Here is a 69,761-nt window from a genome sequence, read left to right as displayed (position 1 = left end):
GGGCAAGGTTTAGGATAAAGTTAGGTTTTAGGGTTACTTTTAGGGTTAGGTTCAGTGTTAGTGTTAGGGATAGGATTAAGGTTAGGGATAGTGTTAGGGTTAGGTATAGCGTTAAGGTTAATTTTAGGTTTATGGTTAAAATTAGGGTTAGGGTTAGTGTTACGGTAAGGGTTAGGTTTAGGTTTAGATTTAGTGTTAGGGTCATGGTTAGGGTAAGCTTTTGGATTGGTGTTAGTTTTAGGATAAGTATTAGTGTTGGGTTTAGTGTTAGGGTTAGGTTTGGGTTAGTATTAGGGTTAGTGTTAGTGTCAGGGTTATGCTTTTGTTTAGGGATAGTGTTAGGATTAATGTTAGGGTTAGGGTTAGTTTTAGAATTAGGATTATGTTTATGGTTAGGGTTTGAGTTAGGGTTAGAAGCAGAGTTAGGTTTAGGGTTACAGTTTTGGTTAGGATTAGTATTAGGGTTAGGGTTATGAATATGGTAAGAGTTAGTGTTTGTGATAGGGTTAGGTTTAGAGTAGGGTTCAGTATCGGGTTAAGATTAGTTTTAGAGTTAGTGTTAAACTGGGTTTAGGGTTAGTGTTAGGGTTAGGGTTAGGATTTGGGTTAGGTTTAGAGTTAAGTTTATCGTTAGGGTTACGGTTAAGTTTAGAGTTAGATTTAGGCTTATGTGTAGGGTTTTGGTAAGGATTAGGATTAGTGTTAGATTTTGGGTTAGGTTTATGGTTGGGCTTAGTTATAGGGTTAATATTGAGGTTGGGGTTAGTGTTAAGGGTATGTTAAGTGTTAGTGATATGTTTGAGGTCAGGGTTAGGGTTAGGGTTAGGTAAGGTTTAGGGTAATTGTTAGGTTAGTGTTAGGATTATGGTTTGGTTATGGGTTGTGTTAGGTGTAGTGTTAGGGTTAGGGTTTGTGTTAGGGTTAGTGTAAAGGTGTGGGTTACAGTTAGGTTTAAGGTTAGGGTTAGGTTTAGGGTTCTTGTTAGAGTTACAATTAGGGTTAGATTTGATGTTAGTTGTCGATTTATGGTTAGGGCTATGGTTAGTGTTACACTTAGAATTAAGGTTAGGGTTAGGTTTTGTGTTTGGGTTAGTGTTAGAGTTAGGTTGAGGGTTATTGTCAGCTTTACAATTAGAGTAAGTATTAGGTTTATGGTTATGATAATGGTGAGATTTAGGGTTGGTATTAGAGTAAGGAATATGGTTATTGATAGGGTTAGAGTTAGGGTAAGTGTTAGGTTTAGAGTTAGCTTAGGTTTAGCGTTATTATAAGGGTTTGGGTTAGTTTTAGTGTTAGGGTTAGAAATAGTGTTAGGACTACGGATAGGTTTAGGTTTAGTTTAAGTGTTAGAGGTGGGATTGGGTTTATGGTTAGTGTTACAGTTAGTTTTAGGTTTAGGATTAGGGTTCATGTTAGGTTTATGGTTAAGGTTACCGTTAGGTTTAGTTTTAGAGTTAAGGTTAGAAATGTGCTAGGGTTTAGGGTTTGTGTAAGGTTTAGGGTTAGGGTTAGCGTTAGGGTTAGGATTAAGGTTTGTGTTAGTGTTATGGTTAGGCTTAGTGTTAGGGTTAGATCTAGGTTTAGGGTTAGCTTTAGTGTTAGTGTTAGTGTTAGCGTTAGGGAGAGTGTTAGGGTTAGAGATAGGTTTAGATTTAGAGCTAGGTTCATGGTTAGGGTTAGTGTTAAATTTGGGATTAGGGTTAGGATTAAAGTTTTTTTAGAGTTATAGTTATGCTTAGGTTCAGTTTTGGGGTTAGGGATAGGTTTAGGGTTAAAATTATGTTAATGTGAGGGATATATTTTGTGTTCAGGTAAGGGTTAGGGTTAGGGTTTGTGTTAAAATTAGGGATAGGGTTAGGGTTATTGTTAGGAATAGGGTTAGAGTAAGGCTTAGAATTAGTTTTAGGGTTAGTTTTAGGGTTACTTGTAGGTAAAGTTTAGTGTTAGGTTTAGGATTAGTGTTAGGGGTCAACTTAGGGTTTGTGTTAGTGTAAGTTTTAAGGTGAGGGTTAGGGTTAGGGTTAGTTTTAAGGTTAGGTTAAGTGTTAGTGTTTTGTTAGGGTTTGGAATAGGGATAGTGTTAGGGTTAGGGATAGGTTTAGAGTTACTTTTAGGTTTAGGTTTAGAATTAGGGTTAGGGTTAGTGTTACTGTTATGGTTAGGGTTGTGGTCAGGGTTACTGTTAGGTGAGTGTTAGGGTTATAATTAAGGTTAATTTGGGAGTTAGGGTTAGATTTGGGGTTCGAGTAGGGTTTGGGTTAGTTTTAGAATTAGCATTATGGTTATGGTTAGGGATTGTGTTAAGGTTTGTGTTATGGTGAGAATTATGTTTTGTGTTAGGGTAAGGGTAAGGTTTAGGTGTTTTGTTAGGGTGAGACTTAAAATTATGGTTTTAGTTATGTTAAAAAAGAGGGTTAGAGTGAGGCATAAGGTTAAATTTAGTGTTAGTTTTAGGGTTATGGGTAGATTAGGTATACTGTTAGGGTTAGTGTTAGGCTTAGTGTTAGTGTTAGGGTTAAAGTAAGGATTAGGAATAGGGTTAGTGTTAGATATAGAGATAGGCTTAGTGTTAGGGATAGTGATAGGATTAGTGTTGGGGTTATGGTGTTAAGATGAGGGTTAGGGTTATTATTAGGTTTAGGGTTAGGTAAGGGTTAGGGTTAGGGTAAACTTTACGGTTGGTGTTAGTGTTAGGGTTAGCATTAGTGTTAGGTTTAGTGTCAGGCTTTGGTTTAGGTTTAGGGTTAGTGATAGTGTTAGGGTTATTCTTAGGTTTAGGGTATGCTTTAGGTTTAATGTTAGGTTTTGTGTTATGTTTAGGGTTTGGGTTAGTGTTAGCATTACAGTTAAGTTTAGGATTATGGTTAGGTTTAGGATTAGTATTAGTGTTAGGGTTACGGTTAGGTTTAGTATTTGTGTTAATGTTCAGTTAGATTTGGGGTTCAGGATAGTGTTAGAGTTAGTTTTAGAGTTAGCATTAGGTTTGGGTTTAGGATTAGTGTTAGGGTTACTGTTAGGGCTAGGGTTTGTTTTGTGTTAGGTTTAGGGTTAAGGTTATTGTTAGAGTTTCAGTTAAAATTAGATTTAGATTTAGAGTTAGGCATAGAATTATGGTTAAGTTTAGGTTTAGGGTTAGGTTTGGGGTTACTGTTAGTTTTAGGGTTAATATTGGGTTTAGGGTTAGTGTTAGGGTTTTCTTAAGGGTTAGGGTTAGGGTTTGATTTAGGGTCAGGTAAGGGTTAGGGTTAAAGTTAGGTTAAGTTTAGGGTTTGGTTAGGGTTTGTGTTAGGGTTAGCATTAGGCTTAGAGTTAGTGTTAGGTTTAGTGTTAGGGTTACGGTTAGGGTTAGATTTAGGATCCATTTTAGAGTTACAGTTAGTTTTTGTGCTCATTGTAGGTTTACGGTTAGGGCTAGAGTGGTGTTATGTTTAAAATTAGGTTTAGGGTTGAAATTAGTTTTTGGTTAGTGTTAGTGTTAGGGTTAGTGATACAGTTAAGTTTAGGGTTTGTGATAGGGTTAGGGTTTGGTTAGGTTTAGGGTTTTTGTAAGGGTTAGGGTTAGTTTTAGTGTTAGGGTTAGGGATAGTGTTAGAGTTAGGGATATGTGTAGGTTTAGTTTTAGTGTTAGGGGTGGGATTGGGTTTTTGTTTAGTGTTACGGTTAGTATTAGGGTTAGAATTATGGTTCGTGTTAGGTTTAGGTTTAGGGTGATTATTAGGGTTAGATTTAGGTTTGGGATATGGGATATGGTTAGGTTTAGGGTTAGTGTAAGATTTACGGTTAGGTTTAGTCTTAGGGTTAGGTTACTGTTTTGTTAAGAATTATGGTTTGTGTTAGGGTAACTGTTAGGTTTAGGTTTTTTGTAGAGTTCTGGCTTAAAATTAGGGTTTTAGTTATGATAATAAAGAGGGTTAGAGTGAGGCATAAGGTTAGCTTTAGGGTTAGTTTTAGGGTTACGGGTAGATTAGGTATACTGTTAGGTTTAGTGTTAGGCTTAGTGTTAGTATTAGGGTTAAAAAAGAAGATTATGGATAGGGTTAGTGTTAGATATAGTGATAGGCTTAGGGTTAGGGATAGTGATAGGGTTAATGTTGGGGTTATGGTAAGTGTTAGGATTAGGGTTAGGTTTAGTGTTAGATTTAGGATTATGGTTAGTGTTATGAATAGAGTTTGTTTTAGGTTTATGACCAGGGTTAGGGTTAGGGTTAGGGTTAGAGTTATTTTTAGGTTTAGGGTCAGGCTTACAAGTATTGTTTGGGTTAGTATTCGGGTTAGGGTTAGGATTAGACTTAGGTTTAGGTTCAGGGTTTTAGTTAGGGTTAGAGTTAGGATTTGTGTTACGTTTAGGCTTATGGTTAGGGTTAAGTTAGGGTTAGGGCAGGGTTAATTTGTAGTGTTAGATTTTGGGTAAGGTTTAGGATTAGGGTTAGTGTTATTTTTAGGTTTAGGGTTAGGGTTAGGTTAGTGTTAAGGTTAGGTTTAGGATTTGTATTAGTGTTAAGTTTAGGGTTAGTGATAGCTTTAGGTTCAGGGGTAGGTTTAGGGTTAGTGTAGGGGTAGCGTTAGGGTTATACTTAGGTTTATGCTTAGTGTTAAGATTAGGGTTAGGGTTTTGGTTAGTTTCAGTGTTCGAATTAGGTTTAGGGATATTGTTAGGGTTAGGTTTAGTTTTAGGATTAGGTTTAAGGTTAAAATTAGGGTTAGTGATTATGTTAGGGTTAATTTTAGGGTTTGGGTTAGGATACGAGTTTGTGTTAGGATTAAGTTTAGGATTAGTTTTAGGGTTAGGGTTAAGGTTATGGTTAGGGTAAAATTTAGGGTTAGGGTTAAGGTTAGCCTTAGATTTAGTGTAATTGATAAGGTTAGGGTTACGGTTAGTGTTAGGGTTAGGGTTTTGGTTAGTGTTAGGTTTAGGTTTAGAGTTAGGTTTTGTGGAGGGGTTATGGTTAGAGTTATATTTAAGGTTATAATAAAGCTTAGAATTTGGGTTAGAGTTTGGTTGAGGGTTAGGGTTAGGTTAGGTTTAGGGATAGGTTTATGGTTAGAGTTAGAAATAAGTTTAGGGTTAGGGTTAGGGTTAGGTTTAGGTTTAGGGTTAAGGTTTGTGTTGAATTGGGTTTTGGGTTAGGGTTATGGTTTGTATTTGCATTTGGTTTAGGGTTTATGTTAGGGTTAATTTTTGGTTTAGTGTTAGAGTTAGTGTAAGTGACCAATTTAGGGTTACGGTTAGAATTAGTGTTACGGTTAGGTTTAGTAGTTGTGTTACTGTTATTGTTAGGATTAGTGTTACAATTAGAATTAGGATTAGTGTTATGTTAGGGTTAGGGTTAGAGATAGGATTAGGACTAGTGTTAGCATGAAGGTTAAAGTTAGGTGTAGGATAGTGTTAGGTTTAGAATGAGGTTTAGGGTAAATGTTATGATTAGGGTTAGCTTTAGTGTTACGGATAAATTTGATGTTAGGTATAAGGTTAGAGATAGGTTAAGTTTAGGATTCGATTTATGTTTTTTGTTAGTGTTAGGGTTAGGTTTAAGGTAACAGTGAAGGACAGTTTTAGGGTTAAGTTTGGGTTAGGGTTAAATTTATGGTTAATGTTAGGTCTAGTGTTAGGTGTAATGTAACTATTAGGTTAGTATTCTGGTTAGGGTTAGGGTTAGTGTTAGGGTTAAAGTTAGGGTTTAGATTTTGTTTAATGTTAGAATTAGTGTTATGGTTAAAATTAGGTTAGGATTAAGGTTAGGGTCAGTGTCCGTGTTATGGTAAGGGCTACAGTGAGTGTTAGGTTTAGGTTTAGGTTTAGATTTAGGGTTAAGGTAAGGTAAGGATAAAAGTTAGGTTTAGATTAGAGTAAGGGTTATGTTTTAGATGAGGGTTTGTGTTAGGGTAAAGGTTAGGGTTACAGTTAGGGTTATGTTACTAATAGGGTTAGGGTTACCGTTAATTTTAGGGTGAGTGTTAGGGTTAGGGTTAGGGTTAGGGTTAGTGTTAGGTTTTTGGTCAGGTTTAGGGTTTGGGTTAGGTTTAGGGTTAGAATTAGGTTTAGTTTCATGTTAAGTTTAGGGTAAGGATTAGGGTTGGGATTAGTGTTAGTGTTTGGTTAGGGTTAGGGTTAAAATTAAGGTTAGTGTTAGAGTTAAGGTTGCAGTTAGAGTTAGGCATAGGGTTAAAATTAGTGTTTTGGTTAGGGTTAGAATTAGCGTTACGGTTATGTTTAGTGTTAGGGTTAGTTTAGTTTAGGGTTAGGTTAGGGTGAGATTAAGGGTTAGTGTTAGTATTAGGTTATGGTTATGGTTTTGGTTAGAGTTAGGATGTTTGGTTCAGTGTTAAGGTTAGGGTTTGTGTTAGGGTTTAAGTAAGGTTTAGAGTTAGGTTTAGTGTTTCAGTTAGGTTTAGGATTAGGGTTTCTGTTAGGTTTAGCTTTAGTGTTAGGTTTAGGTTTAGGGTTCTGGTTAGGATTAGGGTTAGTGTTGGGGTCTGGGATAGGGTTAGGGCTAAGGTAAGTGTTAGGGTAAGGACTAGGATTAGAGTTAGGGTTAGGAATATTTTTAGGGTTAGAGATAGGTTTAGGTTTAGTGTTAGGGTTAGGGTTAGGTTTAGAGTTATGGTTAGAATTACCGTTAGGGTTAGGTTTAGTGTTAGAGTTAGGGTTAGGGTTAGGGTCATTGTTAGTGTAAGTGTTAGGTTTAGTGTAAGGTTTAGGGTTAATGTTAGTGTTAAGGTTATGATTATGCTTATGGTTAGTTTTAGAGATAGGTGTAGGTTTAAGGTTAGTGTTAGGATTAATGTTAGTGTTAACATTATGGTTTGTGTTAGGGTTAGGGTTTGTGTTAGGGTTAGTGTTAGGTTTAGCGTTAGGGTAATGGTTAGGATTTGGGTTAGGTTTATGCTTAGTGTTACTGTTAGGTGTAGGGTTAGGGTTTGGATCAGTCCTAGGGTTAGGTTTTGTTTAGTGTTCGGGTTAGGTTTAGGTATAGGGTTAGGGTTAGTGTTAGGGTAAGGGTTAGTGTTACAGTTAGGGTTAAGCCTTGGTTTAAAATTAGTGTTTTATTCAGGGTTAGAGTTAGGTTTATGATTAGTGTTAGGGTTGGTGTTAGCTTGTGTTTAGGTTTAGGGTGAGGTTTAGGGTAAGTGTTAGTGTTAGGGTTATGGATAAAGTTAGAATTAGGTTCAGTGTTGGGTATAGTGTTAGGGTTAGGTTTGGTGTTAGGGTTAAGTAAAGATTAGAGTTAGGGTTAGTTTTTTGGTTAGGATTAGGTTTTGTTTTCATGTTAGGTTTAGGGCTAGGGTTATATTTAGGTTTAGGTTCAGGGTTATGGAAAGGATTAGGGTTAGATTTAGTGTCTGGGTTAGTGTTAGTGCTAGGGTTAGGGTTAGGCTTATGGTTAGGGTTAGGTTTTGTATTAGTGTTAGTGGTAGAGTTAGTGTTACAATAATGGTTAGGTTTAGGGTGTTAGTGTTAGGTGTAGTGTTAGGATTAGGTTTAGGGTTAGTGATAGGGCTAGGTTTAGAATTAGGGTTAGGGTTGTGTTAGAATTAGGGTTAGTTTTAGGGGTAGTGATATGGTTAGGGTTGCAGGTAGGGTTAGTGTTAGTGTTAGGGTTAGTGTTCAAGTTTGTTTTAGAGTTTGGGTTACCATTAGGGTTAAGTAAAAATTAGGGTTAGAATTAGGTTAGGGTTAGGATCACGGTTTGAGTGAATTTGTTTTAAGATTAGGGTTACTTTTGGTTTAGGGTTACGGTTAATGTTAGCATTAGAGTTATGGTTAGAGTTATTGGTAGGTTTAGTGTTAGGGTGAGTGTTAGGGTTAGGATTAGGGTTAGGGTTAGTATTAGAGTTAGATTTATTGATAAGTTTAGGGTTAGGTTTAGGGTTTGATTAAGGGTTAGGGTTAGAGTTAGGGGTCGTGTAAGGGTTAGGGTTAGGGTTAGAGTTAGTCTTAGTTTAGGTTTAGTGTTAGGGTTAAGGTTAATGTTAGTGTTATGGTTAAGTTTAAATTTAGGGTTAAAATTCGTTTTTGGGTTATACTTAAACTTAGGTTTATGATTAGTGTTATGGTTAGTGGTATCTTAGGTTCAGGTTTAGGGTGAGGTTTAGGGTTAGTGTTATTGTTAGGGTTAGAGTTAGTGTTAGTGTTAGGTTTAGGGTTAGGGTTAGGGTTATCGTTAGGTTTAGGCTTAGGGTTAGGATTAGTTTTAGGTATAGTGTTAGGTCTAAAATTAGGGATTGGGTTAGGTTTAGCATTAGATTTTTGAATAGTGTTGTATTTAGGGTTAAGTTTAGTCTTAGGGTTAAGTTAATGGTTAGGTTTCATGTTTGTGTTAGGTTTAGGGTTAGCTTTAATGTTAGTTTTAGGGTAAGTGTTAGGATTATTGTTAGTGTTAGGATTAGTGTTATTATTATAGTTAATGTTAAGTTTAGGGTTAAGTTTAGTGTTAGGGTTAAGTTTAGGATTAGGTTTCATGTTTGTGTTAGGGTTAGGGTTAGCTTTAGTGTTAGGTTTAGGGTAAGTGTTAGGATTATTGTTAGTGTTAGGATCAATGTTATTATTATGGTTGATGTTAAGTTTAGGATTAGGTTTCATGTTTGGGTTAGGGTTAGAATTAGGCTTATAATTATTGTTAGTATTGTGATTAGAGTTAGGTTTAGAGTTAGGGTTAGAGTTAGGTTTAGGGTTAGATTCTGATTTAGTGTTAGGGTTAGCGTTAGGTTTAGGATAAGTGTTAAGTTAGGGTTATGGTTATGGTTAGAGTTAGTGTTAGATTTAGGGTTAGGGTTAGTTCAAGGGTTAGCATTAGTGTTAGGGTTAGGAATATAGTTAGAATTAGGGTTAGAATTAGTATTAGGTTTAGGGTTAGGGTGAGTGTTTCTGTTATGCATACGATTAGCATTATTTATGGTTAGTTTTAGGTTTGGGATTAGGGTTTCAGTGAGGGTTAGGCTTAGTGGTAAGATTAGGTTTAGGGTTTGTGTTAGGGTTTAGATTAGGTTTAGTGTTTAGGGTTTGTTTTAGTGTTAGGGTTAGAATTAGGGTTGGGGTTAGGTTTTGATTTATGGTTATGATTAAGTTTATGTTTAGAGTTATGATTATGATTAGTGTTAAGGATAGATTTATGTTAGGGCTAGGTTTAAGGTTAATGTTATGGTTAGGTTAGGTTTAAATTTAGGGGTAGGGTTCGTATTAGGGTTAGGGTTTGGGTTAGTGTTGAGTTTAGGTTTAGGGTTAAGGATAGGGTTAGTGTTAGGTAAGGTTCATGGTAAGGATAAGAGTGAGTGTTAGATTTAGGGTTATGGTTAGAGTTATTGTTAGGTTAGTGTTAGGGTTAGGGTTAGGTTAAGGTTAGTCTTAGTGATAGGTTTAGTGTTAGTTTTTGTGTTAGGGTTAGGGTTTGTGTTGAATTAGGGTACGGTTATGATTGAGTATAGGTGAGGGTTAGGGTTAGATTAGGGTCAAGGTTTTGATTTGGGTTACTGTTTGTTTTAGGGTTAGAATTGGCCTTAGTGTTAGTGTTAGTGTTGGCGTTAGGGTTAGGGATATGGTTAGGTTTTGGGTTAGTATTAGTGTTCGGGTTAGGGTTAGATTTAGGGTTAGGGTTAATGTTCGGGTGAATGTTAGGGTTAAGATTAGGGTTAGTGTTAGGGTTAATATTAGGGTTAGCATTTGTGTAAGGGTTAGGGTTAGGTTTACGGTCATGGTTTAAGTTAGGGTTACGGTTGGTGGTAGGATTAGATTCAGGGTAAATTCTAGGGTTCGGTTTAGGTTTAGTGTTAGAGGTAGGATTAGAATTTGGGTTAAGTTTAGGGTTAATAGTAGGTACAGTTTAGGGTTCATGTTAGGGTTAGGTTTAGGTTTAGGTTTATGATTATTGTTATGGTTAGGTTTAGGTATAGTGTTAAGGTTTGCCATAGGTTTGGGTTAGGGTCAGTTTTAGGATTAGGGTTAGGTTTAGGTTTAGTGTTACGGTTAGGGTTAGGGTTAGCTTTAGAGTTACTATTAGAGTTAGTAGGGTTAGTATTAGGGTTAGTGTTAGTGGTAGGGTAACAAATAGGGTTAGGGTGAAGTTTCTTGTAAGACTTAAGTTTAGTTTTACAGTTAGGGTTAAGGTTAGTTGTGAGGGTTAAATTTAGGGTTTCTGTTAGGTACAGGGTAAGGGTTAGTTTTTCAGTTAAGATTAGGGTTAGCTTAGTTTTAGGGTTTGGATTTGGGTTAGTGTTACAGTAAGGTTTAGGGTTAGGGTTAGTGTTTTATTTAGGGTTAGAGTTAGGGTTAATGTTAGTGTTAGGGTTAGGGTTAAGATTAGCGTTAGTGTTAGGTTTAGTGTTTGGATTAGGGTAAGGTTTAGGATGTGTGATAGAGTTAGGGTGTTGATTAGGGTTACGGTTAGTGTGAGGTAAGAGTTAGAGTTAGGGTTAGTTTAGGCTTAGGGTTATGGTTTTGGTTAGGATTTGTGTTAGGCTTAGTATTAGGGTTAAAGTTATTCTTAGGGTTAGGGTTAGGCTTAGGATTCCTGTTAGGGTTATTGTTAGTTTTAGGGTTAGAATTTGGTTTAGTGTTAGGGTTAGGGTTAGGTTTAGGGTTAATGTTAATGTTAGGGTTAGGGTTATGATTAGTGTTAGGTTTAGGGTTAGCATTAGGGATAGGGACAGGTTAATGTTAGGTTTGGAATGAGTGTTAGAGTTATTGTTAGGTTTAGGATTTTGGTTAGTTTTAGTATTAGGGTTAGTGTAGGTTTATGGTTAGGGTTAGGTTATTGATAGCGTCAAATTTAGGGTCTGTTATAGGTTTCTTGTTAGGGTTACAGTTAGTGTAAGTGTTGGTGTTAGGGTTAGGGTTAGGATTAGTTTTAGGCTTATTGTTACTGTTAGGGTTAGGGTTAGTATTAGTGTTAGTAATAGAGTTAGTGTTTGGGTTAGTGTTCATGTTAGGGTTAGGATTAGGGTTAGTTTTAGGGTTAGGTTTAGGGTTAAAGTTAGGGTTAGTTTTCGGGTTACAGTTAGGTTTAAGTATATTTGTAGAGCTTAAATAGGTTAAAGGTTAGTTTTAGGTTAAGTTTAGAGTTATGATTAGTATTATGGTTAGGGTTAGCGTTAGGTTTAGAGTTATGATTAGTGTTATGTTTATGGTTAGAGTTAGGGTTAGTAATAGGGTTAGGGTTAGTTTTAGCTTTAGTTTTATGGTTAGTGTTAGGGTTAGGATTAGCATTAGGTAAAGGATAGTGTTAGGGTTGGATTAGGTTTAGGGTTTTGGTTTGGTTTAGGGTTTGTGTTAGAGTTAGGGTTATGTGTATTTGTAGGGTTAGAGTTGATGTTAGGTTTAGTTCTAGGGTTAGGTTTAGTGTTAGTGTTAGTGTAAGGGGTTATGGTCAGGGTTAGTGTTAAGGTTAGTGTTAGGATCAGTGTTAGGGTTAGGGTTAGGCTCAGAATTAGGTTTACAGATAGTGTTATGGTTAGGGTTATGGTTACAGTTATTGTTAGTGTTCGGGTTAGCATTATGCTTAGAGTTTAAGTAAGGGTTAGGGTTAGCTTTAGGGTTAGGTTTAGGGTTAGGTTTAGTTTTAGTTTTAGTTTTAGGTTTAGGGTTAGGGTTAGTGTTACTTTTGTTTTAGGGTGAATGTTAGGTTTAGGGTTAGTGTTAGTATTATGGTTAGGGTAATGGTGAGTTTTAGAATTAGTATTAGTGTTCGGGTAAGTGTTAGGTTTAAAGTTATTCTTAGTGTTAAGGTGAGGGTTAGGTTTATGGTTAGTATTAGGGTTAGGGTTAGGGTTTGTCTGAGGCTTAGGCTTACTGGTATAGTTAGGTTTAGGGTTTGTATTAGGGTTAGGCTTAGTGTTCTGGTTAGAATGAAGGTTATTGTTAGGTAATTGTTAGCATTAGGGTTAAGTTGGGGTTACAGTTATGGGTTGGATAATGGTTTGTGTTAGAATTAGGGTTAGGCTTCAGGTCAGATTTAAGGTTAGGGTAATGGATGGGTTTAGGTTAAAGTTAGGGTTCTTGTTAGGTTTAGGGTATAGGTTTAAGGTGAGCATTAAGGTTAGTGTTAGGGTTTGGGTTAGGATTAGGTTTAGGGTAAGTGTTAAGGTTAGTTATAGGTTTAGAGTTAGATTTAATGATAAGCTTCTTGTTATGAGTAGCGTTATGGTTAGGGTAAGTGTTGTGTTTCAGGTTAGGGTTACATTTAGAGTTAGTGTTAGTGTTGGGGTTAGGGTTAGGTTTAGTTTTAATGTTAGGGTTAGTGTTAGGGTTGGGTTAGAGTTAAAGCTAGTGTTTGAATTTGGTTAGAGTTTGGGGTTAGTTAAGGGTGAGAGTCAGTGTTATATTAAATTCAAGGTTATGGTATGGGTTAGGTTTTTTGTTAGGGTTAGAGTTAGAGTTAATGTTATTATTATTCTTATTGTTAGAGTTAGTGTTCGTGTTAAGGTTAGGTTTAGGTTTAGGGTTACTTTTAGGGTTAGGGTTAAAATTTGGTCGACGGTTGGGCTTAGTGAAATTGTTAGGGTTAGGGTTTATGTAAGTGTTAGGATTAGGGTTACATTTAGGTAAGGGTGAGCCTTATGGTTAGATTAGGGTTAGGTTCATTGTTCGGGTTACGGTTTGTGCTTGGTTTAGGGTTTTGGGATAAGCTTAGGTTTAGGGTTAGGATTAGGTTAGTGTTAGTGTTAGGGTGAGTGTTAGTGTTAAGGTTAGATTTAGTTTTAGTGTTAGGTTTAGAAATAGGTTTAGGGTTAGTGTTAGGGTTAGTTTTCGGGTTAGGATTAGGGTTAGGGTTAGGTTTAGTGTTAGGGTTAGGATTAGGTTTAGGGTTAGTGTTAGGGTTAGTGTTAGGTTTAAGTTTAGGGTTTGTGTTCGGGTTAGGGTTAGGTTTAGGGTTCATGTTAGATTTACAGTTAGGGTTAGGGTTTTGGTTCATGTTAGGGTAGGTTAAGAGTTAGTTTTTGGTTTAAATTTAGGTTCATGTTAAGTTTTAGGGTTAGTATTGTGGTGTTTAGGGTTAGGATTAGTGTTCGGTTTAGGGCTTGTGTTAGGTTTAGTTTTAATATTAGGGTTAGGGTTAGGGATAGAGTGAGGTTTAGGGTTAATATTAGCATTCATGTTCTTGTTAGGTTTAGGTTTAGGTTTAGTTTTAGGTTTAAAGTTAGGGTTAGGGTTAGTGTTAGGGTGAAAGTTAGGTTTAAAGGTAGGGTTAGTGTTAAGGTTAACTTTAGGGTTAGGGTTTGTGTAAGGGTTAGGGTTAGTGATGGGTTACAGTTTGGGTTTCCATTAGATTTTGTTTTCGCGTTAGTATTAGGGCAATGGTTAAGGTTAGTGTTAGGGTTAGGGTTGGAATTTGGGTTAGGGTTAGTTTTTTGGTAGGGAAAGTTTTAGGGTTTGTGTTAGGTTGAAGTTTAGGTTTAGGGTTAGGTTTAATGTTAGGGTAATTTTTAGGTATAGTGTTAAGGTTAGAGATAGGTTTCAGGTTAGGGTTAGTTCTAGGGTTAAGGTTAGATTTAGGTTTAGTATTACAGTTAGGGTTAGAGTAAAGTTTAGGATTAGGGTTATTGATAGGTTTAGTTTTAGGGTTAGTGTAAGTGTTAGGGTAAGGGTTAGGCTTGGGCTTATATTTTCGGTTAGGCTTAGGTTTAGTTTTAGAGTTAGGTCTCGGGTTTGGGTTAGGGTTACTTGTTTGGGTTAGTTTTAGGGTTTTGTTAGGGACAATGTTAGGGTTAGAGTTTCCATCAAGATTCGGGTTAGCTTAGTGTTAGTGTTAGGGTTAGGGTTAGACTTAGTGTTAGTGTTAAACTTTGCCTTAGAGTTAGTTTTAGGGTTAGTGTTAGGGTTTAGTTCAGTTTATGGTTAAGGTTAGTGTTAGTGTTAGGGTTAGGGATTTAGTTTAGGTTTAGTATTACAGTTAGGGTGAGGTTTATGTTCACCATTAGTGTTAGTGTTAGGGTTAGGGTAAGGATTTATGTTAGGGTTAGGTTTAGCATGAATGATAGTGTTAGGGTTAGGTTCAGATTTAATGTTAGTGTTTGGGTTAGGGTTAAGTTTAGGGTTAAGGTTAGTGCTTTTCTTAGTGATTGGTTTAGGTGTAGTGTTAGGGTTAGTTTTATGGTTAATGTTAGAGTTAGAAATAAAGTTAGGTTTAGGGTTAATGTTAGTGTTAGGTTTAGAGTTAGGATTAGTGTTAGCCTAAGGGTTAGGTTTAGGGTTAATGTTAATATTAGTGTTGGGGTTATGGTTAGGATTAAGGTTAGTTTTAAAGTTAAGGATGGATTCAGGTTTAGGGTTATTGTTAGGTTTAGTGTTAGGTTTAGGTTTAGGGTTATTGACAAGGTTAGTGTTGGGTTAGGGTTAGTGTTAGATTAGAATTAAGATTTGTGTTAGGGTTAGTGTTAGTGTTTGGGTTAGGGTTATGGTTAGGTAAGTGTTAGGGTTTGCGTTAGGTTATGGTTAGAGTTGTGTTTTGCTATAGGATTTGTGTTAGGTTTATGGTTAGGGTTAGGGTTACATTTAGTGTTATGGTTAAGTTTAAGATTAGTTTGGGGTTAGTTTTTGACTTAAATTTAGAATTAGTGTAGGGTTAGAGTTAGGGGTTATGGTGAAGCTTAGGGTTACTGTTAGGTTAGGGTTAGGTTTAGAGTTAGAGAAAGTTAGAATTAGGTTTAGAGGTGAGTTTCGGGTTATTTTTAAAATTAGGTATAGGTTTAGGGTTAGAATTAGGGTTAGTGTTTGTGTTCAAGTTACTGTTAAGATTAGTGTTTTTATTTAGGTTAGTTTTAGGGTTTGTTTTAGGGTTTTGTTTATGGTTAGTGTTAGGGTTATGGCTAAATTTAGTGTTAGGGTTAGATTAAGGGTGAGGGTTAGGTTAAGGTTAGGTTTATTGTTAGGGTTAGATCAGGGTTGGGTTTAAGTTTAGGGATAAAGTTAGGGTTAATGTTAGTGATACATTAGAGAAAGGGTTAGAGTTAGGGTTAGGGATAGGGTTAGGATTAGGGATAAGTTTAGGTTTAGGGTTAGTATTATTCTTAGGATTAGGTTTAGATGTTAGTGTTAGGGTTACTGATAAGGTTAAACTTAGGTTAAAATTTAAGTTAAGGTTTAGGTTAAGGGTTAGGTTTAGGGTTTGGATTAGGGTTAGGTTTAGATTTAATGTTAAAGTTAGGGTTAGGATTTGTTTTAGGGTTATGATTAAGAGTGTGTTTAAAGTTTCGGTTAAAGTTAGGATTAAATTTAGTGTTACGGTTAGGGTTAGGTTAGTGTTAGGGTTCAAGATAGGGTTAGGTTTAGGGTTAGTGTCTGGGTTAGGTATAGATTTAGGTTTAGGTTAGGGTTAGGGTTAGCGTTCATGTTAGGGTTAAGATTAGCGTTAGTTTCAGCTTTAGACTTAAAGGTAAGGTTAGGATTAGGTTAGTGTTAGGGTTAGGGTTTTAGGTAGGTTTACGTTTAGTGTTAGGATAAGGGTTAGGTATAGGGTTTTCATATGGTTAGAATTAGGATGAGGGTTTTAGTTAGGCTTAAGATTAGGTTATTTTAGGGTTAGTGATAGGCTTAGGGTTAGGATAAGTTTTAGGGTTAGGGTTATGGTTTGGGTTAAATTTAAGGTTAGTGATAATGTTAGGGTTAATGTTAGATTGTGATTAGGGTTGCTGTCATGGTTAGATTTAGAATTAGTGTTATGGTTATTGTTAGTTTTAGGTTTAAGGTTAGGGTAAAATTTTGGTTAAGGGTTTGGTAAAGGTTAGTGTTTAGTATAGGGTTAGTGTTAAGGTTATGGTTAGGGTTAGTGTTATGGAGAGGGTTAGTGTTAGGGTTGAGTTTCAGTTAGGATTATGGCTACGGTTTGTGTTAGGTATAAGGTTAGTTTTAGTTTTTGGTTTAGGATGAGGGTTAGGGTTAGTGTTAGAGTTAGGCTTAGAGTTAGGTATAGGGTAAGGGTTAGGTTTAGGATTATGTTTACTGTTAGTGTTAGTGTTATAATATGGTTAAAATTAGGTTTAGTTTGTGTGTTAGGTTCAGGTTTAGTTGTAGTTTTATGGTTTGTATTAAGATAGAGTGAGGCTTAGATTTAGTATTCCAGTTAGGTTTAGGATTAGTGTTTGTATTAGGGTTAGTGTTAGGGTTAGATTAGGTATAGGGTTAGAGTTAGGGTAAATGTTAATGTCAGCATTTGTTTTAGGGTTCTGGTTAGGGTTACGGTTAACGTTAGGTTTAGTGCTATGATTAGAGTTAGGTTTTTTTTTTAGCATTAGTGTTAGGGTTAAGATTATAGTTAGGTTAGTGTTTCTGTTAGTCTTAGGGTTAGGGTTAGGTATAGGTTTAAGTTTAGAGTTAGGGTGAGGCTTTGTGTTAGTGTTAGGGTTACAGATAGGGTTAGGTATAGGGTTTGGTTTAGGGATAAGTTTAGCATTAGGGTTAGTGTTATAGTTAGGTTTATGGTTAGGATTAGTGTTAGAATTAGTGTTAGAGTAGGGTTAGGGTTAGGGTTTGTGTTCAGGTTAGGGTTAGTGTTAGGGTTAGAGTAAGTGTTAGGGTGAAGGTTAAAGTAAGGGTTAAGTTTTGAGTTCGGGATAGGGTTAGGGTTAGTGTTAGTGTTAGGTTTAGGGTTAGAATTAGGATTAGAGTTAGTGTTTCATTAGGATTAGTGTTTGTGTTAGGTAAAGAGTTAGAGTTCAGGTGATGTTTAGGTTTAATGTTAGGTTTAGGGTTAGCTTTTGGTTTAGGGTTAGATTTGGATTTAGGGTTGTGGTTAGTGTTAGGTTAAGTTTAGTGTTGTTTTAGGTTTTGTGTTAGTTTTAGGGTTAGGGTTAGGGTTATGGTGAATGTTAGTTTTAGGATTAGATTCAGGATAGGGTTAGGGTTTAGGTTCGTGTTAGGGTTGGGATTAGATTTAGTGTTAGTTTTAGGTTTAGGGTGACGATTAGATAGGAGTAGGGTTATTGTTAGTGCTAAGTTAGTTTTATGGTAAAGGTTAGGAGTAATGATAGGGTTAGAGTTAAAGAGTTAAAATTAGATTTAGTGTTAGGGTTAAATTTAGGGTTAGGTTTAGGTTAGGGTTAGGTTAAGTTTAGGGATAGAGTGAGGGTTCATGTTAGTGTAAGGGTTAGGGTTAGTGTTAGTATTAGCTTTAGGTTTAGGGTTAGGGTTAGTATTAGTTTTAGGGTTAGGATTAGGTTTAGCATTAGAGTTTGGGTTAGGCTTATAATTAGATTTAGGTTTAGTGTTAGGGTTTGGGTTAGTGTTAGGTTTATGGTTGTAATTAGTGTGAGGGTTAGGATTAGGTTTGGGGTAAGGTTTGGTTTTAGGGTTATTGTTAAACTTAGTGTTAGATATAGGGTTATGTTTTGGTAAATATTAGGTTTAGGGTTAGAGTTACGGTAAGAATTAAGTTACCTTTAGGATTAGGGTTAGGTTTAGTCATGGGTTTGGTTTTAGCGATAGGTTTAGTTTTAGGGTTAGAGATAGAGTTGCATTTAGGAGTAGGTTTATAGTGAGGCTTATGTTTAGTGTTAGGGTTAGTTTTAGCGTTACATTTAGGGTTAGGATAATGGTTATGGTTATCGTTACAGTTAGGATTAAGGTTAGTTTTAGATTTAGAGTTAGGTTTAGGTTTAGGTTTAGTGATAAGGTTAGCATTGGTGGAAGACTTAGTGTTAACATTTGGTGTACGGTGAGTGTTAGGTTTAGTGTTAGGTTTAGGATTAAGTTTATTTAAGTTTTAGGGTTAGGGTAGTGTGAGGTTTAGGATTAATGTTAGGGTTAGGGTTAGTGATAAGGTTAGCATTGGGGTAAGAGTTAGTTTTAACATTTAGTTTAGGGTTAGTGTAAGGTTTAGTGTTAGGTTTAGGATTATGTTTATCTAAGTTTTAGGGTTAGGGTAGTGTGAGGCTTAGGGTTAGTGTTAGGGTTAGTGTTAGGGTTAGAGTTAGTGTTAGTGTTAGGGTTAAGATTTGGGTTAGGGTTAGGGTTAGGCTTAGGTTTAGGGTTATGGTTTGTGTTAGGGTTAGGGTTAGAGAGAACATTAGGCTTGGAATTGGGATTGCGGTTATAATTTGTGTTAGTTTTAGTGTTAGGATTAGGGTTAGGTTTAGTGTTAGGGTTAAGGTTTTGGTTTGTGTTATGGTTACAGTTAGGGTTATGGTTACGATTATGGTTATGATTAAAATTAGGATAAGTATTAGGGTTTGTATTACATTAGGTTTAGTCATAGGGTTAGGTTTAGTGTTAGTTTTAGGTTAGGGTTAATGTTAGGGTTAGGTTTAAGTTCAGGTTTAGAGTTAGGTGAGAGCTAGGGTTAGGGCTAAGATAAGTGATAGGATTAGTTTTAGGGTTAGGGATAGTTTTAGGGTCAAAGTGAGGTTTAGAGTTATGATTAGTGTTAGGGTTAGGGTTAGAGTTAGGGTTAATTTTTGAATTAGGTCTAGGGTTAGGGTTATTGTTAGGTTTTGGGATAGGTTTAGTTTAGGTTTAGAGTTAGTATTAGGGTTAGAATTAGTGTTAAGTGTAGGGTTAGTGTTAGGGTTAGTGATAGGGTTAGGGTTGCAGTTAGGGTTAGGTTTAGGGTTAGTGTTAGAGTTAGGATAAATGTTTAGTTTAGGGTTTGTGTTAGGGTTAAGGTTAGGGTTAGTGTTAGGGTTAGGATAAAGTTTAGGGTTAGTGATAGGGTTAAAGTTAGGTTTAGGATTAGTGTTAGTTTAGGGTTATGGTTAGGATTAGGTTAAGTTTAGGGTTATGATTAGCGTTAGCGTTTTTGTTATGGTTAGGATTACTATTGGTGTTAGGGTTAGTAATAAAGTTAGTGTTATAATTAGGTTTATGGTTAGGTTTAGGTTAAGGATTATAATTATGTTAAGGTTTGTGGTTCGAATTAATGTTAGAATAAAATGAGGGTAAGGGATTTTGTTAGGTTTAGGGTTAGGTTTAGTTTTAGGGTTAGGTTTAGTGTCTGTGTTGGGGTTACCATTAGGGTTATGCTTAGACTTATAGATACGGTTTTGATTAGGGTTAGGTTTAGGGTTAGTTTTAAGGTAGCCTTGGGTTAGGTTTAAGGTTAAAATTAATTTTAGGATTTAAGTTAGGCTTAGGTTTTGGTTTAGTTTTAGGGTTAGGGTTACTGTTAAGGTTAGGGTTAGGGTTAGGGTTAAGGTTCATGTTAGGTGTAGGTTTAGGGTTATTATTAGGCTTAGGTTTAAAATCTGGGTTAGGGTTAGGATTCGTGTTAGGATTAGTGTTGGTGTTTGGGTGAGGGTTATTATTAGGTTTAGGATGAGTGTTTATGGTTAGGGTGAGTGTTACGTTTAGTGTTAGGATTAGTGCAAGATGTAGTTTTAGGGTTAGTGTTAGGTTTATTGTTAAGGTTAGGGTTAGGGTTAGTGTTAGAGTTAGGCTTCAAGTTAGGGTTAGGGTTACTCAGTGTTAGGGATTCTGTTAGGATTAAAGTTAGGGTTACTTTTAGGGATAGTGTTAGTTTTAAGGTTTGGGTGAGAGTTATACCTAGTCGTATGGTTAGGATTAGAGTTCGTGTTAAACTTAGGGTAGTGTTAGTGTTACAGTTAGTGTTAGGGTTAGAATTACAGTTAGGGTTAGGCAAGTGTTAGCATTAGAGTTACGTTGGCATTAATGTTATGGTTTGGGTTAGGGTTCATGATAAGGGTAGGGTTAAGTTTATGGTTACTGTTAGGGTTAGGTTTGTATTAAGGTTACAGATGCGGTGTGGTTAGGGTTACGTTTACAGTTAATGTTGAGGTTCGGGTTAGGTTTAGGGTTAGGGCTATTATTAGTGTTAGGGTTAGGTTCAGGGTTATGGTGTTAGTTTTAGGGTTAGGGATAGGATTAGTGTATGGATGAGGACTGCAGTTACAATTTGTGTTAGTTTCAGTATTAGGGTTAGGCTTAGGTTTAGTGTTAAGGTTATGTTTAGTGTTAGGGTTATGTTTAACGTTATGGTTAAGGTTAGGGTTTGTGTTAGGCTTACAGTTAGCCTTATGGTTACAATTATTGTTATGATTAAAGTTAGGATTAGGATTAGAGATAGGGTTAGGATTAGTGTTACACTGGGGTTAGTGTTAGGTTTAGGTGTGGTGTAAGTCTTACCTTAGGATTAGTGTTAGGTTTAGGTTTAGATTGAGGGTTAGAGTTAGGGTGAGGATTAGGGTTAAGTTTAAGGTTAGTTTTAGGGTTAGGGTTAATGTTAAGATTAGGGTTAGTGTTAGAGTTAAGATAATGTTTAATATTAGGTTTAGGGTTAGTGTTAGTGTTACAATTAGAGTTTGTGTTTGTGTTTGGGTTAGTGTGAGTGTTAGGGTTAGTTTTAGGTTTAGGTATGTGTTAAGCTTAGGGTTAGGGTTTATTATACTGTTAGGTTTAGGGAAAGAATTAGAGTTCTCGTTAGAGTTAGGGTTAGGGTTAAGTTTTGGGATAGGTTTATTGTTATTGTTAGTGTTAGGGTAAGTTTCATTTTAGGGTTAGTTTTAAAGTTAGTATTAGGTTAGTGTTACGGTTAGGGTTAGTTAGGGTTAGGGTGAGGGTAGGGTTAGATTTAGGGTTAAGGTTTGTGTTATAATTAGGGTTATGGTTACTGTTAGTGTTGGGTTAGGATTAGAGCTATGTTTAGTGTTAGGGTTAGGATTTGGTTAAGTTTTAGGATTAGCATTAGGTTTAGGTTTAGTTTTAGGGTTACTGTTAGGTTTAGATTAGTGTTAGGGTTAGTGTTAGTGTTAGGGTTAGGATTATGGTTAGTGTTCGGGTTAAGTTTAGGGTTAGGGTAATGTTTAAGAATACAGTTAGAGTTAGGGTTAAGTATAGTTTTAGGGTTTGGGTTACCATTAGGTTTAGGGTTAGTGTTAGGGTTAGGATTGGAGTTAGTTTTACTGTTAGTGTTAGAGTTAGTTTTAGGTTTAGTGTTAGGGTTAGGGTTAGAGTTAGGTTTAGGTTTATAGTTAGGGTTAGCATTAGGCTTTGGGTTGGAATTAATGTTAAATTTAGTGTTCGGGTTAAAGTTAGGGTTAGGTTTATTGGTAGGTTTAGGGTTAGGGTTTGTGTTATGGTTTTGGTTAGCTTCATTGCTAGTATTAGGTTTACAGTTATAATTAGGGTTAGTTTTAGGATTAGTGTAAGAGTTAGAATTTGCATTAGGGTTTGTGTTAGGTTTAGGGTTAGTGTTATGGTCAGTTTTAGTGTTAATTTTGGTGTTAGGTATAGGATCAGTGTTAGGGTTGGAGTTAGAGTTACATTTAGGTTTAGTGTTAGGGTTAGGATACTGGTTCATCTTTGGGTTAGGGTTAAGGTTAGTGTTTGGGTCAGTTTAGGGTTAAAGTTAGTTTTATGATTAGTGTTAGGGTTAGGTTTAGGGTTAGGGTTAGTGTTAGGTTCAGGAAAGTGTTTATGGTAAGTGTTAGGGTTAGGGTTAGATTTAGATTTAGTGTAACAAATAGGGATAGGGTTAGGGTTAAAGTAAGTGTTAGATTTAGGGTTACTGTTAAGGTTAGTGATATGGTAAGGTTTAGTATTTGTGTTAAGTGTTAGAGTTAGTTTAAGAATTAGATTTAGTGTTAGGTTTAGGGTTAGCTTTACAGTTATGTTTAGAGTTAGGTTTAGTTTTAGGGTAGGGTTTAGAATTAGTGTTAGGGTAAGTGTTTGGGTTAGTTTCAGTGTTTGGTTTAGGGTTAGGGTTAGGGTTCGTTTTAGAGTAAGTGTTATGGTTAGTGTTAGTGTTAGGGTTTGTGTTAGGGTTAGGTTTAGGTTTAAGGTTATGGATATGGATAGGTTTAGGGTTAGAATTAGAGTTATAGTTAACGTTACTTTTAGTGATAGGTTTAGGTTTAGGGTTAGGGTTATGGGTTGTGATAGGGTTAGGTTTAATGTTAGGTTTAGGGTTAGTGTTAGGTTTAGGGTTACATTTACTTTTAGGTTCAGTTATAGCCTTAGGTTTGGAGTTAGGCTTATTGTTAGGGTTAGGGTTAGTGTTAGGGTTAATGTTTTTATTAGATTTAGGCTTAGGGTTAGGGTTTGTGTTATGGTTAACAGTTAAAGTTAGGGTTTGTGTCAGGTTTAGTATTAGAGTAAGGGTTACTGTAAGTGGTATGCTTAGTGTTAGTGTTAGGGTACGTGATAAGGTAAAGGTTAGATTTATGTTTAGAATTAGTGTTAGGTTTAGGGTTAGGCATAGAGTTAGTGTAAGGTTTAGGCTTCGGTTTAGGTTTAGGTTTAGATTTAGGGAAAGGTTGAGGTTTTTTGTTTCGGTTAGGGTTAGGTTAGTTTTAGAGTTAGTGTTAGGCTTAGGGTTTGGGTTAGGTTTAGCGTTAAGATAAGAGTTAGGTTTAGGGTTAGGGTTAGAGTTAGGGATTTGGTTAGGGTGAGATTTTGGGTAAGTATATGTGTTAGGGTTAGGGTTAGAGATAGGATTTGTGTCAGGGTTAGGTTTAGGGTTAATATTGGATTATGATGTGAGTTAGGGTAAGGTTAGAGTTAGGGTTAGGGTTAGGGTTAAGGGTAGGATTAGGGATAGTGTTAGTGTTAGGGTTAAATTTAGGGTTAGTGTTAGTGTTAGGGTTAGTTTTAAAATTAGGGTTAGTGTTAGCTTTAGGTTTAGGGTTATGATTAGGTTTAATTGTAGGTTTAGGGTTACATTTAGAGGTTAGTATTAGCTAAAGGTTAGGGTTAGTGTTAGAGAATGTGTTAGAGTTAGGTTTAGGGTTAGTTCTAGAATTAGGGTGAGGATCAGGGTTAGGGATCGAGTTAGGGTTATGGTTAACTTAAGAGTTAGTATTAGGGTTTGGGTTAGGGTTAGTGTTAGGCTGAGTGTTAGGGTTAGGGTTATTGTTTGTGTTAGGTTGAGTGTTATGGTTAAATTTGGGTTAAGGTTAGAGTTAGGGTTACGGTTTAATTAGAGTTAGAGTTAGGATTAAAGTTTGGGTTAGTGTTAGGATTAGAAATAGGTTTAGGCTTAGGGTTAAGATAACAGTTAGTGTTAGGGTAAGGTTTAGAGATAGGGTTAGGGTTAGAAGTCGGTTTAGGATTAGTGTTAGTGAAATGGTTAGGATTAGGTTTATGGTTAGGGTTAGTTTTAGGATCAGGCTTAGAGTTAGGGTTAGGTTTATGGTAAGTTATAAAGTTAGTGTTTGTGTAAGTTTGAGGGTTCTTTGTAGGGTTTTGGTTAGGGTTTGTGTCAGGGTTAGGGTCAGGGTTAAAGTTAGAGATTTTGTTAGATATATTGTTAGGGTTAGTGTTAGTGTTAGTGTTATGGTTAGTGTTAGTGTTAGGTTTAGGGTTAGGGATAGGTTTAGGGTTAGTGTTAGGCTTAGGATTAGGGTAAGTGTTAAGGTTAGGTTTAGGGTTAAGTTTAAGGTTACTTTTAGGTTTAGGTTTAGGTTTAGGGTTATTGTTTGGGTAAGGGTTAGGGTTATTTAGGGTCAGAGTTAAGGTTAGTTAGGGTTAGGATAGTGGTTTGCGTTATAATTTGGGTTAAGGTCAGGGTTAAGGTAAGCATTTGTGTTAGGTTTAAGGTTAGGTTTTGCATTTGTGTTAGAGTACTGTTAGGGTTAGGTTTAGGTTATGTATTAGAGTTAGGTCTAGAATTAGTGTTAGAGTTAGGTGTAATTTTTTGTTTAGGATTAGGATTAGGTTTAGGTTTAGTGTTTCGCTTATTGTTAGAGTTAAGTTTAGTGGTTTTGTTAGGATTAGGGTTAGAGAAAGTGTTAGAGATAGTGTTAGGGTTAGGGTGAGGTTTAGAGTAAGAGTTAGGGTTAGGGTTAGGGTTAGGATTAGAGTTATGTTTACAGTTAATGTTAGTGTAAATGTTAGATTCATGGTTAGGATTAGGATTAGTATAATTGTTTTGGGTAGAATTAGATTTAAGGTTACTGTTGGTGTTAGGGTTAGGGTTGTGTTATGGTTAGGTAAAGGATTAGTGTTAGGGTTAGTGTTAGCTCTAGTTTTAGTGTTTGGTTTAAGGTTAGGTATAAGTTTAGTTTTAGGTTTAGGGTTAGGTTTAGAGTTAATGTAATGGTTATGGTTAGAGTTAGGGTTAGGTTTGTGTTAAGTTTATGGTTAGTGTTAGGGTTATTGTTAGTACAATGGTTAGTGTTAGGTTCATTGTTAGTATAACATTTAGGGTTCGGGTTAGTATTAGGTTTTGGGATAGGTTTAAGTATCCACTTAGTGTTAGAGTTAGTGTCAGAGTTTAGAGTTATGTTTAGGTATTATGTTATGGTTAGTGTTATGGTTTGTGTTAGGTTTAGGATTCGGGTTAGGATTAGTGTTAGGTTTAGGTTTACGGTTATGGGTGGATTATGGTTAGAGTTCGAGTTAGGCTTAAGGTTATATTTAGTGTTAGGTTTAAGGGTAGGGTTAGGTTTAGTGTTAGGGTTAGGATTAAGGTTTGTATTAGGGTTAGGATTACAGTTAGAGTTAGTGTTATAATTAGGGTTAGTTTTAGTTTTGGTGTTAGGGTTAGTTTTAGGGTTAGTATTATGGTTAGTGTTACCTCTAGGGTTAAGTTTAGGTTTAGTGTTTGGGTTACTGCTAAAGTTAGGTTTTGAATTAGGTAAGTGTTAGGGTTAGGGTTAGGTTATGTTTAAGATTATGGTTTGGATTAGGGTTTGTTTTAGGTTTATGGTAAGGATTAGTGATAGGGTTAAGGTTAGGGTTATGGTTAGGATTACGGTTAGGATTAGGGTTAAGGTTTGTGGTAGGTTTATTGCTAGTGATAGTATAAGCGATAGTGTTAGGGTTAGTGGTAAGGTTAGAGTTAGGGTTAGGATTAGTGTTTGATTTATGCTTAGAATTAAAATTAGTGTTAGTGTTAGTGTGAAGGGTTTGGGTTAATTTTAATGTTAAGGGTTAGCTTGAGTTTAAGGTTAGGGTTATGTTAGGGTTAGGTTTATGGTTCGTATTAGCGTTAGAGTTAGGTTTAGGTTAGTGTTAGGGTTAGGTTTGGGTGCATAATGGAGTAGGGTTACGGTGAGTGTTAGGTTCAGATTTAGGTTAAGTTTAGAGTTAGGGTGAGGATTACAGTTAGGTTTAGGGTTAGTGATGATGTTAGGTTTCTGGTTAGTGTTATTGTTAGGGTTAGGTTTCAGTTTAGGTTTAAGGTTAGTGTTAGGGTTAAGTTTAGGGTTAGGTTTAGGATTAAAATTAGGGTAAGAATTAGGGTTAAGATTAGTTTTAGGGTTCAGTTTCAAGTTTGTGAGTTAGTGTTTTGGTTAGGTTTAGAGTTAGGTTTATAGTTATACTTAGGTTTAGGATTAGGATTAGGGTAAGTGTTAGGTTGGTGTTAGTATTAGGGTAAGTTTAATATTAGGGTTATGGTTATGGTTAGGGTGTGTGTTACGGTTAGAGTTATGTTAGGTTTAGGGTTAGTGTTAAGGTTAGTGTTAGGGTTAGGATACTGTTACTTCTAGGAATATGGTTAAAGTAAGGTTTAGGGTTACTGTTATGGTTATAATTTGAGTTAACGTTACTGTTAGGGTTGTGGTTAGGGTGAGTTTTATGCTTAGGTTGTGTTATGGTTAGGGTTAGTGTTATGATTAGGATTAGGGTTAGGGCATTGTTTAGGGTTAGGATTCAGTTAGAGTTAGAGTTATGTTTAGGGTTAGTGTTAGGGTTAGAATTAGGATTGGGCTTAAGTTTTGTGTTAGGGTAACTTTTAGGGTTAGGTTTATTTAGGGTCATTGTTAGGCTTATGGTTTGTATTAAGTTTATGGTTAGGCTTAGGGTTAGTGTTAGGGTTTGTTTAAGGGTGGAATTTAGGGTTAGAGTTAGTGTTAGGTTTAGTTTTAGTTTTAGGGTTAGGGTTAATGTTAGTGTTAGGGTTAGGTTTAGTGTTAGGGTTACCTTTAGGTTTGGATTAGGTTTTGGGTTAGTGTTTGCATTAGGGGTAGAGTTATTGTTATTGTTATGGTTAAAATTAGGCTTTGTGTTAGGATTATGGTTAGGGTTAGTGTTAGGGTTAGGGTTAGTTTTAGGGTTACCTTTAGGTTTGGATTGGGTATATGGTTAGTGTTAGCATTAGGGGTAAAATTATTGTTAGTGTTAGGGTTAAAATTAGGCTTCATGTTAGGGTTAGGTAAGGGTAACTTTTAGGGTCAGGTTTAGGATTAGGTTTAGGTTTAGGGTTAGGCTTACTCTTAGTGTTAGGTTTAGGTTAGGAATAGTGTTAGGGTTAGTAATAGGTTTAGAGATAGTGTTAGGGTTAGGGTTAAGATTAGGGTTAGTGTTACATTTTGATTAGGGTTAGGGTTAGTGTTATGGTGAAGTTTAGGGTTAGGTTTGATTTCAATGTAAAGGTTAGGGTTAAGGTTAGGGTTAGTGTTCGGGTTACTGTTAGTATTAGTGTTAGGGTAAGAGTTAGGGTTTGTGTTAGGTTTAGGGTTAGTTTTACGGTTATTGTTAGGCTTAAGTTTATGGTTGCAGTTACTGTTATGGTTAGGGTTAGGTTTAGTGTTAGGTTTAGTGTTAGAATTAATGTTAGGGTTAGTGTTAGGTTTAGGGTTAGGTTTAAGCTTATGGTAAGAAATAGGGTTAGAGTTAGAGTTAAGGTTAGGATTAGTTTTTGAGATAGCTTTAGTGTTAGTGTTAGGTTTAGGGTTAGGGTTAGTATTAGGTTTAGAGATAGGTTTAGGTCTAGGGCTAGGTTTAGTGTTAGAGTCAGTGTTACTGTTAGGGTTAGGGTTAGGGTTAGTTTTAGATTTAGGATTAGGGTTATGGTAAGGGTTAGTTTTAGGCTTAGGGTTAGGGTTAGGGTTAGGGTTAGGTTTAGTGTTAGTTTTAGAGTTTGGTTTATGGTTAGGGTTATTGTTAATATGAGGTTTAGTTTCAGGGATATGTTTTTTGTTAAGGTAAGGGTTAGGTTTAGGGTTTCTGTTAGGGTTAGTGATAAATTTAGGGTAAGGTTTATGGTTAGGGTTATAGTTAGAATGAGGCTTAAGATTAGGTTTAGGGTTAGTTTTAGGGTTACAGGTAGGATAGGGTTAGTGTTAGTGTTATGGTTAGTGTTAGGGTTAGGGTTATGGATATTTTAAGGTTAGGGTTAGTGTGAGGGTTAGGGTTAGAGTTAAATTTAGTGTATGTGTTAATGTTAGTGTTAGGGTTAAAGTTAGGGATATTGTTTGCATTACGGATATGTGTACTGTTAATTTTAGGTTTAGGTTTAGGGCTAGAATTAGTGTTATGGTAGTGTTAGTGTTTGTTTAATGTTAGGGTTTGGGTTAGCATTAGGGTTACAGTTAATGTAGTTTTTGGGTTAAATTGAGGCTTAGGTTTGTGATTAGGTTTGGAATTATTTTTAGAATTAGCGATAGGATTAGGATTATGGTTAGTGTTAGGTCAGTGTTAGGGTAAGACTAATTAATGGTTTGTGTTAGTGTAAGGTGTAGGTATAGATTATCTGTAAGGGTTAACATCAAAAGATAGTTTAAGTGTTAGTGTTAGGGTTAGTGTTAGTGTTATGTTTAGGGTTATGGTTAGGTTTAGGTTTAGTTTTTGAGTTAGTGTTATACTTATATTTAGAATTAGTGTTAAGTTTAGAGTTAAGGTTAGAGTTAAAGTTTGGGTTATGGTTAGAAAGAGGCCTAGAGTGAAGCATAGGGTTAGGTGTAGTGTCAGTTTTACAGTTATGAGTAGGATAGTTATAGTGTTAGGGTTAGGGTTAATGTTAATATTAGTGTTAGGGTGATGGTTAGAGTTAGTGACAGGGTTAGTGTTTTGGTTAGGTTTAGTGTTAGATTAGCATTAGGGTAAGTGTTAGGGTCAGTGTTTGTTTTAGGGTTAGGGTTTTGGTTAGGTGAGTGTTAGGGTTACAGTTAGGTTATGGTTTAGGTTATGATTTGCTATAGGTTTTTTGTTAGGTTTATGATTAGGGTTAGGTTTATTGTAATGTTATGTTCATGATTAGGTTACGTTCAGGTTTAGGTTAGCATTAGGGTTAGTGTTAGTGTTAGGGTTACGGTTATGTTTAGGTTTGCTTCTAGGGTTATGGTTAGTGTTAGGGTTACGGTTAAAGTTAGGGTTAGGTTTAGGGTTATTGTTAATATTAGATTTATGGTTATAGTTAGGATTCGTGTTACGGTTAGGTTTATGGTTAGTTTTAGGTTTAGGTAGTTTTAGGATTAGGGTCAGAGTTTGTTTTGCTTCTAGGGTTATGGTTAGGTTTAAGATTAGATTTTTGGTTAGTGTTAGGTTTAGATTTATGGTTAGTGTATGGTTAGAGTTAGGGTTAATGTTATGGTTAGGGTTGGGGTTACGGTGAACCTTAGGTTTAGTGTTACGTTAGGATTAGAGTTAGGGTTAGAGTAAGTGTTACTGTTAGATTTAAAGTTAGGATTAGGGTTATTGTTAAGATTAGGTTCAGGTTTAGGTTTTGGATTAGAGTTAGTGTTTTGTTAAAGTTATTGTTATGTTTAGTGTTTGTGTTAGGGTTAGTTTTAGGATTTGTGTTAGGGTTAGGTTTAGGGTTAGTGTTAAGATTAGGGTAAAGTTAGTGTTAGGGTTAGGTAATGGTTACAAATATTGTTTGTGTTAGGTCAGAGTTGGGATTAGGTTTAGGGTTAGAGTCAGGGTTATTGTTAGTGATGCGTTAGCGATAGAATTTGAGTTAGAGATAGTGATAGAGTTAGGATTAAGTTTAGTTTTAAAAATAGTATTAGTGTTAGGTTAGGATTAGGTTTAGGGTTAGTGTTAGGGTTAGTGTGACGTTTACGTTTATGGTTAGGTTTAGGATTAGTGTTTGGGTTAGTGTTATACTTAGGTTTAAATTTAGTGTTAGCGTTAGAGTTAGGGTTAGAGTTTCAGTTAGAGTTATGCTTAGGAAGAGGGTTAGAGTGAGGCGTAGGGTTAGGGTTACTGTTATTTTTACAGTTACAAATAGAATAGATATAGAGTTAGGATTAAGGTTAATGTTAATGTTAGTGTTAGGATGATGGTTTGAGTTAGTGACAGCGTTAGTGTTTTGGTTAGGGTTATGGTTTCTTATAGGTTTTTTATTAGGTTTATGGTTAGAGTTAGGATTAGCGTAAAGTTATATTCATGGTTAGTTTAGGTTTAGGATTAGGTTAGCATTTGGGTTAGTGTTAGTATTAGGGTTAGGGTCAGGTTTAGGATTACTTTTAGGGTTATGATTAGTTTCGTGGTTAGTGTTAGGGTTAAGGTTAAGTTTAGGGTTAGGGTTAGGTATAGGTTCAGGGTTAGTGTTAGATTTACGGTTATAGTTTGGATTCGTGTTAGGGTTAGGTTTAGGGATAGTGTTAGTTAAGGTTTGTTTAGGATTACGGGTCAGAGTTAGTGTTACGTTTAGTATTATAGTTAGGTTTAAGATTAGATTTTGGGTTTGTGTTAGGCTTAGATTTAGAGTTATTGTAGGGATAGAGTCAGGGTTAGTGTTAGTGGTGCATTAGGGATAGAATTAGAGTTAGTGATAGTGATAGAGTTAAGATTAAGTTTAGGTTTAAGTATTGTATTAGTGTTATGGTTAGGATTAGGTTTAGGGTTATTGTTAGGGTTAGTGTTACATTTACTTTTATGGTTAGGTTTAGGATTCATGTTTGGGTTAGTGTTATACTTAGGTTTTGTGTTAGTGTTAGTGTCTGAGTTAGGGTTAGAGTTTCAGTTATAATTATGGTTAAAAAGAGGGTTAGAGTGAGGCTTAGGGTTAGGGTTAGTGTTAGAATATGTTTAGTGTTAGGGTTAGGGTTAATGTTAGTGTTAGGGTTAGGGTTAGGTTAGTGACAGGGTTAGTGTTGTGGTTAGGTTTAGTGTTAGATTAGCATTAGGGTTAGTGTTAGAGTTAGGGTTACGGTTAGGTAAGGGATAGGATTAATGTTAGGTTATGGTTAGGGTTTTGTTTTGCTATAGATTTTGTGTTAGCTTTATGGTTAGGGTTAGGATTAGCATAAAGTTATGTTTATGTTTAGGGTTAGGGTTAGGGTTAGGTTTGCATTAGTGTCAGTTTTAGGGTTAGGGTTAGGGTTAGGGTTAGAATTAAGCTTACTTCAGGATTATGGTTAATTCTAGGGTTAGTTTTAGGGTTAGGTAGGTGTTAGGGTTATGTTTAGGGTTAGGGTTAGTGTTAGCTGTACGGTTATAGTTAGGATTCGTGTTAGGGTTATGGTTAGGGTTACATATGTTTAGGGTTAGAGTTAGTGTTAGTGTTACGTTTAGGGTTATGTTTAGATACAGGATTAGGTTCTGGGTTAATGTTAGGCTTAGAGTTAGGGTTAGTGTAGGGTTAAAGTTAGGGTTAATGTTACATTTAGGTTTAGGGTTACAAAGAGGCTTAGGTTTAGTGTTAGATTAGGGTAGTGTTAGGGTTAGAGTAAGTGTTATTGTTAGGTTTAGAGTTAGGATTAGGGTTATTGTTAGGATTAGGTTTAGGTTTAGGTTTAGGATTAGGGTTAGTGTTCTTGTTAAAGTTATTGTTCAGGTTAGGGTTTGTGTTAGGGTTAGTTTTAGGATTTGTGTTAGGGTTGGGGCTAAATTTAGTGTTAGGTTTAGATTTAGTGTTAGTGTTAGGTTAAGTTTAGGTTTATTGTTTGGATTAGGTCAGGGTTGGGTTTAGGTTTAGGGATAGAGTCAGGGTTAGTGTTAGTGATGCGTTAGGGATAGGACTAGAGTTATAGTTAGTGATAGGTTTAGGATTAGAGTTAGGCTTAAGGATAGGGTTAATATTAAGTGATAGGGTTAGGATTAGGTTTATAGTTAGGGTTAGGGTTAGTGGTACGTTTAGGTTTATGGTTATGTTTAGGAGTAGTGTTTGGGTTAGTGTTATACTTAGGTTTTGGTTAGTGTTAGTGTTAGAGTTAGAGTTACAGTTAATGTTATGGTGAGGAAGAGGATTAGAGTGAGACAAAGGTTTAAGATTAGTGTTACTTTTACGATTATGGGTAGGATAGGTTTGTGTTAGGGTGAGGGTTATGGTTAGTGACAGGGTTGGTGTTGGGGTTAGGTTTAGTTTTAGATTAGCGTTAGGGTTAGTGTTTGTGTTAGGGTAAGGGTTAAGGTTAGGTAAGGGATAGGGTTAGTGTTAGGTCATGGTTAGGGTTATGTTTTTCTATATTTTTCTATAGGTTTGTGTTAATTTAATGATTAGGTTTAGGTTTAGCATAAAGTTATGTTTATGGTTATAGTTAGGTTTATAGATAGGTTAGCATTAGAGTTAGTGTTAGGATTAGGGTTAGGTTTAGGGTTACTTTTAGGGTTATGGTTTGTTTTAGGGTTAGTGGTAGTTTTAGGGTTAGGGTTATGATTAGGGTTAGGTTTAGGGTTAGGGTTAGTGTTAGGTTTATGGTTATTGTTAGGATTCGTGTTAGGGTTACTATTAGGGTTAGTGTTAGGGTTAGGTAGGTTTAGGGTTAGAGTTAGTGTTATTGTTACATTTAGGTTTATGGTTAGGTTTAGGATTAGGTTTTGGGTTAGTGTTAGGTGCAGATTTAATGTTTGTGTAGGGTTAGATTTATGGTTACTGTTAAATTTAGTGTTAGGGTTACAGTGAGGCTTAAGGTTTGTGTTAGGTTAGGGTTAAGGTAAGGGTTAGAGTAAGTGTTAGTGTTAGGTTTAGAGTTAGGATTAGGATTATTGTTAGGATTAGGTATAGGTTTATGTCTAGGATTAGGGTAGTGTTCTTATTAAAGTTACTGTTAGGGTTAGGGTTTGTGTTAGGGAGAGTTTTAGGATTTGTGTTAGGGTTAGGTTTAGGGTTAGTTTTAGGTTTAGGGCTAAAGTTAGTGTTAGGGTTCTCTTTATGTCAGGGTAAGGTTAAGTTTAGGGTTATTGTTATGCTTAGGTCAGGATTGGGTTTAGGTTTAGGGATAGAGTCAGAGCTAGTGTTAGTGATGCATTAGGGATATGGTTAGAGTTAGTTATAGTGATAGGGTTAGGATTGGGGTTAGATTTAAGGATAGTGTTAATTTTATGGTTAGGATTAGGTTTAGGGTTTGGGTTAGGGTTACTGTTAGGGTTAGGGTTAGGTTAAGATTTAAGGACAGTTTTTGGGTAAGGTTTAGGGTTAGGGTTATGGTTAAAATTAGTGTTAATGTAGGTTTAGTGTTAGGGTTAGTATTAGTGTTAGAATTAAGGTTAGGGTTGGTTTTAGGATTAGTTTGAGGATTTGTCTTAGGGTTACCATTCGGATTAGTTTTAAGATTTCAGTTAAGGTTCAGATTAGGGTGAGGATTAGGGTTAGGTTAGTGTTCGGCTTGAAGATAATGTTAGGGTTAGGATTAGTGTTAGCATTAGGTTTAAGGTTAGGTTTAGGTTAGGGTTAGGGTTAGGTTTAGTTTTTGTGTTAGATTTAAGGTTAAGGTTAGTGTCAGCTTTAGGTTTAAAGTTAAGGTTAGTGTTAGGGTTAGTGTTAGGGTTAGGATTTTTTTAGGTTTAGGGTTAGTGTTAGGATTAGTGTTAGATTTACAGTTAGCTTATGGTTAAAATTAGGGTGAGGGTTAGAGTTAGGCTTAGGATTAGAGGTATGGTTAAGAATAGGAGTAGGCTTAGGGTTAGGGTTAGTTTTAGGGTTAGGGTTAGAGTAATAGTTGAAGTAGGTGATATTGTTAGTGTTAGCGTTAGGGTTAGAGTTAGGGTTAGGTTAATGGTTTGTGTTAGGATTAGGTTTAGAGTTAGGGTTACAGATAGGTTTAGGGTTAGGTTGAGGGTAAAATTTTGGTTTTGGGTTAAGTTTAAGATTATAGTTAATATTAGTTTTAGAGTTAGAGTTAGGGTTAAAGTTAGAATTAGGGTTTAATTAAGGGTTAGCTTTAGGGTTAGGGTTTGTGTTTCAGTTAGGTTAGGGTTATAAATAGGGTTATAATAAATGTTATGATTAGGGTTAGAATTAGTTCTAGTGTTAGGGTTAGGATAGGGTTAGTGTTAGGATTAGAGTTAGTGTTAGCATTAGGGTAAGGGTTAGGGTTAAGATTAGTGTTAGGGTTAGGATTAGGATTTGAGTTAAATTAGGTTTAGTGTTAGATTTATGGTTCATGTTTGAATTAAGTTTAGGGTTCATGTAAGATTTAGTTTTAGGTTTAGGGTTAGGGTTAAGTTTAGAATTAGGGTTATATTCAGTGTTAGTGTTAGGGTTAGGATTAGTGTTAGAACTATGGTTAGGGTTAGTGTTAGAGTTAGGATTAGGATTAGGTTAGCGTTAGAGTTATGATTAGGGTTATTGATATGTTTCGGGTAAGGTTTAGGGTTAAGATTAGTGTTAGGGTTAGGGTTTGGGTTACATTATGGTTAGGATTAAGTTTAGGGTTCGTGTAAAGTTCAGGTTTAGCTTTTGGGTTAGGGTTTGGGTTAGTGTTAGGGTTTTGGTTAGGTCTAGTATTAGGGTTACAGTTTAAATTAGGTTTAGGCTTAGTGTTATGGTTACTATTAGGCTTAGGGTCATGTTTGGTGTTTTGTTAAGGGTTAGTGTTAGTGTTAGGGTTAGGGTTAGTGTGAGGCTTATGGTTAATGTAAGGGTGAAGGTTAGCTTTAGGGTTAGGATTAGGGTTTTGGTTAGGTTTATGGTTAGGTTAAGTTTAGTGTTTAGTTTAGAATTATATTTAGTATTATTGTTAGAGTTAGTTTTGGAATTAGAAAAAGAGTTAGAGTTTTCTTTATGTTTAGGGTTAGTTCCAGAATTAGGGTTAGGATTATGGTTAGGGTTAGTTTTAGGGTTACTATTTGGGTTAGAGTTATGATTTGTGTTAGGATAAGTGTTATAGTTAAGTTTTGTGTAAGGGTTAAAGTTTGATTTATGTTTTGGGTGATGGTTAGTAAGACATTTAACGTGAGGCATAGGCATAGGGTTAGGGTTAGTTTTATACTTACATGTAGGTTAGGGTTAGTGTCAGTGTTAGAGTAAGGGTTAGGGTTAGGATTAGTGTTAATATTAGGGTTAAGTTTAGGGTTAGGGATAGGGTTAATGTTAGGTTTAGGTTTAGGGTTAGGGTTATATTAGTGATGGGAATAGGGTTGGTGTTAGGGTTAGTGTTAGAATTTTAGTTAGGTTTAGTGTTATGTTTAAAGCTATGAAACGGTTAAGGTTAGTGTTTTGTTAGGGTTAAGTTGACGTTATGGGTTAGGTCTTCTGTAGGTTTATGGTTATGGTTAGGGTTAGGGTTACTTTAGGCTTAGGCTTAGGGTTAGGGTTAGGATTAGTGTTATTGGTAGGTTTAGTGTTAAGATTTTGATTACCATTAGGCTTAGGATTAGTTTACCATTAGTGTTAGGGATTTAGTTAGGGTTAGTATTAGGGATAGGGTAAGGGTTCTGGTTTTTGTTCGGTTGTGGTTAGGGTTAGGTATTGGTTAAGGTTAGGGTAGTGTTTAGAAGTTTGGTTAGGGTTAGGGTTACGGTTAGTGTTATGTTTACGGTTAGGTTTAATTTTAGGGTTATGGTTAGAATTAGGAATAGAGGAAGTTTTAGGTTTAGAATTAAAGTTATGGTTACAATTAGTGTTAGTTTTAGTGCTAGGTTTAGGGTTAGGGTTAGTGTTAGTTTTAGGGATAGGGATAGTGTTAGGTTTAGGGTTAGGGTTTGAATTGTGGTTATGGTTACTCTTATAGTTTGGGTTAAAATAAGGGTTACGATTAGGGCTAGAGTTAGGTAAGGTTTCAGGTTAGGTCAAGATTTAGTGTTAGTGTTAGAGTAGGGTTAGGTTTAATATTGCTGTTTGTGTTAGGGTTAGTGTTAGGGTAAAATTAGGATTGGGGTTAGTGTTAGGGTTCATGTTAGCATAAGCATTTGTATAATGTTTAGGTTTAGGGTGAGGGTTAAATTAGGGTTAGTGGTAGGGTTAAACTTAGGTTTAGGTTCAGTGTTAATGTTTGGGTTAGGGTTATAGTTAGGTTTAGGGTTACTCTTAGTGTTAGTGTTAGGGTTAGTTATAGGTTTAAGGTTAGGGTTAGGCTGAGGCTTAGGGTTAGGTTTAGGATTACAGTTAGGGTTAGCTATAGTTTTTGGATTAGGGTTTTGGTTAGAGTTAGGTTTAGCTATAGGGTTTGGATTAGGTTCATAGTTAGCTTTAGTGTTAGTGTTAGAGTTAGGGTTGGGGTTAGGATTTGTCTTGAATTAGTGTTAGCATAGGGTTAGGATTAGAATTTGTGTTAGGGCTTTTGTTTTGTTTAGGGTTAAAGTTAGAGTAAATATTAGAGTTACAGTTATGGCTATTCTTAGAGTTAGTGTTAGGTTTAAGGTTAGTTTAGGGATCCTGTTAGGGTTAAAATTAGGGTTAGTTTTAATTTTACGTTAGGGTTAGTGTTATTGATAGGTAAAGGTTTAGGGTTAGTGTGAGTTTTAGGGTTAATGTTAGCGTTAGGGTGAGCTCTAGTGTAAGGGTTTGTGTAGGGGTTAGCGTTATGTTTAGGATTAGGTTAAGGTTAGTGTTTGGTTTAGGTTTTGGGTTATTGTTAATGTAAGTGTTAGGGTTACGGTGGAGGTTAGTATTAAGGATAGGTTTGTGTTAGGGTTAGGGTTTAGGTATGTGTTAGGGTTAAAATTATGTTTAATATTAAGTTTAGGTTTAGGGTGAGGGTTAGATTAGGGTTAGGGTTATTGTTAGTGTTAGGTTAGTGTTATGGTTAGGGTTAAAGTTATTGTTAGTGTTAGGTTAGGATTAGGATTAGGTTTAGTGTTAGGGATAGAGTTTGGATTAGGTTTACGTTAGGGTTAGTTTAAGGTTAGGGTTATGATGAGAGATCATGTTAGTGTAATTATTAGGGTTAGTGTTAGTATTAAATTTAGATTCAGAGTTCTTGTTTCTGTAAGGGTTAGGGTTAGGGTTAGGTTTAGCATTAGAGTTTTGATTAGGGTTATATTTAGGTTGAAGTTTAGTGTTAGGTTTTGAGTTAATGTTAGTGTTAGGTTTAAGGTTAGGGTAAGTGTGAGGGTTTGGGTTAGGGTTATTGTTATGGTTACAGCTAGAGATAGGGTTATGTTCAGGTAAATTTTAGGTTTAGGTTTAGGGTTATGGTTACGATTAGCATTAGATTAAGGTTATGTTTAGGGTTAGTTATGGGTTTAGATTTAGCATTGGTTTAGTGTTAGGGTTTTGGTTAGGATTAGGGTTATAGTGAGGCTTAGGATTAGTGTTAGGGTTAGTTATAGCGTTACATTTAGTGTTAGGATTATGGTTAGATTTATGATTAAGGCTAGGTTTAGGTTTACAATTAGGATTAGTGATAGGGTTAGCATTGGGGTTTGAGTTAGTGTTAACATTTGGGTTAGGGTTAGTGTTAGGTTTAGTGTTAGGTTTTGGGTTAGAATTATGTAAAAGTTAGGGTTAGGGTGAGGCTTAGATTTAGTGTTAGGATTAGGTTTAGGGTTAGAGTTAGTGTTAAGTTTAGGTTTTGGGTTAGATTTAGTGTTAGGTTTAGGGTTATGGTTGGGTTAGTTTTAGGACTAATATTAGGGTTTGGATTAGGGATACGGTTACAATTTGTGTTAGTTTTAGTGTTAGGGTTATTGTTAGGGTTAGTGTTAGTGTTATGTTTAGTGTTAGGGTTAAGTTTAGGGTTTGTGTTAAGTTACACTTAGGGTTATGATTACGGTTATGGTTATGGTTAAAGTTAGGATTAGGGTTAGGGATAGTGTTACGGTGAGTGTTACATTATGATTAGGGTTAGGGTTATTGTTAATGTTAGTTTTAGATTAGGGTTATTGTTAAGTTTAGGTTTAGGTTGAGGTTTAGGGTTAGTGTGAGGGTTAGGTCTAGAATTAGGATAAGTGATAGGTTTAGGTTTAGGGTTAGGGTTAGATCTAGGGTTAAGGAGAGGTTAAGTATTAAGGTTAGTGTTAGGTTTAGGGTTAGGGTTAGTGTTCTGATTAGGTCTAGGGTTATGATTAGTCTTAAGTTTTAGGATAGTTTTAGGTTATATTTAGAGTTAAGTTTTAGTGTTAGGGTGAGGGTTAGTTTTTGTTTTTGATTTAGGGTTAGGGTTTGTGTTAAGTGAAGTGTTAGGGTTACATTAGGTTGAGGATAAGGTTATGGTTAGAGTTAGGGTTTATGTTACAGTTAGGGTTAGAGTTGGGGTTAGTGTTACGGTTAGGGTTAAAGTTAGTTTTAGGATTAGTTTTAGGGTTAGGATTACGTTAAGATTTAGGATTAGGTTAAGGATTATGGTTTAAATTTGTGTTAGGGTAAAATTATAGCTAGGGTTTGTGTTAGGGTTAGGTTTAAGTTTAGTTGTAGGGTGAGGGTTAGGGTTTGTAAGGGTTATGGTTAGGGTTATGTTTATAGTTAAATTTACAATTTGTATTAGCGTTAGTTGTTAGTGTTAGGGTACGTTTATGTTAGGGTTAGGGTTAAGTTTATTGTTAGGGTTAGAGTTAGAATTAGATTTTGCGTTAATGTTAGGGTTAGGATTAGTGTTAGGGTTATGTTTTTTTTAGGGTTAGCAAAAAGGTTAGGGTTCGTGTTAGGTTTAGGGTTAAGGTTAGTGTTAGTTTTAGGTTTAGGTTTTGGGCTAGAGGTGGGATTAGTGTTAGGGTTAAGGTTAGTGTTTGTGTTAGCATTAGTGTTTGAATTATGTTATTCTTAGGTTTAGGTTAGGGTAAGTGTGAGGTTTAAGGTTAGAGTTATTGTCATGGTTAGTTTAGGGATAGTGTTAAGTTTAGGCTTAGGGTGGGTTTATGGTTAGTGCTAGCGTTTGGTATAGGATTAGGCTTAGGGTGAGTGTCAGTGTTAGGGTTAGGGTTACTGTTAAGTTTAGGTTTAGGTTTAGTTTGAGGGTTAGGTTTAGGGTTAGGGTTAGGTCTATTTTTAGGGTTAGAATTAGGGTTAGTGTTAGGATTAGGTTTCAAGTTAGGGTTAGGGTTAATGTTAGGGTTGGTTAGAGTCTCTCTTTTGATTATATTTAGGTATAGGTTTAGTGATATTTTTAGGGTTGGGGTTTGGGTGATGGTTAGGCTTAGTAGTATGGTTAGTTTTATATTTGTGTTAAAGTTGGAATAGACAATGTTAGGGTTAGTGTTAGGGTTAGAATTACAGGTATGGTTAGGTAAGCATTAGTGTTAGGATTAGGTGAGGGTTATGGTTAGGGTTTTGGTTAGGGTTTATGTTAGGGTAAGGGTTAAGGTTAAGGTTATTGTTAGCATAAGGTTTAGGTTTAGTGTTAGGTTTAGTTTTAAGTTTGTTTTAGGGTTAAAATTAGGGTTATGTTTAGCGTTATATTTACTGTTAGTGTTAAAGTTCAAGTTAGATTTAGTGTTAGGTTTATATAAGGGTAAAGGTTAGGGTTAGGTTAGAATTAGGTTTAGGGTTAGGGTTAGAGTTACGGTTAAGGCTAGGTTTGTGTTACGTTTAGATTTAGGGTTTAGTTAGGTTAGGGTTAATGTTAGGGTTAGGATTAGTTTTAGAATTAGTATTTAGAATAGGGTTATAGATAATTTTAGGGTTATTGTTAGAATTAGAATTAGGGTTAGTGTTTGGTTTAGGTTTAGGGTGAGGGTTAGTGTTAGGCTTAGTATTAGAGTTAGGGTTAAGGTTAGGGTTAGTGTTTGGTTTAGTATTAAGGTAAAAGTTAATGATATGGTTAGTGTTGGGGTTAGGTTTAGGGTTAGTGTTAGGGTTAGGGTTAGGGTAAGGTTTATGTTGTCTCAGGTTTAAGTTTAGGGTTAGTGTTATGCTGGTTAGGGTTAGAGTTAGGTTTAGTGTTAGTGTTTGTTTTAGGGTTAGGGATAGGGTAAATTATAGTGTTAGGGTTAAGGATAGGTTCAGATTTAGTGTTACGGTTATAGTTCGGTTTAGGGTTAGTGTTATGGCTAGGGTAAGTGTGAGGGTTAAGGTTAGAGTTAGTGTCATGGTTAGTTTAGGGATAGTGTTAAGTTTAGTGTTAGGGTGGGTTTATGGTTAGTGTTAGGGTTTGGTATAGGATTAGATCTAGTTTTTGTTTAGGGTTAGGGTTAGGGTTAGGTTAGTGTGAGGGTTCGGTTTAGATTAGGGTCATTATTATGGTTGAGTTAGCATTTCTGTGAGGGTTAGATTTAGAGTTTTTATTAGTGTTAGTGTTAGGGTTAGGATAAAATATAGTTTTATGATAGGGTAGAGTTAGGGTTAGGGTTACGGTTAAGGTTAGTGTTAGTGCAATGTTAGTGTTCAGATTAGAGTTAGGGTTAGGATTATTGATTAGGTTAGGTTTAGGGTTAGGGTTAGTGTTAGGTTAGATTTAGGGTTAGGGTTAGGTATAGGTTCGGGTTATGGTCAGGGTTTGGATTTGTGTTAGGGTTAGCATGAGGGTTAGGGTTAGTTTTAGGGTTAGGGTTAAAGTTAGTGTTAGGATTAGGATTAGGATTAGTTTAAGGTTTAGGGTTAGGTTTACAGTTATAGTTAGAATTAGAGTTAGTGTAATATTAGGGTTAGGGTTCGTGTTAGGATTAAGGTTAAGGTTTTTGTTAGAGTTCCTAATAGGGTTACTTATAGGTTTACAGTTAGGATTAGGATTAGGGTTAGAGATAGGCTTAGGGTATGTTAGGGTTAGGGTTAGTGTTAAAGTTATAGATATTGTAAGGATTATAGTTAGTGTTAGTGTTAGAGTTAGTGTTAGTGTTAGGGTTAGGGTTTGTGTTATGCTTAGGCTTAGGGTTAGTATTGAGTTTAGGTTTAGGGTTTGGGTTAGGGTAAGGGTTAGGGTAAAGGTTAGCATTAGTGTTTGGTTTAGCGTTAGTGTTACTTTTAGGGTTAGGGTTAATATTAGGTTTAGGACAGGGTTATGTTGAGGGTTAGGTTTTGGGTTAGAGTTATGGTTATTGTTAGGTTACAATTAGGGTTAGGTTTAGGATTAAAGTTAAAGTTATTTTTAGTGTTAGGATTAGGCTTAGGTTTAGGGTTAGTGTTAGGGTTGGGATTATGGTTTGGGTGAGGTTTAGGTTTAGTGGTATGGTTAGGTTTAGTTTTCCTGTTAGGGTAAAGTATAGGTTTAGTGTTAGGTTTAGAGTTAGTTTTAGGATTTGGGTTTGGATAGGTAAGCATTAGTGTTTTGGTTAGGTAAAAGTTAGGGTTATGGTTTGGGTTAGGGTTGTTGATATGTTTAGAATTAGGTTTAGGATTTGTTTTAGGGTTAGGGTTAGTGTTAGGTTTTGTGTTAGGGTTACAGTTAGTTTTATGGTTAGGGTTATGGTTACTGTTAGTTTAAAAGTTTGGTTTAGGGTTAGAAAGAAAATTATGTTAGGGTTAGGATTTGGGTTAGGGTTAGTGTTAAGGTTATGTTAGGGGTAATTTTGGGTTAGAATTCATGTTAGGGTAAGTGTTAGTGTTACGGTTAGTGTTAAATTTAGGTTTAGGGTTAGGGTTCGTGTTAGGGTTAGGGTTAGGATTAGTGTTAGTTTTAGTTTTTGGGTTAGGGTCATAGTTAGGTTTACTTTAGTGTTAGGGTTAGGCTTAGGATTAGGGTTAGTGTTAGGTTTAGAGTTTGGGTTAGGTTTAGGGTGAGCGTTAGGACTAGGGTTAGTTTTATTTTTAGGTTTATGGTTAGTGTTATGGTTAGGAATATGTTTGGAGTTAGTGTTAGGGTTACATTTAGTTTTAAGTTTCGTGTTGGGGTTAGAGATAGGGTTAGGGCAAGTGTGAGTGTTATATTTAGTGTTAAGTTTATAGTTAGTGTTATAGTTAGGTTAGGATTAGTGTTAAGTTTAGGGTTACGATTAGGTTTATGGTTAGATACAGGGTTTGGTTTAGGATTAGGGTTAGTGTTTGTTTTAGGGTTAGGGTTAGGGTTAGGTAACGGTGAGGGTTAGGTTTAGATTAGGTTCGTTATTATGGTTGAGTTAGGGTTTTTGTTAGGGTTAGAGTTAGAGTTAATGTTAGTTTCAGGTTTAGGGTTAAGGTTAGGATTATTGTTAGTGTTAAGGTTAGGATTAGGTTTAGTGTTAGTGTTAGGGTTAGGGTTAGGGTTAGGGTTTGGTTTAGGGTCGAGCTTATTAGAATGTTTAGGGTTAGTGTTAGTGTTAGTGTTATTTTTATGGTTAGGGTTATGTTTAGTGTTCGTATGAGGGTAAGGTTTAGGCTTAGGGTAAGTGTTACGGTTAAGTTTAGTGTTAGGTTTAGGGTTAGGTTTAGGGTAAGTGTTAGTGTAAGAGTTTGGGTTACGTTAAGGGTTAGGTGTAGTTTTAATGTTAAGATTAGTTAGAGTTAGTCTTAGGGCTAGGGTTAGGTGTTGGGTTAAAGTTGGTGTTCAAATCACGCTAGGATTAGTGCTATAATTAGTGTTAGGTTTAGGCCTATGGTTAGGGCTACAGTTAGGGATAGTTTTAGGGGAAGTGTTGGGATTATATAGCTAGGTTTAGTGCTAGGGCGAGTGTTATATTTAGGGATAGGGCTAGAGTGAGAGTTCGGGTTAGGATTAATCTAGGTTTAGGGCTAGTCTGAGTGCTAGGGTTTGTGTTAGAATTAGGGCTAGGATTAGGTCTAGGGATAACATCAGGTCTGGGGTTATGGTTAGGGATAATGTTAGGGATAGGTTTATGGCTAGGTCTAATGTAAAGGTTAGGTTTTGTGTAGGGTTCAGGTATAGAGCTTGGATATTATTAGGGTCCGAGTATGGATTAGGGTTTGGTTTGGGTAAATGTTTAAGGTTAGGGTTCAAGTTAGCATTAGGGTTAGGGTTAGGTTTAAAGTAATGGATAGAGTTAGGTTTACAGTTCAGGTTAGGCTTAGAGTAATGTATAAGGTTAGTGTTAGTGTCAGGGTTAGGCCTAGGGTTACCATTTGGGTTTAGGCTTATGATTAAAGTAATGGGTAAGTTTAGTGCTAGTCTTAGGGCTTAGGTTAAGGTTAGGATTAGGGCTATGGTTTGGGTTACTCCTAGAGTTAGAGTTAGGGTTCCGTTTAGGCTAAGTGTCAGGGTTTGTGCTAGGGTTCGAGCTAGGGCAAGAGTTAGGTTTAGAATCAGGGATATGGTTAAGTTTAGGGTTAGAGTGAAAGGTAGGACTAGAGTTAACATTAAGGTTAGGGTTATGTTTAAGGTAATGGATAAAGTTAGAGCTATGATTTGTGCTATTGTTACACTTGGGGTTGGGGATAGGGTTAGGTTCATGGTTAGAGCTAGGGTTATGTTTAGAGTAAGGGTTAGAGATTGAGCTAGAGTTAGGGCTAGGGCAAGCATTAGGTTTAGATTTTGTGCTAGAGTTAGAGTTAAGGCTATGCTTAGGTCTAGGTTTAGGGCTTGTATTAGGGCCACGTTTTGTGTGAGGTTTATGCCTATTGTTAGTCCTATGGGTAATGTAAGAGCTAGGGTTATGGTTACAGCTAGTTTTTTGGGTTAGTTATATATATATATATATATATATATATATATATATATATATATATATATATGTTTAATTTTGGGTTAGGATAAGGTTTAGAGCTAGAGTTTGTGTTAGGGTAAGCGTCAGTTGTCACGCTAGCATTGGGATTATGGTTAGAGCCAGAATTCGAACTAGGGTAAGGTCTAGGGCTGGGGTTAGTCTTTGGGTTAAGTTAATGGTTATTTTTGGGTTATAGCTAGGTTTTTGTTTAGAACTAGGGCTAGAGTTATTACTACATTTAGGATTAAGTATATGTCTAGTTCTAGTGTTATGGTTTGTTTTAAGTAAAGGTTTACTGATAGGGCTAGTGTTAGGGTTCAGTTTACTGTTAAGGTCAGGTTCTGACCAAAGGTTTGTGTTAGTGTCAGAATAAGGGTAAGGTTTAGGATTAAACTTTGGGTTAGTGTTAAAGATAGAATGAGGGCTAGGGTTAGGACTAGTAATAGAGTTAGAATTTGGAGTAAGCTAAGGATTAGTGTTAGAACTAGCGTAGAATTAGGGTGAGAGTTTGGGTTAGTGTTAGGGTTAGGGTTAGGGTTAAAGCTATTGTTGAGGCTCAGATCAGTTTTGTATTAGGGATAAGAACTAGCTTTATGGTTAGGTATAATTTTAGGGTTAGGATTAGGGCTAGGTCTAGTGTTTGGGTAAAGTTTAGAGTTAAGGTGATGTTTAGAGGTAGGGATAGTTTTCGAGTCAGTGTCAGGTTCAGTATTAGTTGTAGGGATAGGGTTAGGACTAGGTGTAGCCTTAGGATTTGGTTTAGGTTAAGGGTTTGGATTTGGATTATAACTTAGTTTTGTTTGTGTGCTATGGCTAGAGTTAGAGCTAGTTTTTAAATTAGAATCAGGGTTAGGGCTAGTGTTAGGGTGAGGTTTAGGCTTAGAGTTAGGGTTAACTTTAGGGTTAGTGTTAGTTCTAGGTTTAGGACTATATCTAGGGTTAGGACTAAGATTAGGGCTAGTGTTAGGGTTAGGCAATAGATAAGGTTAGTTCTAGATATAGGTCTAGGGCTAGAGTTAGGGTTAGTTTTAGGGCTAGGGTTAGAATTAGGGTTACAGTTAGTAATAACTTAGGGCTAAGATTAGAGCTATGGCAGTATTAGGATGAGGCCTAGGGTTAGGGCTAGGGTTAGTTTTAGTGATAGGGTTAGGGTTAGGGTTAGGGGAAAGGATGTGGTTATACCTAGATTCAAAACTAGGGTGAGGGTTAAAATTAGAGTTTGGTCTAGGATTAGGGTTTGGGTTGGGATTAAGGATAGCTTTAGGGCTAATTTGAGGGCTCACGTTTATGTTAGGTTTAAGACAAGAATTATGTAGAGTGCTAATGTCAGGTCTACGGTTATGGTTAGGGATACTGTTAGGGGTAGTTTTATGGCAATATCTAATTCAAGAGTTATGTTTAGGGTAAGGGTCAGGTTTAGAGCTAGGTGTGTTATTAGAATCAGTTTTGTGCTCACAGTTTGGGTTAGGCTTTGGTTTAGTTTTAGGGTTTGAATTAGCATTAGGGTTGAGGTTAGGGTTAGAGTTAGAGTAATTGACATGGTCAGGTTTAGTGTTAATGTTAGATTTAGGTAAGAATAAGATTAGTGTTAGCAATAGGTTTACACTTAGGCCTAAATGGATAGGGTTCGATTTAGGTTTAAGAATAGGTTTAGTGTTAGGTTTAGCGTAACTGTTAGTGTTTGAGCTAGGATTAAGACTACGGCAAGGGTTACATTTATGGTTAGGCCTAGAGTTAGGTTTACATTTAGGATTAGTGTACGTTTAGGGTTAGGACTAGGGTTAAGTTTACAGTTAGGGTTAGAGTAGGCTTAGGGTTAGGGTTAGTGTTATCATAACGTTTATTGTTAGTGTTAAGTTAATGTGTGGGTTAAGAGCTTAGTTTAAAGCTATGTTTGGGTTAGGCTTATGTTTAGGGTAATGGATAGGTTTAGGTCTAGGGTTATGGTTAGAATTAGGGTAGGGTTAGGTTTAGGCCTAGGGTTAGTGTTAGGTTTAGGTTTAGGGTAAGTGTTAGGGTTTGAGATATGGTTAGGTCTACGTTGATGGTTAGGGTTAGTGTCAAGTCTATGTTAAGGTTTAGGGTTAAGTTTAAGGCTAGAATTATCATTAGGGTTAGGGTTATGTTTAGGGTAATGGATAGGGTTAGAGCTAGAGTTAGAGCTAGGATTATGTTTAGGATTAAATCTAGGGTTAGGTTTAAGGTTAGGGCCAGTTTTAGGGTTAGGGTTAGGTTTAGTGTTATGTTTAGGGCTAGGGTTAGGGTTGGTGTTAAAACAAGATGTAGGGCTCAGTTTAGTGATAGGTTTTGAATTAGGTTAGGGCAACGGCTAATGTAAAAATTAGAGATATGACGAGGGCTACTTTTAGGGTTACAGTTAGGGCTAGTACTAGTTTTATATTTAGGTTTACATTTAGGGTGACGTTAGAGCTATTGTTAGTTTAAGGTCAGAGTCAGGCTTAAGGATAGTTTTAGGGTTAGGTTAGGACTGGAATTAGGGCTAAGGTAAGCACTAAGTGTAAGGTTAGGTTTTAGTTGGGGTTAAGGGTTAGGGCTATGGCTTGGTTTTGTTTTAGCGCTTGAACTATATTAGTGCTAGTTTTAGGGTTAGTGTTAGTGTTAGGGCTAGTGTTAGTGTGAGGTTTAGGCTTAGGTTTAAGATTGGACTTAGAGTTATGGTTAGTTTTATAATTAGGGCTAGGGTTAATGTTAGGGCTAAGGTTAGGACAAGTGTTAGGTTCATATCAAGGGATAGGTTAGATCTAGGAATAAAGCTAGGGTGAGAGATATAGTTAGTCTTAGTGCTAGTGGTAGTGTTAGGGCTAAATTAAGGCTAGGATCTGGTCTAGGACTAGTGTAAGGGTTAGAGTTAGGGTTAGATTTAGGGGAAGGGATGGGGTTATAGCAAGATTCATAACTAGGGCGAGATTCAAAAATTAGGAATAGGGCTAGAGTTAAGGTTTGGTTTAGGATCAAGGCTAGTTTAGGGCTAGGATGAGGGCTAGTGTTTGTGTTAGGATAATGGCAAGAATTAGGGCTAGGGCTAATATCAGGTTTAGGGTTATAATTAGAAATAGTTTTGGGGTAAGATTTCTCAGTTTGGGTTAGGTTGAGGTTTAGGGTGATGGCTCAAATTAGCATTAGGTTTGAGTTAAGTTTAGGGTAATGGATAAAGTTAGGTTTAGGCTTCCGGATAGGTTTAGGGCTCAGGTTACATTTAGGGTAATGGATAGGGTTAAGTTTAGGCCTAGGGTTAGCATTGGGGTAAAGAATAAGTTTAGAGCTAGAATTAGAGCTAGGGTTATGTTTAGAATTAGGGCTAGAGTTAGGGTTAGGGTTATAGTTAAGTCTAGTGTTAAGGCTATGGGTTATAGTTTGAGATAGGTTTAGTTCTAAGGATAGGGTTAGGTTTAGGACTAGGTCTAGGGTTAGGATTAGGGTTACCATTAGGGTTAAGGTAATGGAGAGGTTTAGATGTTGGGTTACGGTTAGGATTAGGTTAGGGGTAGTTTAAGGTTAGGGTTCATGTTAGGGTAAGGGTTCTGGTTAGGGTTAGTTTTAAGTTTAGGTTTAGGGTTAGGGTTAGTGTTAGGGTTAGGTTTAGAATTAGTGTTACTTTTAGTTTTTTGGTTAGGGTCATATTTAGGTTTACTTTTAGTGTTAGTGTTAGGGTTAGTGTTAGGGTAGAGTTAGGCTAGGGTAATGGATAGAGTTAGAGCTAGGGTTTGGGCTATTGTTATGTTTAGAATTAGGGCTAGAATTGGGATTAGGTTTGGGGCTAGAATTATGTTTAAGATAAGGGCTAAGGTTTTAGCTAGTGTTAGTGCTGGGGCTAGGTCAAGGATTAGATTTAGCCTTAGGTCTAGGGACAGGATTATGGTAGGTTTAAGGTTAGGGTTAAGGTTAGGGCTAGGGTTACCATTCGGGTTAAAATAAGATTTAGTGTAATGGGTATGGTTAGATGTAGGTTTAGGTTTAGGTTTAGGGTTCAATTAGTTTTAGGATTAAATTAAGGCTACAGTTTTGTTTAGGTGTATGGGACGGGTTAGGTTTTGAGCTAGGGTTAGAACTATGGCGAGTGTTAGTTTTAGGTGTAGAACTATTATTAGTTTTTTGGTTATGGTTAGGGTTATGGTTAGGGTTAAGGCTAGGGTAATCAATCGAGTTAGGTTTAGGGATAGGGTTAAGTTCAGGATTATGTCTAGGGTTAGAATTTAGATTAAGGTATAGTTCTTAGTTTATATTTATGGTAAATGTTAGGCTTTGAGTAAGGTTTAAGACTAATGCTAGGGTTAGGTTTAGAGTTAGGTTTAGGGTTAGGGTAAGGGTTATGCTTAGGCTAGATTTAGGCCTAGGATTTTCTCTAGGTTTTGTGGTTCAGTTAAGACATAGAGTTAGGGCTATTGGTAATGTAAGAGATAGGATTATGATGAGGGCTAGTTGTAGGGTTAGGGTTATGGCTATGTCTGGTGTTAGATTTTGGTTTTTGATTAGGATCAGGTTTAGAGATAGTTTTAGTGTTAAAGCAGGGTCAGTGTTCAGGTTATAGTTAGAGTTAAGGTTAAAGCCAGAATAGGGACAAGGTTTATGTCTAGGGGTAGGGTTAGGCTTTGTATAAAATTAAGAATTATTTTTAGGAATAAGGCAAGGTTTTTGTTTAGTCTAGAGCTAAGGTTAAGTCTAGATTTAGGATTATGTGTAGGTCTAGGGCTAGTGATAGAATCTTGTTTAGGTACAAGCTTATTTGTAGGGTTAGTGTTATGATTTGGTCTAGTGTTAGAGTCAGGTTTAGACATAGGTTAGTGTTATGGTCAGAACAAGGGTCAGGATTAGGGTTAGTTTTGGGATAGGGTTAGAGCTGGAATGAGGGCTAGGGTTAGGACTATTAATATGCTGAGGGTTTTGATTAGGCTGAGGATTAAGGATTGGTGTAGTGTTACCTTTAGAGTTAGGCTTTGATTAGGATTAGGGAAAGGGTTAGAGCTAATGTTAGGTGTAGGCTTAGGGTTAGGGTTAGGTGTAGGGCTCGTATTAGGGCTAGATTTTGTGTTAGTGTTAGGGCTAGTGTTAGGGCAATAGGTAATGTAAGAACCAGGGTTAAAATTAGGATTAGCTTTAGGGTAAGGGTAGTTCTAATTTTACTGTTAGTTTTAAGGTTAGGGTTATATTTAGAACTAGAGTTATTTTTAGGATAAAAGTCAGGGTCAGGGTTAGTTTTAGGGTTTGAATTAGGACTCGAATTAGGACTCGGTTTACTGTTAGGGTTTGGTTCAAAGTTATCATCATGTTTAGAGCTAGGGTGAGAGTTAGGATATTAGTCAGGGTCAGGGTTAGTTTTAAGGTTAGGTTTAGGACTCGATGAGGGCTAGGATTAGTTTTTTTAGTAGTTTAGGGTTTGGTTAAAGTTTAGGGTTAGGTCTATTGCTCGATTTTGTTTTAGTCCTAGGGTTAGAGTTAGGGCTAGTTTTACAATTAGGGTTAGGGCTAGTTTTAGTGTTAGGCTTAGACTCAAAGTTAGGGTTACATTTATAGTTAGGTTAGATCAAAGATATGGCTAGGATTAAGGATAGGGCAAGGGTTAGGGCCAGGGTAAGAGTTATGGTAAGGGAAATGTTTAGAACTAGAAATAGGGCTAGCGTGAGAGTTATAGTTAGTGACCGGGCTAAAATTAGAGTTAGGTTTTTGGATATGGTTAAATTAGGGCTAGGATTAGGGCTATGGTTAGTGTTCAGCTTAGGTCTAGTGATAGGAATAGGGTTAGGTTTTAAGTTTAGGATAAAGAATGGCATTATAGCTAGGTTTAGATATAGGGTGAGGATTAGAGTTAGGGTTAAAGCTAGGGTTGGGGTTAGGGTTATGATTAAGTCTATGTTTAGGGCTAGGATGATGGCTAGTGTTTGTATTAGATTCAATGCTAGGATTAGTGCTAGAGCTAATATCAGGTCTAGGGTTATAATTAGGTTAGACTAATGGCTAAGTCTAGTGTAAGGTTAGGTTTAGGGTAAGGATAAGGTTTAGAGCTCAGAGAATTATTAGGATTAGGATTTGGCTTAGATAAGAATTTAGGTTTATGGCTCAAATTAGCATTAGGTTTAGGGTTGGGGTATAGTTAGGGTTTGTTTTAAGGTTTATGTTTGTTTTAGGGTAATTGATACAGTTAGCATTAGTGATAGGGCTAGGGTTAGCCTTAGGGTTAGCATTAGGGTAAGGGTTATGGTTAGGGTAATTGATAGGGTTGGAGCTTAAGTTAGAACTAGAATTATGGGTAGGAATATGCCTTGAGTGAGGGTTAGAGTTAGTGTTAGAACTAGGGTTAGAGTTAAGAGTAGGGTTATGTTTGGCATAAAGGTTAGGTTTTGAGCTAGGGTTAGGGCTAGGTTTATGGTTAGGCCTAAGATTTAATTACGATAGGTTTAGGTTTCAGGTTAGAGTTAGGGCTAGGGTTATCATTAACATAATGGTTATGGTTAAGATAACAGAAAGGATTAGATTAGGTTTAGATTTAGTTTAGAATTAGAATTATAATACTGTTAGGATAAGAGCTATAGTTATGTTTATTATTGTTAAGTTTATGGTTTGATCCAGAGTTAGGGCTATGATTAGTTTTATTTCAGGATTATGTCTATCATTAGTTTTCCAGCTAGGGTTAGGGTTAACATTAGGGCTTGGGCTAGGATTATCAATAAGTTTAGGTTTAGAGTTAGGTAAAAGGGTAGCTTTAGAGCTGGATTTAAGGCTAGGTTAATTTTAGGATTTTGGCTATTTTTAGTGTGAGAGTTAGAGATAGGTCTAGGTTTATGTTTAGGGTAAGGGTTAGACTTTGAGCTGTCTTAGGACTAAGTGAGAGCTAGGGTTAGGAATAGGGCTAGTGTTAATGTTAGGGTTAGGGCTAAAATTAGCTCTATGTTTAGAGATAGGTTTAGGCCTAGGGTTAGAGCTATGGGTAATGTAAGATCTAGGGTTATGATTAGGCCTAGTTTTAGGGTTAGTGTTATGGCTGGGTCTAGAATTAGGTTTAGGTTTGGTTAATTTCAGGTTTAGAGTTAGGTTTAGTGTTAAAGCCAGAATCAGTGTTTGGGTTAGCGTAAAAATTATGGTTAAAGCCAGAATTAAGACTAGGTTTAGGTCTCGGGTTAGAATTAGAGTTTGGGTTAGCTAGAGGTTTCTTTTTAGGGCTAGGGCTAGGATTTTGTTTAGGTCTAGAGCTAGAGTTAAGGCTAGATTTAGGATTAGGTTTAGGTCTAGAGCTAGTGTTGGGTCAGGTTTAGAAATACGGTTAAGAGTATGGCTAGTGTTATGGTTTGGTTTAGGGTTAGGGTCAGGTTTAGACCTAGGGTTTATGTTATGGTCATAATAAGGGTCAAGGTTAGAGTTAGTATTCTGGATAGCATTAGAGATACAATGAGATCTAATGTTAGTACTAATAATAGGGTTAAGATTTGGTTAGCCTAAGGATTAGGGATAGGTCTAGGGTTACCATTAGGGTAAATGTTTTGCTTAGGGTAAGGCATAGGGTTAGAGCTAGGGTTAAGTTAATGGTTAGGATTAAAGATTGTTTTAAAGCTCAGATTAGGTCTAGTTTTTGTGTGAGGTTTAAAGCTAGGCTTAGGGCAACAGCTAATATAAGACCTAGGGTTATAATTAGGGTTAGGGTTAGGGGTAGGTCAAGTGTTAGGATTAGGTTTAAGATTAGGGTAATATATATAGCTAGGGTTAGTGTTAGGATATCAGTAAGGTCAGAGTCAGTTTTAGGGTTAGGGTTAGGACTCGAAATAGGGCTAGAGTTACTGTTAGAGTTCAGTTTAAGTTTAGGGTGGTGTTTAGAGCAATGATGAGTGTTAGGATAAAAGTCAGGTTCAGGGTTATTTTTAAGGTTATGATTAGAACTCAAATTAGGCCTAGGGTTAGATCTAGGTGTAGTGCTAGGGTTAGGTTTAAATTAAGGTTAGTATTGGGTCTGTTGCTTGGTTTTGTTTCAGTGTTATGGTTAGAGTTAGGGCTAGATTTATGATTAGCTTTAGGGTTATGGCTAGGGTTATGGTTAGGTTTAGAATTAAGGCTAGATTTAAGGCTAGGTTTAGAGCTAGGTTTTGTGTTAGGTTTAGAACAAGAACTAGGGTAGGACTAATGTAAGATCTAGGTTTATAGTTAGTGATATTTTTAGTGTTAGGTTTATGGCTAGGTAAAATTAAAATGTTAGTTTATGAAAAGGGTCAGATTATTAGAGTCAGAGTCAGGCTTCAGGTATGGGTTAGGTTAAGGTTTGGGATTAAGGCTCAAATTAGCATTAAGGTTAGAATTAGAGTTAGGGTAATAAATAGTGTTTGGTTTAGGATTCAGGTTACGTTTAAGGTAATTGATATGGTTAGGGTTTTTGATAGATTTAGGGATAGGCGTAGGTTTAGCATTATGGTTTCTATTATTGTTAGGGTAATTTATATTGTTAGACCTACTTTAAGGGCTAGGATAATGGTTAGAATTAGGGATAGAGATAGGGTTAGGTTCAGGGTTACAGCGAGAGTTACACTTAGGATTAGTTTAGGGTACATTTTAGAGTTTGAGTTAGAATTTTTGCTATGGATAAGGTTAATTTAGGGTTTGGTTTAGGGTGATTGTCATGGTTAGTATTATGGTTAAGGCTAGGGTTATAATTAGTATTTGGGTAATATGTTTAGATGTCAGGTTAAAGATAGGGTTAGGTTAGCATTAGGTTTAGGTTTAGGATTAGGGTTAGGGTTTGAGCTATCTTTAATTTAGGGTTAGGGTTAGGTTCACTGCTAGTTCTAGGGTTAGGTTTATGTTTAGGGTTTGGGTAGGTTTAGTTTCAGGTCTCTTGTTATCATTAGGGTTAAGTTAAGGGTTAGGAAATTGGGTAGGGTTCGAACAAGGGTTAGGGCTAGGGTTAAGGTTAGGATTAGGGTTGGGGTTAGGGTTAGGCCTTGGGTTAGTGTTAGGGTTTATTTAAGTGTAATGATTAGAGATTGAGGAGGTTTAGGGCTAGGGCAAGTGTTAGGGTTTCAGTCTGGGCTAGGGTAGGTTTAGGGTTAGGTTTAAGTCTAGGATAAGCATTAGTTTTAGGGTTATGTTTAGTGTAATGTATAGAGTTAGAGGTAGGGTTTGGGCTATGATTACAGTTAAAATTAGGGCTAAAGTTAAAATAAGTTTTGAGGTTTGGGATAGGGTTATGTTTAGGGTAATGTTTAGGGTTTGAGCTAGGGTTAGGGCTAGAATGAGTTAGGATAGAGCTAGGTTTAGGTTTACGGTTATACTTAGGGTTTGGTTTAGGGCTGTAATTAGGCTAGGTTTTGTATGAAGTTTAAGGCTAGTGTTAGGTATATGGATAATGTAAGAAATAGAGTTATGATTATGGCTAGATTTATAGTTTGTCTAGTTTTAGGGTTAGTTTTGGATTAGGATAAGGTTTAGCGTTAGGTTTTTGTTAGGGTAAGTGTCAGGGTTCAGGTTAGGATTAGGTTTAGTATTAGGTCCAGAATTAGAACTAGGGTAGGTCTATGGTAAGTGCTAGTGTTTGGTTTAGGTTAAGGGTTATTGTTATGGCTTTGGCAAGGTTTATTGCTATATTTAGGATTAGGTTTAGGACTAGGGCTAGTGTTAGTGTTAGCTTTAGGTTTAAGGTTACTTGTAGGGTTAGTGTTAGGTTTTTGATAAGTATTAGGTTCAGGTTTAAACCTAGGTTTAGTTGTAGGGTCAGAATACGGGTCAGCAATATGTTTAGGGTTTGGGTTAAGTTTAGAGCTAGAATAAGGTCTAGGTTTAGGACTAGTAATAGAGTTAGGGTTTAGGGTAGGCATAGAATTGAGGTTAGGTCTTGGATATCAATAGGGTGAGGGTTTGACTAAGTGTAAGAAATAGGGTAAGAGCTAGGATTAGGACTACGGTTAGGGTTAAGATTAGGTCCAGGGTTAGGATTAGGTTTAAAGGAGGGTTTGGCATTGGATTAAGGCTAGGTTTTGTGTTAGGTTTAGAGCTATGGCTAATTTAAGATCTGGCCTTACGATTAGGGCTAATTTTACAGTTAGGTTGAGGTTGAGGTCCAGTGTTATGAGTAGGTTTAGGGATAGGGTGATTTGTAGAGCTAGGGTTAGTGTTAAGGACAGTGTCAGGGTAAGTATTAGTTCTAGGGTTAGAGTTAGGACTTGAATTAGGGCTAGGGTTAGGGCTAGGTTTAGGGTTAAGGTTTGATATAGTTTAAGGGTTAGGGTCAGTTCTGTGACTTGGTTTTGCTTGAGGGCTAGAGCTAGGATTTGGTCTAGTTTTCAAATTAGTGTTAGGGTTAAATATAGTGTTAGGGTGTGGTTTAGGCATAGGGTTAGGGTTAGATTTAGAGTTAGGGTTAGATCTAGGTTTAGGGCTACAGCGAAGCTTAGGGCTAGGGTTAGGTCTAGGGTTTGAGTTATCATAAGGAATTGTGTTAGAACTAGGGATAGGGCTAGGGCATGTGTTAGAGTTAGACTTAGTGTTAGGGTTAGATTTAGGGTTAGAATTAGGGCTTAATTAGGGCTAGGATTAGAGTTGGTTTAGTATTAAGGTTAAGCCTAGGTTTATGGCTTGAGTTATGGTTATGGTTATGATTAGGTATGATGTTATAGCTAGCTTTAGAACTAGGGCGAGGGTTAAAATTAGGGTTAGCTCTATGTTTAGGGTTAGGTTTATGATTAAGTATAAGATTAGGGTTAGGATTAAGGCTAGAGTTTGTTTTAGGGTTAGGGCTTAATTAGGGCTACAGATAATGTCAGGTTTAGGGTTATGGTTAGAGAGAGTTTTAGGGTTAATATTATTAGGGTTAGAATTATGTTTATGAATATGTTTAGTTTAGGGTTCCAGTTAGGTTTAAAGTAATGTATAGGTTAAGAGTTAAGAATTGGTTTAGGATTTTCCTAGGGTTAGCATTAGGATTAGGATAATGAATAGGGTTACAGCTGTACTTAGAGCTAGGTTTCTGGTTAGGATTAAGACTAGGGTTAAGGTTAGGTATTGGGTTATGTCAAGGGTTAGGGTTAGGGTTAGGTTTAGGGTATGTGTTTGGGCTAGAATTAGTGTTATGATTAGGGTTAAATGTTATGTTAGGGCTCCAATTAGGAATACGTTTTTGGGTTAGTTTATGGCTAGGTTTAGGGCTATAGCCAATGTAAGAACTAGGGTTATGATTAGAACTAGTTTTACGGTTAGAGTCTTGGCTAGGTATAAGTTTAGGTTTAGGTTGAGGTTTTGAATGATGTTTAGAGCTAGGGTTAGTGATATGGTCAGAGTCAGGGTAAGGGTTATTATTAGGGTTAGGGGAAGAACCCAAAATAGAGCTAGGTTTAGGACTAGGTATAGGCTTATGGTTTGGCTTATGTTAAGTTTAGGGTTAGGGCAATGGCTTGGTTGTTTCCTATGACTAGGGCTAAATTAGGTCTTGTTTTAGGATTAGCATTTATGTTAAGGCTTGTGTTAGTGAGAGGTTTAGCTTAGGGTTAGGGTTAGATTTAAAATTAGGGTTAGATATAGGATTAGGGCTAGAGCTAAGGTTAAGGCTAATGTAAAGGCAAGTGATAGAATTATGGTAAGGGATAGGTTTAGAATTCGAAATAGGACTAAGGCGGAAAGTTAGAGTTAGTCTTAGGGCTATGTTAGGTTAGGTTTAGGGCTAAATTAGAGATAGAATTAGATCTAGCGTTTCTATTATAGTTAGGCCTAGTTTTCGGCTTAGGTTAAGGTTTAGGGATATGGTTTTGTTTAGGGGTTAGACCTAGTTTTAGGGCTAGTTCGAAGGTTAGAATTCAGTAAGGGCTAAGGCTATGGTTTGGTTTAGTAATCAGGCTAGATTTAGGGCTAGGATGTGAGCTAGGGTTTGTTTTAGGGTTATAGCAAGAATTAGAGCTAGGGCTAGTGTCAGATCTAGGCTACAATAGAGATAGTTTGAGGGTTAGATTTATGGCTAGGTCTAGTGTAAGGTTCGGTTTGGGGTAAGGGTTAGGTTTAGAGCTAGGTGTATTATTAGAGTTGGAATTAGGTTTCAGGTTTGGTTGAGGTTAGGTTTTAGGTTAGAGCTTGAATTAGCATTAGGGGTTTGGATTAGGGTATGATAAGTTCAGGTTTAGGGATCATGTTATGTGTAGGGTAATTGATAGGGTTAGAGTTAGCAAAAGGGTTAGGGATAGGCCAAGGGTTAGCCTTAGGGTTATGTTTGTGCTTAGGATAATGGATAGGTTTAGGGCTTGGTTTATGATTAGTATTAGGGCTAGAGTTAGGGTTAGTCCTAGGGTTAGGGTTAGGTTTAGGTTTAGGATATGGCTTAGAGTTTGAGCTAGGGTTAGCACTAGGGCAAGGCTTAGGTTTAGGGTTACATTTAGGGTCAAGGTTAGTGTTAAGTTTAATCCTAGGGTTATCATTAGGTTTAGGGTATTTGACAGGGTTTAATTTTGTGTTAGGGTTAGGTTTATTGTTAGGTTTTTGCTTAAAGTTAGGATTAGAAATAGGTTTATTGTTAGGTTTAGGGTAATGGTTAGGGATTGAGCAAGGGGTAGCTCTATGCAAAGATTAGGTTTATGATTATGTCTAGGGTTAGGGGTAGGGTAGATTTAGGGTAAGGGCTAGGGTTTACATCAGGATTAAGTTTAGGGTTAGGGTAATGTGTAGGGTTAAAACTAGGTTTAACGGTATGGTTATCATTAAGGTTACGGTTAGAGTTAGGGTAATATATAGGCTTAGATCTATTGTTAGGGGTAGGGTTAAAGTTAGTATTAGGGTAGGGTTAAGGTTAGGTTTAGGTTTAGGCCATGGGTTAGTGTTAGGGTTAGGTTAAGCTTAAAGGTTAGGGATTGAGCTAGTGTTTGGACTAGGACAAGAATTAGGGTTAGAGTTAGTGTGAGGTTTAGGTTTAGGGTTAGGGTTGATTTTAAGGTAATGGATAGAGATAGAATTAGTTTTCAGCCCATGGTGATGGCTAGTTTCAGGGTTAGTGATATGGCTAGGTCTAATGTTAGGGTTATGTTTTCTGTTAGAATAAGTTTTAGAGCTAGGGTTTGTTATAGGGTAGGGTCAGTGTTCAGGTTAGGGTTAGGTTTATTGTTAGGACCAGCATTAAGACTAGGGTTTGGTCTAGGGTTATGGTTAGTGTTTGAGTTAGGTTAAAGGTTATTATTAGAGTTAGAACTAAGTTTTTATTTTAGTCTAGGACTAGAGTTATCACTAGATATAGGATTTAGTGTATGTCTATGTCTAGTGTTAAGGTAAGGGTTAGTTATAGGGTAACAGGTAGTGCCAATGTTAGGGGTCAGTTTAGTGTTTGAGTCAGGTTTAGACCTATGGTTATTGTTAAGATCAGAATAAGGGTGAGGGTTAGGATTAGGGTTTGAGATAGTTAATAAGCTAGATTGAGAATTAGGGTTAGGACTAGTGATAGAGTTAGGTTTTGGCTTAGGCTAAGAATTAGGTTTAGGACTTGGAAATCTTTAGGTTTTTTAGTTTGGATTAGGGTAAAGGATAGGGTTAGCACTAGTATTAGGGCTAGGGTTAGGGTTAGGGTTAGGGCTAGGGTTAGGTTTAGGGTTAGGTTTAAAGATAAAGTTAGAGCTTGGATTAGGGCTATGCTAGGTTTTGTGTTAGTTTTAGGGCTATGGCTAATGTAAGAACTAGGGTTACAATTAGGGCTACTTTTAGTGTTAGTGTTACATCTAGGTTTAGTGTTTGGTTAGATTTACGGTAAGGATTATGTTTAGAATTATGAAATGGTTAGGGATAGCGAATGTGTTAGGGTTAGGCTGAGGGTTAGCAATAGGGTGGAGATTAGGGTCAGGTTTGGGTAATGGATAGGGTTAGAACTAGGGTTTGGGCTAAAGTTATGGTTAATGTTAGTGATATTGTTAGGTTAGTGTTAGGTTTATGGTTATTGCAAAGATTAAATTTAGGGTTAGGTTTAGGGTAAGAGTTAGGAATTGGTTTAGGTTTAGAGTTCGGGTTAAAGCTAGGGTTGGGGCTTGCATTAGGGCTAAATTTGGGGTTACATTATGGCTAATGTTAGGGATACAACTAATGTAAGAACTAGGATTATGGTTAGGGCTAAGATTAGGGTTATGGTTAGGGCTGTTTAGTTTTATGGTTAGGTTAAAGTTCAGAGTGAGGTTTAGAGCTAAGGTTAGTTTTAGGTTCAGAGTCAGGGTCAGGGTTAGTTTTAGGGCTGGAAATAGGTTTCGAATTAGGGGTTGGCTTAGGGTTCAATGTAGGTTTAGTATTTGATTTAGGTTAAAGTTTAGGATTAGTGCTATAGCTCGATATGTTCTAGGGCTAAGGTTAAAGTTAAAGATAGTTTCACGATTGATGTTACTATTATTGTTAGTGATACGTGAGTTAAGGTTTAGGAGTATACTTAGAGCTATGGTTAATTTTAGGGTAAGCACTATGGCTAGGGTTAGGGCTAAGGTTAGGTCTAGTGTTTGGGTTACGGTAAGGGATAGGGTTAGAACATAGAATAGAGCTAAAGCGATAGTTAATCATTAGGCTAGGGTTAGGGTTAGGTTTAGGCTTAATTTGGGATAGAAATATTTCTAGGATAGCTGTTATGGTTAGGCCGAGGGTTAGGGCTATATTTAGGATTAGGTTTAGGGTTTGGTTGAGGGAAAGAGATGGGATTATAGCTAGGTTTAGGGCTAAGGCAATGATTAGATTAGGCTTATGTCTAGGGTAAGGTTTGTGTTAGAATTAAGGCTATATTTGGGGTTAGGATGAGGGCTAGTGTGTGTGTTAGTGGTAGGGCAAGTTTTAGAGATAGGGATAATGTCAGGATTAGGGTTACAGCTAGGGACAGTTATTGGGTTAGTTCATGGCTAGGTCTTATATCCATTCAGGAGAAAACAGAGTGAAACCTAAAAATTAAAACTGTTACTGCCAAAGAACAGTTCAACCTAAAAGAACAAAATTTGGTGAGCCAAGTGGGATTGGTGTACTTATCATTACCTGAAATTATCATCAAGATTGGGTGAAAAAATATTTGCTGAGATTTCAGGAAACTCGTAGTTTTTTGAAAGCTTGAAAACCCCTTTCAATGAACGTGATTTTCGCCAGTCTCTGCTTAGGGCTACATCAATAGAAAACAAACCATAGAGATAGAACTTGGAACTACTTTACTGTGTCAACTTTCAAAGAGCCAGCACAAACCATGTTTGATTTAGGGTTCCAACTACATGTATCCATATAGGAGAAAATAGAGTGAAACCTCAAAATGTAAACGGTTACTGCAAACGAAAGGTTTAACCTAGAAGAACGAAATTTGGTGAGCTAAGTGGGATTGGTGTACTGCTCATTACCTGAAAGTATCATCAGGATTGGATGAAAATACATTTTCTGAAATTTCAGGAACTCGTAGTTTTTTGGAAGCTTGGCAACCACTTCAATGAAAGTGATTTTCGCCAGTCGTTGCTTAGGGCTACATCAATAGGAAACAACCATAGAGAAATAACTTGGAAAGACTTTATTTTGCCAAGTTTCAAAAATCTAGCACAAATTGTTTTTGATTTAGAGATTCAAATACATGTATCGATATAAGAGAAAACCGAGAGAAAACTCAAAATGAAAATGGTTACTACAAACGAAGGGTTTAACCTAGAAGAACAAAATTTGGTGAGTCAAGTGGGATTAGTGTACTGATCATTGCCTGAAAGTATCATCAAGATTGGGTGAAAAAACATTTGCTGAGATTTCAGGAAACTCGTAGGTTTTTGGAAGCTTGGCAACCCCTTTCAATGAAAGTGATTTTTGCTAGTCTCTGCTTAGGACTACATCAATAGGAAACAAACCATAGAGTTAGAACTTGGAACTAGTTTATTGAGCCAACATTCTAAGATCTAGCACAAACTGTTTTTGATTTAGAGTTTCAACTACATGTATCCATATAAAAGAAACTGAGTGAAACCTCAAAATGTAAATGGTTGCTGCAAACGAACGGTTTAATCTAGTAGAACGAATTTTAGTGAGCCAAGTGGGATTGGTGTACTGATCATTACGTGAAGTATCATCAAGATTGGGTAAAAAAAATTTTCCTGAGATTTCAAGAAACTCGCAGTTTTTTGGAACCTTGACAACCCCTTTCAGTGAAAGTCATTTTCGTCAATCTCTGCTTGGGGCAATATCAATAGGCAAAAAAGCATAGAGATAGCACTTGGAACTACTTTGTTGTGCCAAGTTTCAAAGAGCTAGCATAAACTGTGCTTGAATTAGATTTCCAAATACATGTATTCATGTAAAAGAAAACAGAGTGAAATCTAAAAATGAAAACGGTTACTGCACACGAACGGTTTTACCTAGAAGAACAAAATTTGGTGAGACAAGTGAGATTGGTGGACTGATCATTACCTGATAGTATCATCAAGATTGGGTGAAAAAATGTTTGCTGAGATTTCAGAACACTTCTAGTTTTTGGAAACTTGGCAACCCCTTTAAATGAAAGTTATTTTCGTCAGACTCTGCTTGGGCTTACATCAACAGGAAACAAACCATAGAATTAGAACTTGGAACTACTTTATTGTGCCAAGTTTCAAAGACCTGGTACAAACCATTTTTGATTTAGAGTTTAAACTACATGTATGCATATAGGAGAAAAATGAGTTAAACCTAAAAAATAAAAATGGTGACTGCAAACGAACAATTTAACCTAGAAGAATAAAATTTGGTGAGTCAAGTGAGATTGGTGTACTGATCATTACCTGAAAGTATCATCAAGATGAGGAGTAAAAACATTTTCTGAGATTTCAGGAAACTCGTAGATTTTTGGAAGCTTGGAAACCCCTTCCAATGAAAGTGATTTTCACCAGTCTCTGCTTAGGGCTACATCAATAGGAAACAAACCATAGAAATACAACATGGAACTTCTTTATTGTGCCAAGTTTCAAAGAGCTAGCACAAACCGTGTTTGATTTAGAGTTCAAACTTCATGTGTCCACATAGGAGAAAACAGAGTGAAACCTCAAAATGAAAACAGTTACTGCAAACGAATGGTTTAACCTAGAAGAACGAAATTTGGTGAGCCAAGTAGGATTGGTGTGCTGATCATTACCTGAAAGTATCATCAAGATTGGGTGAAAAAATGTCTGCTGAGATATCTGGAAACTCGTAGTTTTTTGGAAGCTTGGAAAACCCTTTCAATCTAAGTGATTTTTGTCAGTCTCTGCGTGGGGATACATCAATAGGAAATAAACCATAGAGATACAACTGGAACTACATTATTGTGCCAAAGAGCTAGCACAAACTATGTTTGATATAGAGTTCCAACTACATGTATACATATAGTAGAAAATAGCTAGCACAAACCGTGTTTGATATAGAGTTCCAACTACATGTATACATATAGTAGAAAACAGAGTAAAACCTAAAAATGAAAATGGTTACTACAAATGAACGGATTAACCTAGAAGAATGAAATTTGGTGGGGCAGGTGGGATTGGTGTACTGATAATTAATTACCTGAAAGTATGATCAAGATTGGTTGATAAAACTTTTGCTGAGATTTCAGAAAACTCCTAGTTTTTTGAAAGCTTGGCAACCCCTTTCTATGAAAGTGATTTTCATCAGTCTCTGCTTGTGGCAACATCAATAGGAAACAAACCATAGGGATACAACATGGAACTACTTTATTTTGCCAAGTTCCAAGAGGTAGCAAAAACCATTATTGATTTACAGTTCCAACTATATTTATCCATATACGAGAAAACAGAGTGAAACCTAAATATGAAAATGGTTACTGCAAATGAATCGTTTAACCAAGAAGAAAAAAATTTGGTGAGCCAAGTGAGATTGGTTTTCTGAATATTACCTGAAAGTATCATCAAGACTGGGTGAAAAAATGTTTGCTGAGATTCCAAAAACTCGTAGTTTATTTGAAGCTTGGAAACCCATTTCAATGAAAGTGATTTTCGTCAGTCTCTCCTTGGGGATACAGCAATAGGAAAAGACCATAGTGATAAATTATGAAACTACTTTATTGTGCCAAATTTCAAAGAGCTAGCACAAACCGTGTTTGATTTAGAGTTCCAAATACATGTATCCATATAGGAGAAAACAGAGTGAAACCTAAAAATGAAAATGGTTACTGGAAATGAACGGTTTTACCTAGAGGAACGAAATTTCGTGAGCCAAGTGGGATTGGTTTAATGATCATTACCTAAAAGTATCACAAGATTGGGTGAAAAAATATTTTCTGAGAATTCAGGAAACTCGTAGTTTTTTGGAAGCTTGGCAAACCCTTTCAATGAAAGTGATTTTCGTCAATCTCTGCTTGGGGATACATCAATAGGAAACAAACCATAGAGATAGAACTTGAAAGTACTTTATTGTGCCAAGTTTCAAAGAGCTAGCACAAGCTGTGTTTGATTTAGAGTTCCAAATACATGTATCCATTTAGGAGAAAACAGAGTGAAACCTAAAAATTAAAACGGTTACTGCAAATGAACGGATTAACCTAGAAAACAAAATGTTGTGAGAAAAGTGGGATTGGTGTACTGATCATTACCTGAACGTATTATCCAAATTGGGTGAAAAAGGTTTGCTGTGATTTCAGGAAACTCGTAGTTTTTTTATGAAGCTTGGAAACCCCCTTCAATGAAAGTGATTTTCATCAGTCTCTGCTTGGGACTACATCAATATAAAACAAACAATAGAGATAGAACTTGGAACTACTTTAATTTCAGGGTTTCAAAGAGTTAGCAGAAACCCTGTTTGATTTACAGTTCCAAATACATGTATCCATATAGGAGGATACAGAGTGAAACCTAAAAATGAAAATGGTTGCTGCAAACAGACACTTTAAAATAGAAGAAGGAAATTTGGTGAGCCAAGTGAGCTTGGTGTACTTATCATAACCTGAAAGTATCATCAAGATTGGGTAAAAAAGTGTTTGCTGAGATCTCAGGAAACACGTAGCTTTTGGAAGCTTGGCAACCCCTTTAAATAAAAATGATTTTCGTTAGTCTGTGTTTGGGGCTACACCAATAGCAAACAAACCATAGAGATAGAACTTGGAACTACTTTATTTAAAGACCTAGCACAAACCGTGTTTGATTTAGAGTTCCAACTACATGTATCAATGTAGGAGAAAACAGAGTGAAACCTAAAAATGAAAACGGTTACTGCAAACGAATGGTTTAACCTAGAAGAATAAAATTTGGTGAGCCAAGTGGGATTGGTTTACTGATCATTACCTGAAAATATCATCAAGATTGGGTCAAAAAATGTTTGCTGACATTTCAAAAAACTCATAGTTTTTTTGAAGTTGGCAACCCCTTTCAATGAATGTGACTTTCCTCAGTCTCTTTTTGGGCCTACATCACTAGAAAACAAACCATAAAGACAGAACTTGGAACTACTTTATTGTGCCAAGTTTCAAAGTGTTATCACAAACTGTGTTTGATTTAGAGTTCCAACTACATGTATCCATATAGGAGAAAAAGGAGTGAAACCTAAAAATGAAAATGGTTACTGCAAAGGAATGGTTCAACCTAGAAGAACAAAATTTGGTGAGCCTAGTGGGATTGGTATACTGATCATTACCTGAAAGTATCATCAAGATTGGGTGAAAAAATGTTTGCTGAGATTTAAGGAAACTCTAATATTTGGGGAACCTTGGCAACCCCCTTCAAAGAAAGTGATTTTCGTCAGTCTCTGCTTCAGGCTACATCAAAAGGAAACAAACCATAGAGATAGAACATGGAACTACGTTATTCAAAGACCTAGTCCAAACCGTGTTTTATTTAGAGTTTCAACTACATGAATCCATATAGAAAAAAAGACTTCAACCTAAAAATGAAAACAGTTACTGTAAACTTATGGTTGAATCTAGAAGAACAAAAATTGGTGAGCCAAGTGGGATTCGTATACTGATCATTATCTAAAGTATCATCAAGATTGGGTGAAAAAATATTTGCTGAAATTTTAGGAAATTCGTACTTTTGGGAAGCTAGGCAACCCCTTTCAATGAAAGTGATTTTCGTCAGTCTATGGTTGTGGCTACATCAATAGGAAGAAAACCATACAGAAAGAACTTGGAACTACTTTATTTTACCAAGTTACAAAGAGGTAGCACAAACCATGTTTGGTTTAGAGTTAAAACTACATGTATCCATACAGGAGAAAACAGAGTGAAACCTAAAAATGAAAACGATTACTGCAAACAAACGGTTTAACCTAGAAGAACAAAATTTTGTCAGCCAAGTGGGGTTGGTGTACTGATCATTACCTGAAAGTATAATCAAGATTGGGTGAAAAAGTGTTTGCTGAGATTTCAGGCAACTCGTAGTTTTTTGGAAGCTTGGCAACCCCTTTCAATAAAAGTGATTTTCTTCAGTCTCTGCTTGAGGCTATATAAATAGGAAACAAACCATAAAAATAGAACATGGAACTACTTTATTTTGCCCAGTTTTAAAGAGCTAGCACAAACCATGTTTGATATAGAGTTTGAACTACATGTATGCATTCTGGAGAAAACGGAGTGAAACCTAAAACTGAAAACGGTTATTGCAAAGAAACCATTTAAACTAGAAGAACAAAATTTGGTGAGCAAAGTAGGAGTGCTGTACTGATCCTAACCTGAAAGTATCATCAAGATTGGGTGAAAACATGTTTGCCGATATTTCAAGAAACTCGTATTTTTTTGGAAGCTTGGCAACCCATTTCAATGAAAGAGATTTTCATCAGTCTCTGCTTGTGGCTACATCAATAGAAAGAAAATAATAGAGTTAGAACATGGAACTACTTTATTTTACCAAGTGCCAAAAAGCTAGCCCAAACTGTGTTTGATTAAGAGTTGAAACTACATGTATCCGTATAGGAGAAAATAAAGTGAAACCTAAAAATGAAAACGGTTACTGCAAACGAATTGTTTAAACTAGAAGAATGAACTTTGGTTAGCCAAGTGGGATTGGTGTACTGATCATTACCTGAAAGTATCATCAACATTGAGTGAAAAAAATGATTGCTGAGATTTCAGGAAACTCGTAGTTTTTTAGAAGCTTGGCAACCCCTTTTAAATGAAAGTGATTTTTGTCAGTCTCCGCTTGTGGCTTCATCAGTATGATACAAACCATAGAGATAGAACTTGGATCTATCTAATTTATTTAGGACCTAGAATAAACCGTGTTTTATTTAGAATTCCAGCTACATGTATCAATTTAGAAGAAAAAAGAGTGAATGCTAAAAATGAAAATGGTTACTGCAAGGGAACGGTTTAATTTAGAAGAACAAAATTTGGTGAGCCAAGTGGGATTGGTGTACTGATCATTACCTGAAAGTATCATCAAGATTGAGTGAAAAAAAGGTTGCCGAGATTTCAGAAAACTCATAGTATTTTGGAAGCTTGAAAAACCCTTTCAATGAAAGTAATTTTTGTCAGTCTCTGCATGGGGCTACATCAATAGGAAACAAGCCATAGAGATAGAAATTGGAAATACTTTATTGTACCAAGTTCCATAGAGCTATCACAAAGCATGTTTGATTTAGAGTTACAACTACATGTATCTACACAGGAGAAAATAGAGTGAAACCTAAAAATGGAAATGGTTACTGGAAACGAACGGTTGAACCTCGAAGAACAAAATTTTTTGGGCCAAGTGGGTTTGGTATACTGATCATGACCTGAAAGTATCATTATGATTGGGTTAAAAAATGTTTGCTGAGATTTCAGGAAACTCGTAGTTATTTGGAAGCTTGGCAAACCCTTTCTATGCCTACAGCAATAGGAAACAAACCATAGAGATAGAACTTGGAACTACTTTATTTAAAGACGTAGCGAAAACCGTGTTTGATTTAGAGTTCCAACTACATGTATCAATGTAGGAGAAAACAGAGTGAAACCTAAAATGTAAAGGGTTACTGCAAATGAATGGTTTAACATAGAAGAACGAAATTTGGTGAGCCAAGTGGGATTGGTGTACTGATCATTATCTGAAAGTATCATCAACATTCGGTGAAAAAATGTTTGCTGACATTTCAGGAAACTCGTAGTTTATTAAAAGCTTGGCAACCCCTTTCAATAAAAGTGATTTCCGTCAGTCTCTGCTTTGGCTACATCAATAGAAAACAAACCACAGAGATAGAACTAGAAAGTAGTTTATTGTGCCAAGTTTCCAAGAGCTAGCACAAACCGTGTTTGATTTAGAGTTCCAACTACATCTATCAATATAGGAGAAAACAGAGTGAAACCTAAAAATGAAAGCGGTTACTGCAAACGAACCCTTTTACCTAGAAGAATAAAATTTGGTGAGCCAAGCGGGATTGGTGTACTGATCATTACCTAAAAGTATCATCAAGATTTGGTGAAAAAATGATTGCTGAGGTATCAGGAAACTCGTAGTTTTTTGGAAGCTTGGCAACCCCTATCAATGAAAATAATTTTCCTCAGTAAGCTTGTGGCTACATCAATAGAAAACAAACCATAAAGAAACAACTTGAAACTAGTTCACTGTGCCAAGTTTTAAACACCTAGCAGAAACCGTGTTTGATTTAGAGTTCCAAATACATGTATCCATATAGGAGAAAACAGAGTGAAACCTAAAAATGAAAACGATTTCTGCAAACGAACTGTTTAACCTAGAAGAACGAAATTTGGTGAGCCAAGTGAAATTGGTGTACTGATCATTACCTGGAAGAATCATCAAAATTGGGTGAAAAAAAGTGTTTTTTGAGATTTCATGAAACTCGTAGTTTTTTTGGATTCTTGGCAATCCCTTTAAATGAAAGTGATTTTCTTCAGTCCCTGCTTTTGGGATACATCAATAGCAAACAAACTATAGACACGGAACTTGGAATTATTTTATTGTGACAAGTTTCAAAGTGCTAGCTAAAAGCGTGTTTGATTTAGAGTTCCAACTACATGTATCTATATAGGAGAAAACAGAGTGAAACCTAAAAATGAAAACAGATACTGAAAACGAATGGTTTACACTAGCAGAACGAAATTTGGTGAGCTAAGTGGGATTGGTGTACTGATCATTATCTGAAAAATTTTAAAGATTGGTTGAATAAGTGTTTTATATAATTTCAGGAAACTCGTCGTTTTTTGGAAGCTTGGCAACCCCTTTCAATGAAAGTGATTTTCGTTAATCTCTGCTTCAGGCTACATCAATAGAAAGCAAACCATAAAGAGAGAACGTGGAACTACTTTATTGTGCCATGTTTCAAAGAGCTAGCACAAACCGTGTTTGATTTAGAGTTCCAAATACATGTATTTCTATAGGAGAAAACAGAGTGAAACCTCAAAATGTAAACGGTTACTGCAAACGAACAGTTTAACCTAGAAGAACGAAATTTGGTGAGCCAAGTGGGATTGGTGTGCTGCTAATTACCTGAAAGTATCATCAAGATTGGGTGAAAAAAATGTTTGCTGAGATTTCACGAAACTCGTAGTTTTTTGGAAGCTTGGCAACCCTATTCAGTAAATGTGATTTTCGTCAGTATCTGCTTGGGCCACATAAATAGGAAAGAAACAACAGAGATAGAACTTGGAACTACTTTATTGTGCCAAGTATCAAAGGGCTAGCACAAACCGTGTTTGATTTAGAGTTCAAAATACATGTATCCATATAGGAGAAAACAGAGTGAAACCTAAAAATGTAATCGGTTACTGCAAAATAACGGGTTTACCTAAAAGAACGAAATTTCTTGAACCAAGTGGGATTTTTGTACTGATCATTACCTGAATGTATTATCAAGAAAGGGTGAAAAAATGTTTGTTGAGATCACGAAACTCATAGTTTTTTGGAAGCTTGGCAACTCCTTTCAATGAAAGTGATTTTGTTCAGTCCCTGCTTGGGGCTACATCAATAGGAAAAAAACCATAGAGATAAAACTTGGAACTACTTTATTGTGCCAAGTTTCAAAGAGCTAGCACAAACCGTGTTTGATTTAGAGTTCCAACTACATGTATCCATATAAGAGAAAACAGAGTGAAACCTAAAAATGAAAACGGTTACTGCAAATGAACCTAGCAGAACAAAATTTTGTGAGCCAAGTGGAATTGGTGTATTAATCATTACCTGATAGAATCATAAAGATTGCGTGAAAAAGTGTTTTTTTAGATTTCAGGAAACTCGAAGTTTTTTGGAAGCTTGGCAAACCCTTTCAATGAATGTGATTTTCGTCAGTCTCTACTTGGGGCTACATCATTATAAAATAAAAAAACATAGAGAGAGAATGTGAAACTAATTTATTGTGCCAAGATTCAAAGACCTAGCAAAAACTGTGTTTGATTCAGAGTTCCAACTACATGTATCCATATAGGAGAAAACAGAGTGAAACCAGAAATGAAATCGGTTACTGCAAAATAACGGTTTAACCTAGAAGAACAAAATTTGGTGAGCCAAGTGGAATGGGTGTACTGATCATAACCTGAAAGTATCATCAACATTGGGTGAAAAAATGTTTGCTGAGATTTCAGGAAACTCGTAGTTTTTTGGAAGCTTAGCCACCCCTTTCAATGAAAGTGATTTTCATCAGACTCTCATTGGGGCTACATCAATAGAAAACCAACCATAGAGATAGAACTTGGAAATACTTTATTGTGGCATGTTTCAAAGAGCTAGCACAAACCATGTTAGATTTAGAATTCCAACTACATAAATCCATATAGTAGAAAACAGAGTGAAATCTAAAAATGAAAACGGTTACTGCAAACCAACGATGTAAACTAGAAAATCAAAACTAGGTGAGCCAAGGGGGATAGGTGTACTGATCATTACCTTAAAGTATCATCAACATTCGTTGAAAAAGTGTTTGCTGAGATTTCAGGAAACTCGTAGTTTTTTGGAAGCTTGGCAACCCCTTTTAATAAAAGTGATTTTCGTCAGTCTCTGCTTGGGGCTACATCAATAGGAAACAAATCATAAATGTAGAACATGGAACTTCTTTATTTTGCCAAGTTTCAAAGACCTAGCACAAACTGTGTTTGATTTAGAGTCCAACTACATGAATCCATATGGGAGAAAACAGAGTGAAACCTAAAAATAAAAAGGGTTACTGGAAATGAACAATCAAACCTAGCAGAATGAAATTTGGCGAGCCAAGTAAAATAGGTGTACTGATCATTTACTTAAATTATCATCAAGTTTGGGTGAAAAAGTGTTTGCTGAGATTTCAGGAAACTTGTAGATTTTTGGAAGCTTGGCAACCCCTTTCAATGAAAGTGATTTTCGTCAGTCTCTGCTTGGGGCTACATCAATAGAAAACAAACCATAGAGAGAGAACTTGGAAGTACTTTATTGTGCCAAGGCTCAAAGAGGTAGCACAAACCGAGTTTGATTTAGAGTTCCAACTTCATGTATCCCTATAGGAGAAAACAGAATAAAACGTAAAACTGAAAAAGGTTACTGCAAACAAACGGTTTAAACTAGAAAAAAAAAAGTTCGTGAGCCAAGTGGGATTGGTGTACTAATCACTACCTGAAAATATCATCAAGATTGGGTGCAAAAATGTTCGTTGAGATTTCAGGAAACTCGTACTTTTTTGGAATATTGGCAAGCTTTTTCAATGAAAGTGATTTTCATTAGTCTCTGCTTGGGGCTAAATTAATGGGAAACAAACCATAGAGATATAACTTGGACCTACTTTATTGTGCTAAGTTTCAAAGAGCTAGCACAAACCGTGGCTGATTTAGAGTTAAAACTACATATATCCATAAATGAGAAAACAGAGTGAAACCTAAAATGGAAACGTTTACTGTAAATGAACGGTTTAACCTAGAAGAACAGAATATGGTGAGCCAAGTGGTATTGGTGTAGTTTTCATTTCCTCAAACAATCATCAAGATTGGGTGAAAAAACGTTCTTCTAGATTTTAGGAAACTCATATTGTTTTGGAAGCTTGGCAACCCCTTTCAATGAAAGTGATTTTCATCAGTCTCTGCTTGGAGCTACATCAATGGGAAACAAACCCTAGAGATAGAATTTGGAACTACTTTATTGTGCCAAGTTTCAAAGAGCTAGCCCAAACCGTGTTTGAGTTAATGTTCCAACTACATGTATCCATACAGGAGAAAACAGATTGAAATCTAAAAATGAAAACGGTTACTGCAAATGAACGGTTTAAACTAGAAGAACGAAATTTGGTGAGCCAAGTAGAATTGGTGTACCGATCATTACCTGAAAGTATCATCAAGATTAGGTGAAAAAATGTTTGCTGAGATTTCAGGAAACTCATATTTTTTTAGAAGCTTAGCAACCCCTTTCAATGAAAGTTATTTTCGTCAGACTCTGCTTGAGGCTACATCAGTAGGAAACAAACCATAGTGAAAGGCCTCAGAACTACTATATTGTGCAACGTTTCAAACAGCTAGCCAAACCGTGTTTGATATAAAGTTCCAACCTCATGTATCCATATAGGAAAAAAAAGAGTGAAACCTAAAAATGAAAACGGTAAATGCAAACGAATGGTTTAACCTAGAAGAACAAAATTTGGTGAGCCAAGTGGGATTGGTGTACTGATCATTACCTGAAGGAATCATAAAGATTGGGTGAAAAAGTGTTTGCTGAGATTTCAGGAAACTCACAGTTTTTTGGAAGCTTGGCAACCCCTTTCAATGAAAGTGATTTTCGTCAGTCTCTGCTTGGGAATACATCAATATGAAACAAAGCATAGAGATGGAACTCGGAATTACTTTAATGTGCCATGTTTCAAAGAGCTAGCACAAAGCGAGTTTGATTTAGAGTTCCAACTACGTGTATCCATATAATTGAAATCAGAGTGAAACTTAAAATTAAAAGAGTTACTGCAAATGAATGGTTTTACCTAGAAAAATGAAATTTGGTGAGCCTAGTGGAAGTGGTGTACTGATCATTCCCTGAAAGTATCATCAAGATTGGGTGAAAAAATGATTGCTGATACTCAGCAAAATCGTAGTATTTTGGAAACTTGGCAACACATTTCAATGAAAGTGATTTCCGTCAGTCTCTGCTTGGGGCTACATCAATCGGCAACAAACCATAGACATAGAATTCGGAACTACTTTACTGTGCAATTTTCAAAGAGCTAGCACACACCTTGTTTGATTTAGAGTGCCAACAGCATGTATCCATATAGGAGAAAATAGAGTGAAACATAAAAATGGAAACGGCTACTGCAAACGAACGCTTTAACCTAGAAGAATGAAATTTGGTAAGGTAAGTGGGATTGGTGGACTGATCATTACGTGAAAGTATCATCACAATTGGATGAAAAAATGTTTGCTGAGATTTCAGGAAACTCGTATTTTTTTGGAAGTTGGCAACCCCTTTCTATTAAAGTAATTTTCATTAGTGTCTACTTGGGCATACATCAATAGGAAACAAACCATAGAGATAGAACATGGAACTACTTTATTGTGCCAAGCTTCAAAGTGCTAGCACACACCGTGTTTAATTTAGAGTTTCAAGTACATGTATCCATACAGGAAAAAACAGAGTGAAACCTAAAAATGAAAACGGTTATTGCAAACAAACGGTTTAACCAAGAAGAAAGAAATTTAGTGAGCCAAGTGGGATTGGTGTACTGATCATTACCTGAAAGTATCATCAAGATTGGGTGA

This window comes from Ictidomys tridecemlineatus, chromosome Y (genome assembly GCF_052094955.1).
Source record: "Ictidomys tridecemlineatus isolate mIctTri1 chromosome Y, mIctTri1.hap1, whole genome shotgun sequence".
In the NCBI taxonomy this organism is placed as follows: domain Eukaryota; kingdom Metazoa; phylum Chordata; class Mammalia; order Rodentia; family Sciuridae; genus Ictidomys; species Ictidomys tridecemlineatus.
Note: the sequence above shows the minus strand (reverse complement) of the source record.